Here is a 72089-nt window from a genome sequence, read left to right on the forward strand (position 1 = left end):
CAGGCCTCCACAGAAAACATGCCTTATGTGAAAGGAATAATTTAATATGCTTGCCAATAGGTCTGTTTCTTTAAAGAAAGAACAAAAAAATTCACTTTCTTCCCCCACATATTTTCGCTTTCAACACACCAAAGAGAAGTCAGATATGGGCTTAGAGGAATACTCCTTTATCTGTGGGGAGATCAATAGCAATGCTTAGAGGCTCGATGGTACTGAAAGTTCTTAGTAGCATGACTCCAATAAATGTTTCACGACAACAGAAACATTACAGATGACCTGGATCCAAACACAAATTCTGTAGGACTTGGAAACTATCTGGTAGAAACCTATATTACGCTATTTTTATCACTTGACTGAGATGAAGAAAGGGGATAAGCGCCATGTCTCTGTGCAGTAACACTGCATGAGTTAGGGCTTCAACTGGGTGGAAGTAAGCAACAGCTTTTGTGCCGATCCGGAGATGTGGGCTAGAGCTTTTACTGAGGATGTTTTAGCTGACATATTGTGTCTATTATAGTCAAGGTAGGTACTCATGAATGGTCAAAACAGAGACCCTGACTCCCATGCCCCCAGGTTTTCTGGCTTACCGTCTGCTGGGGTGGGGGAGGCAGGGCCCCTTCTGCAGAAGAGACGGGGCAGGCAGGAAGGCAGATCCCCTCTGTACTTTACCAAGCTCCTACAGTAGCTCCTACAGCTTTAAGCATGAGAAACATCTCCTAAAAAAAAAATGTTCTTCTGCTCCTTTATAATCACCTACCATTTCTTCTTTCCACTGATTATTTGGCCATGCCTAGCAGACGATCACAGACTTTTCACTGATGACTTTATCACTAAGTAACTCTGATAAACCAGATTTCCAAAATACGAACTTGTGAGAACAATGCCTGTGGTAGAGTATTTAATCCAGTGAACTGCTATCATTAGCCTTTTTCCACTACCTGTTAGAGTGCCAGTACAGCACGACAATAAATTTTAGAAGAAAATTCAGAGACTCACACTCTGAAGGAATTGGTATTCTGACAGAGGTGGCAAATTTTGAGAGAAAAGCAGAATGCCTGGAAGAGTAAAGTAGGATTCCAGTAAGGTACATGAGCCTTTCCAAGTTTCTGTAAATGTAAGTAATTTAGAACAATACTTTAACCTAACTCTGTTAGAAATTCATGCAATTAAGGTCAGTGTGTGTTCATGTATGTAGGAACTTTTCTCTTAACCACAGTTTTCTAATTTCAATCAAGTGTGAAGTGTCTCAAATAGAGGTCTGACAAAATACTGAGTTCCTACAAGATGAGGAAAATAGGACAGGGAGTAGGAAAGAGTCTACTAATGCCACCTCTAAGGCAAGTGCTATTTAATTTCTCTTTTATTAGACAAAAATGTGGGAGAAAATCCTACATGGGAACAGTACTCTCTACTTACTGCTCACTAAGCTTTTTGTTCAAAAGTAAAAAAAAATGCCATAGACCTTGACTCCAGTACTCTCTGCCTTTTGTATTCCTTTTATTTGCAATACATAAACTTACTACACAAATGTTCTAACAGCATTACTTTACTCCTTATTAGCTACTTGACTCTCTCCTAAATCTATTTGCAAATTTGTAGTCATTTGTTTTGTTTGTACACTATAAACAGAGCACAGGGTATCCTGCTTAAGAGACAGTTTTCAGCAGTTAACAGTTATGAACCATATTTGTCATTACACTCTGAAAATACAATACACACAAACACAGTTCAGGTGCCTATATATATATATATATTGTTCTTAACAACAAAATAAGAATTTTTTTCTCTGTTTTACATTGTTTTAATGTAAGATTATGCTTTATATAGAAACTAAGAAATTTCTCAGGTGATCACATAAATCTGAAGTGAGAATCAACAAAACAGAAGACTTAACACAAGGTTGTGCTTAATTTAAGATTGCTTTCTCTTGCCAAATTTCCCCAGTTATTGTACTTTCTCTTCCAAATGTTCCCTGTTTTTTTCCCAGTAGAGTAATTTCTGTATTTATCTTTGCAGGAACACTAGCAGGTTTGCCTACAAGCCAATTTTTTTTTCTTCTGGGCCTCTCCTTCTTTGCTTTGAGACTTCTCTCATTGATTTGTCTATATTAGCATTAATTTCAGAGCTGCAGTGCAATTCTGTAAGAAACCCTCTGATTGCCTCCATTTACCACATGCTGGTTTGGCTCATAGAGCAGTTTTGGTACATGCCATTCCTTCCAGAGAAGACTAAGGGGCACATCTACATTAGCATTTCAAGTGGACCAGGAGCACTGTTTTGAAGTCAGTCTCCTAAATATTACCAGCTGGCATTCAGAGGGTCCGTGGAGCACCGGAGATGTATTCCTTTCAGATGAAAAGACATGGGAAGATGTGCTCCGGGAACTCATCCCATACACTTCCCTACCAACCAGCATTTAGTCCATGGGACCAGACCAGGGCTAAGACCAAGTAACTGCCACACGCTAACAGATCTAGTATGGGCTTAATCCAGATGTTTGCTCTGTGGATGCACTCCCACAGAACCACAGTAATTGCTAATGTAGGCATGGTGTGATCTAGAAGATCTGTCCTACATTTGCATTAAACATACTGTAAATGAAAACATAAAGATTCAAAACAGTAATTGATCCTTTAGGCAGCCCCAAACCTTACACGCAGTGGGGATATCCAGTCGAAGGGTATGGGCTCATTTAAACCCAAATTATAACCTGAGCCTCACACAGAGCAGATATAGGGGGCAGACCTCAGCCCCACTTGCTCTGACCTACTGATCTGCTCCTGCTGCTCTGAACTACTTGCTAACACAGAAATAGCCCGTGCCCTTCTAACAGTTCACAGTTCCCTGTGTTACTGCCTGTTAACCAGTGCTTCAGGATACCTTTTCTTTTCAGGATCCTCTTTAGTAAGCTACACTCTTGTGCCTAATAGCTACCAATCCCAAGTAGTGGTAAATGGGAATGAGCAATAATATATACCAATAAGAGTAAATGGAAGCAAGCAATGACACGCTTTCCAATTGCAGTGCAGTCACAGTTGAAGTTAAAAGTTTGTGTAATATCCTGCTTTTAGTATCCTCCCTGTGTAGTCTTTCAGTACAATTCTCTCCCTTTGCAAGTTTTTTTACCTTTTTTGCTTGCTGCAGCTAAAGACTAGTAACTGTTAGGACAAGACAGGAAGTAAAAGTATTTGATATCTGTCAATCAGGTTTTATGTGTATTGTTTGTTTTGTTTTTTTTTTTTAATTTACTTTGTTGCCTCATGTTGGTGTTCCAGACAGTTCCATCTCGACCATCACTTATGTGACACGGCCTGTCATGAATTACTTGCGCGTGAATGGTTTTGATTTCTCTTTAAAGCAGGTCTACTTGAATTCTGGCTACTGAATAAACCAGAGTGGATGACTAATTCTTAATCTTTATGGTGCAACAGAATGGCAAATGGTGTAAGGAGGGGAACAAAACTGAATCCATCCACACACTCTGCTCTGATCTGCCTGCTGTGATACATGGGCACGCTTTCCCGAAAGTTAACACCCATCACTTTCAAAGTAGAAGCAAACTGCACCACTTGGGCCACACAGATTAAATTTCATAGTGCAGTTTTCCCAGCTCTTCTCCAGTTTTTTCCCCTGCTTCTCTTACTTCTTTTCACCCTTCCACTTCTCTGACTCCATCTTCCACAAACTTCGCCCAAGCTAGGTAATCTTTTACCTTTGAGTTGGATATGGAGAGCAGGTGGAGCATGGATGCACCATTATCTTAAGATGGTACCCCACAAAATGAAGAATATACATAACCTAAATGGGTTAGTCCTGTGCTATCCTACAGTTCTTCCACACGCCAAGGGCAGATAAGCTGTATTTAAAACACCCATACAGCTGCTCACTTTCTGGTGCAAATTGCTCTCAAAGATTTATTGACACCCATTGGCACCAGTAAAACCTGTCACCACAGAGTACCTCAGTGGCGCTTATGGTGTGACTACTACTTCAGGTTGACTTCTAATTACCTCCAGCGGGGACACCAGTGGCATCCTGCCCTGGTCTGCAGAGTCGCTATTTTTGCTATAAAATATATTTATCATGCTAACAAAGTCAGTAGTTTTGCTGAAAGAAAGCTGACAGTATGTAGATATTTTGGTTTAGTATGAATAATAATTTAATTAATTTAATAGCAATTGTGAAAACAACAAGGCTAATACCTCCTAGACACCTGCTAATCACCCTGCTAGACACAAGAACAAGCCCCTAGTCAGCCATATGACAGATAGCTTCCATACAAAAATCGTCAAAACCCCTTATAAATTGCTCAGCCTCACCCAGAGCCAAATACTGAGCACCTGCATCTTGAGTCAGGGGGGCTGACAGAACAGAGAAGTCTCATCATTTAGGGGACAGGCAGGATCTCGCCCCTGGAAAAAAAACTTCTTTCTGGCTGTTGCAGAGACTCCCAAAGACTGTAGTGGTGCACAGCCCCACTGCACTGCTAGCAAATCCTGACCCAAATAGTTGCCGGATCTCCTCAATGTGATATGGATAATGAGGCTCTCTGGCACTTCTCATATTAGATTTGTAGATATTTTCTAAACCTATTTTATACGTGACTTCCTCATCATCATTTCCACCCCTCTCCCTGTCCCTTCCCAGAAAATAAAAGTCACTGCTTTTCTGCCTCACTCTCCCTCATCTGCACCCCACCAGCCCCCACTATCTCTTTCTCACATTTTGTGCCTAAGCAGGGAGCAGGGTCAGAGGCAATTGTCTGCATTCTCTAGCACCAAAACTGAATTCAGATTTTAAAAGCTGGATGAAAGGTTAGATTTCAAGTCACCTGAACTTCTTCTGTTAGGTAAGTTAATATCTTAGCTGATATGAAAGGGGAAAACATTGCCAAAAAGTTTCAGGATGTTAAAAAAAAAAAAAAAATCACATTCTTTTCAGTGAATTTACTGTTTATTGCTGTAATTTAGTCTAATTTACCCTACATCTCCATTTCCAGGCTCAGCAAGTCACAACAGCTCTAAACTGCACAGCTATGCACAGGCATCAGCATGAATGAACACGACCATATGCATAAATGTATAAGCATATAAGCATGAAAAAGCCAGCTCTTTCCCATCACTCAAAGACTCTGTTGCCTACTTCTGCACTGATTTGGTCCACCATCCTCCCTATTTTTTCCCCAAATACAGCACTGATTTATTGCAAAGGGACAAACTGACCCCAGCATGCTGCAACCTAAAGGTTTCCAGTAAGAAGACAGAAAAAGTCAGGGCTTGTGCGGATTCTTTGTGAAAGAGTCATACCAAGGTCACTCCATCCAAACCATCATGTCAAAGTTTGGTTCCATGTGCTCAGTTGTGAAAATACTGTGCACACACACAGCCTGAAACACCTCACGGATACACTAAGGCCCTGCAGAGTGAACTTAATTTCAGGTGCTATAAATTACCTGTTAGACTTTATGGATAACTTACAATAAGTAAAGTGAAAGTAATGCCTGGGTGTACAGTCAAGACCTTGCTCATAGCAAACTATAAAAGAAATAATCTCAAATTCACATAGGTATTGACTGTAATCGAAGTGCAGAAAGTACTCTCTACTTCTTATCATCTGTTATAAACATTTCAATTGTTTCCAAACAATTTTCATTGCATAACAAGTGATGTTAATGTAAAATTTTCCAAAGGAAAAAGGTTCATAAGCAGTTTTGAGGAACATTAGGTAAAGCTGCCCACTTCCATGATCCCAGGAATATCTGAAGAGCCAATTAAAGGATGCATTTCAGGAAAGGTACACATGTTCTCCAGGGTACTGAAATGTTTACAGTGTGTTGGAAATGCCCATGACAGATAATAGATTTCAACTCATTTGTTCAGAGACTTTGGAAAAAACACAGAATGGAGTTATTAAAGGAAGATAAGTGCTTTTTTGCACCTCTTTCAGCACAGTGCCTTGGAAAATGTAGATATTTAGAAAAAAAGTCTTGTATTTTCTTGTCCAGTGTTTGTTTCATTCGATCGCTAGTGGGTCAGGTGCAATGAACATCTCATTTTACACATGTTATTGCATAAAAGCTTTGGCCTTGGAGCACCTGTTAGAGCTGGTTAAAGTTCTTTCCCCTGGACACAAACTCTCTCAGCTGCTAGTAATTATAAAAAACAAAGCAGAACTACCACATGGACACAGGCCCTGAAAGAGGGGAATGCCAAAGAAAGCAACACAAATTTTACAAGGATGCATGTCATATTTTTTTCCCTTGGCAGTACAACCTTAGAACACCAGGGTGAATGCCAGCTACTCCAAGTGTCAAGCAAACAACAAAATTTGCTGCAGGTCTTCTACGCTTTGATTGGAAAGGCGAGTACCTAGAGGCAAGCCATAATTCTGGGTTTATAAATATGGATGGAGAGAAATGCTATAGGAAAAGATGTGTTTAAAAACTTTGAGTGGAAAGGGCTAGTTTTCTAAAGTCTTGGCAATCGCAGACTTGCACTAGCATTTGTTTTATTTACCATTTTTCTTGTAGGCTGTGTCATCAAGCTGGTCTTTATTTGTTGCTGTAAAATACTTTAAAAGCATTTTTAGCTTATGAAATGAATGCATCTGTAGAGGATTATCTATTTCAATAATGTCATCTCTGTGCAACCAGAAGATTTACTGACTAAAGCACATTTTCCCTGGCAACACATGAACAATTTTAAATTTGGCTTTTATCACTAAGATTCAATCCAATTAGAATTTATTTCAATGGAAAAAATGTGGTGATTATAACAGGAAAAAAGTCAATTGACTAGGTATTCTTTGCTGCACGAAGTAAATATAATGAGATTGCTATAATATAGCACATTATATATAAAATTTTTAAAAGTCAAAGAGATAATATCTTAAGTAAGTTACTTGTGGCACTTCTAAACCTCTCCCAGAGAATTTCACAGGAGGACATAGTAAGTAGCAGCAGAGTCCTTAAGCGGTACTAAATATCATACACTATTCTGTCTAAGGAACACTTGGCCCCACTAGTCCTAGGTCAGTTTTCCTCTCAGTCTATTTGCAAGATGAATTTCCTCACACTTGCAGACTGTCAATGTGCTGCTCTGTCAGGTAAAAGACATATCGCTGTGGAAAACAAGTGGAAGAAACGAACAATGTTAGTTTGGTGACAGTAAAGCTAATATTTTAACTAGATCAGTTATAAACGCACTACAGATAAAGATTGAAACTTCAGGAAAGTTTCCTAAGCAGAAATCCTGGTTAAGGAATAGGGATGATAAGATTATACAGAATACATATATTATTATACTGTTGAAATGTATTTAAATCCAGTCCTGGCTGGCGAGGGAATGATGAGATATCAGTGGAATCACTGCCTTTACAAGATGCTCAACACCTGCCAAAATATGATTTCCCCTGGAAAGTCCAACACTGTCAGGAACGAACTAACTGAAGATGTTAGCCTCATGGGACATGGTGCTGTGCTTTTCTGGTACCAGTATTTTTTTTTGTTCCTGTTTGTCTCACTTCTCTGACCATGGGGTAGATCATATCTAAGCTATGGCAGCAGGAGAATGAGGCAGCAGGGGAAGGCACAGGAGGGAAGCATTGAAGTGACGCTGTCAAAGCCATCCATTCTGCCGCGTGCTAAAGGTGGGCTGTCACAAGCCTGAGGGGTACTTTTATACTAGAGATCATTTGTAAAAATTTCAAGAAATCTTTGTTTTGACTACTGTTGCAGAGGAGGAAGAGAGAACAGAAAAAACACCAAAAGCAACTTGACTTAACAAGGTGAAAGTAACCAACAGCATGGAGAAGGACTTGTGCAGCAAGTCCTACCCTACTCACCATCAGAGCTAGTTCCTTTCTAAAACAAGCGCTGGAAAAAGATGAAAGAGCTGATATATCTCTAAAGGTTTAGCAGGTCCAGAGACAGAAAACAGCCTTCTACATGAGAATAATATAAACAAAGGAGATTAAATGTTTACAACAGTTCTTTGAGGGAAGGCAACAATCCCCCAGTTGGCACTACATTAAAATGATTTTAATCAACCTAAAGGGGGAGATGGATGCTTTGTGAAAGAAAAATTCCATAATGATACTTTTAAGAGGGAAATTATTTTCCCTTTCTTGAGTAAAATACCTCTGTTAATTTTTTTTTTTTTTAACACACAAAAAAGGAAAAAATACTCCAGTATAGAATAGAGACTATGAATAATACCAGGTTGTTGAAAGAAGGGATGATGGAGGGAAGACAGATAAAAATTTCTGCTTCAGTACAGTTTGAGGCTTTGTTGTGTGTGGGTTTGGTTTGGTGTTGGTTTTTTGTTTGGGTATTTTTGTTTTTAATTAAATGTCAAGGAGCGCTGTGTTTGATCTCCACTTTTCAACAAGCAGGAGAGTAGTTTATGAAAATCCCATCCCAAATATTTTCACATAACCAATGTTAGGGGCAAATAGTCTTGCCTTTACCCATTGCTATGCTTCTGCTATGTGACAAAAATTAAAGATCCAGATTATTCATGACGGTTTCACGCAGGAAGAATGCATGAAGTGTTACCATGCCTTTTTACTACTAGGAGCCACACAACCATGATGATGTAAGTAGAGACAGAGTAGAAAAGGACAGAAAAGAGATCCCTGTGGAGGACCTGACCTTCTGTGGCCTGTGGATGGAGAGGAACAGGAGGCTCAGCCCCTACCATGAGCATCAAGTATTAGGTGTGATTGCCAAGCACAGCTTTCTTCAATTAGCAATATTGTGCACTTCCAAACCACAACAAAAACAGAAACACAAAGACCAACAGAATGACCTGGCTGACTTAGCAATGTGCTGCTTCTTTCCACAGGCCCCTCTCCTTTCCCATTCTAGAAATTGTTTTTGCTCTCTGCCTTCTCCTGGCTGGTGGCCAACTTGAAGGCCTCAAGACTCAATAAGTGGGGCCCTTCCACTCCAGGGAAATCACTAACATTGCCTAGCTTGCTCTCCTCAGCAAAACAGAAACACTTAGACCAACAAGGTTGTGGACCACCCTGCCTGAGATCTAGTCATACATATGTTTATTTTTTCAGTTTCATTTTTGCCTTGGTGTAATCCTAAATTCAGAAGCTTCTGCCTTCACAAGAGAGAGATGCTGAGAGTCAAAGTCCAGAAACCTCCAATGGTTCATTGAACCACAGCCATTCATCAATCACGTTGAGTTTTGAAAACAGTTAATCACATTTGTAATAAAACTTTGTTATTACTGCAGACTAACTTGGAATCTTGTAGCACAACATAATAAATAATAAATAAAAACATCTGAGTAACAGATGATTCCTTTCAACCCTGATATAGAAGGCAATTGCATAGACCTGAACTTGGCCCCTCTCCGCTTTGGCTGCATAGATATCTGAAGACCATAAAGGAATCAAAAACCTGCCTAAGAGAGTTCAGAACCTTGTGTTTCTGCAAGACATACAGCAGACAGTATTGTCGCAGCATGATACGGCTCTCAAAAAAAAAAAAAATTCTGCCTAGATTCCCATACTGCTATACATTCCAACTCAGGGTGCAATATGGCCTATAGACACATAGATAACAGATATTCCCTGTTCCGGAGCAATGAACATGGACCCAGACAGGCTACTGATAATATTACCCTCAGCCAGCTGCACAAAGAGCCCTCCCTTTGGACTATGCAAGTTTTTGAGTGAGCCCAAGATTTGGGAGTTAGTTAGTTATTTTTTGTTTCTTTTTAAAACTGCAAGAGCTTTAACACTTACCTGAGATTTTGAAAAGATGGTTTTATCAATCATAACTCCTCATTTCTGTACAACCAGATTCTCTGAAATAAAATATTCAGCAAAATCCAAGCAAGCTCTTGTTTTTCTTCCTATTTCTTCCTGCATCTTTCTCACCGTATCCTTTTGTTCTGCATTCAATATTTAGTGCTCTTCACACTAGATTGAGTATGCTATCAGAAATCAGAGATAAATAATGTTGCTTGCTATCCTCGTTTAATAAAACTAGCAAGATTTCCTGTCAGGTGAAAATGGATGGAAAACACACAAAAACATATACGTTGTAAACTCATCTTTTCTGTCTGGCTCTAAAGATAAGTGTCTAAATGGTGCAGCAGATGTACCGAGGTATGGATCTTGGGTGGGAGGCCTGGCCATGTTTTGACTATCTATCAGGACCAGCTGTGGAGCCACACCATCGCCCCACTCAGCCTGGTTTGCCCTGGAGGAAAGCCCCAGTGTGCTGCTGGGAGGAAGCCATGGTGGACCTCAGCCTTCAGGGCATCCACTCAGTGCACCCGTCCTGCCCTCAGCCGATTTGCAGGCGCCTTGCAACTCCATCAGTGCAGCAGAAGATGTACAATCCCAGAGCCATTGTCATGGCTTTTCTCAGGAGTGCCTTAGCACACACACGAGTGAGCTGTCGAGTCATTCCTCTGTTGCTGATTTTGCTTGAAAACAAAGCAAAATCACACAGAGATTCACACAGAGATTCACACAGAGACCAGGGCAGCGCTATTACAGCAGCTCTTAGGGAGAGTTGGTGCTACCACTTTATGGCCAAGACTACATCTCCTTCTTTTAAAGAGTTTCTGTGCTGCTGTTGCGATAATGGTTTCAATATTTGCTTAAATTTGTGTAAATAACTTTACCAAGAAAAAGTCAAACCTTTTGTAAATGCATAACAGATGCACCGGTGCATGCCGGGATGAATCCAGAACAGACTCGGACCTGTCATCACGCTCCTCAGAGCCGCATTCTTCCCCCAGCTCATCTGGCCTACACCTGGGATACGCTGGCGGGGCGGCTTGCGTGGCTCCCAGGTTCAAAGCAAATGCTCATACCTTTGTTCCTGCCTGCAAGTCTTTTTACTTTTAACCTTTTTCCACCCTGTCATCAGTGTTGCCTTTCACTAGTAGCAGCTATTAAAATATACCATGACATGTTGGGGTTTTTTTTTGTTTGGTTGGGGTTTTTTTTGGTTTCTTTTTTAGTATACAGGATATCCATTGAAACAAAGTATAGATACTAGACCTAAAAGTTATATTGAAGTTACAGTTAGAGAAACTTAATTAGGTGGAAGCATGAGGACTCTTGAAAATCTCTGGACATTTGTTGTGTTGCATGAGTATAGATTTTTCTCTAAGATGCTGTGAAAAATCAGAAGTTTATTCTCATTTCTGTAGTTTTCCTCCAGCAATAACAAAGGTTTCTTCAATCAGATTCAGTAACACTGAGGAGTCAGGGTCAATAATCCACCTCTCGGGTTTTTTTTAAAAAACTGGGAGAGTAGTGCAAACTGGCTGTACAATAAGCAAAGGTCAGGCTTTCATTTATCAAATGCTGCAAAATGGCACTGATGCACAGTGATCCATCATTGCCAGAACGTGCTAAAATATCTCACTTGCATTAATAGCCTTTACTCTTACAGGAAGGACTTTCCGTGAAGCCTGAGGTTCAAAAAACATAGGTCCCAAAAACCTAGTGGGGGGGAAATGCAAAAAACCAACCAAAACCAACCAAAAAATACCAAACAAAAACCGAAATAGTAAGGTTACAACACTCTCTCCTGTTTGTAACTAGGCCAAATAGATTTCTTTGACTTAGGATTTCCCATCCTGTTTCCAGCTACCTATAGTGCAACATGTTGATATGTAGCTGGAAGTTAAAGCATAAGGAAGAAATATCTATTCTCTCTCTGATGCTTTCCCTGTTGGCTTTTACATTTGAATAACATTGCTAGGAATAAAGTCTATGTGTAGCTACAGTAGTATTCTGTGCATTGAGGTGCATTTTAGAATATGCATTCCTGCTCTTACACCTTTCTAGCAGCTCTCTTTCTGGCACACACTACTGCACATGACGACAGAAGCTGCCCAGACAATGTGATGTGACCAACAAATTGCACACTATATGCTTGTCATGTTTTTAAAGATCTTACAGGATTTTAGTAGCATACTGGAATGAAGACATTTGAGACACTTGTCTAATCTTGATTTTTGGAAAGTGGCTTTAAATACATTCTCCTTTTAAAAAAATCTAATTATATAATCTTCTTGTGACAGTACATTATCTGATTTCGTCTATCCTGTATCTGTTTTGTAACTGTTTTTAATGACCTTCCTTCATCCCAGGCCTCTCTGCATTAGCTGGTATGTATCTGACTGGTCAGAGCCAGAATTCCTGGTTCGTATAAAGCAAGATAGGACCTTGCTAAGAAAACAAAGTCACTAGTTTTGTTACAAAGCATACAGTTGTAGTCAGTACCAAACAGAAAGGTAGTTTTCGATAGCAATTATATAAATCTCTTGGTGGCTTTGCTGAATCTATAGTTAGACTGCATTCAGCTCTGGGGCCCCTAACATAAGAAGGACAGGGACCTATTGGAGCGAGTCCAGAGGAGGGCCATGAAGATGACCAGAAGGCTGGAGCACCTCTCCTATGAAGACAGGCTGAGAGAGTTGGGGTTGTTCAGCCTGGGGAAGAGCTGAACAAGCTGAATCTCCCTGGGGAGACCTTACAGCAGCCTTCCAGTACCTGAAGGGGCCTACAGAAAAGCTGGAGAGGGACTGGTTACAAGGGCATGGAGTGATAGGACAAGGGGTAATGGCTTTAAACTGAAAAACGGTAGATTTAGATGAGATATTGGGAAGAAATTCTTTACTGTGATGATGGTGAGGCACTGGAACAGGTTGCCCAGAGAAGCTGTGGATGCCCCCTCCGGAAGTGTTCAAGGCCAGGATGGATGGGACTTTGGGCAAACTGGTCTGGTGGAGGGTGTCCCTGCCCATGGCAGGGGGGTTGGAACTAGATGGTCTTTAAGGTCCCTTCCAACCCAAACCATTCTATGCTTCTATGATTCTGTTACTTAGCTCACCTCAAAACCCTGTCATTCATCTTAATTCTTTCCAATGATGGGACTAAAATGATCTTCACAGTTTGCTTATTTCACTCAACTCATATCTTAATATTCAGCTCCACACAGAGAATGTTAACACAGAAGAACCTAAAAAGGAAAGAAGCTGGAAATATTGACTCATCTAAGAGGAAGCTGCTATGGTTTCTGCCTTCCCACTAGAAGTTATCTGCACTTTTTCTATCACAAGCTAAGATGAAAATTACCATCCTTCTTTTAATTCCACTGTTTAACATAGTTTACAATGCCACAAAGCCAGATAACAACTCCAGAAAGCACTGAGTCAGAAGTGAAAACTGAAGTTTAACCCACCTCACCTTCTACCAGTTGCAACCAGTGCAACCCAGCCACCGGGAGCCTATGAGCAGGACACCTGCACAGTCTGCACTGAAACCCAGCCTGTCCTTAGCTCTGATGGGACAAAAATCGAGACCGTGACTCTGTTGCCAATGGTATCCTGTATGCCTAACAGGAAGACATAGAGAGATGTATGCCACCCTCAAAATCTCCCAGTCTCAGAAAAAAAATTAAAACCATCAGTAACTGTGTTGGGGGAGGTAGGGAGAGAAAAATTCTCCAAATAGATGAGATGGAGGAATTGTCACTTCTACTAGCCCTGCTAGTGATAAGAAATGTCCTTATTAGTCACCTCTTCCCCAAGTGCCATGAAGGAAGAAAAAAGGGGTTTGAAGCATCCCTGATAAGAAGGCGAGATTACAGCAGACCCAGCAGAGAGTCCCATGAGTCCCTGCCACTGCTTATAGTCACAGCCCATCTCCTGTTCTTACTCCCGGCCCTTCCACAATACCCTGATGGCATCAAGGATTTTGAAGTTTCCCCATGTTTTGCAATTCAACGTGTATATTCTCGTTATACATCATGAAAATCCCATCAATGTTTGTAATTATTCCGTTTTCCAAAAATCAGTCTAAAACTGAAAAAAGAATGCTGCAATGACAGTTTAATGGCTTAGTAAAGCTGGCAAAGATTTTGGAAATGCAAAATTTGCTTAGTTTAGTCCACTTTTATAAAGGATGAGGAGACACTATCCAGCTGTGATGATGACATGATGTGTGAACTATCATCATGATTCTGTGTTAAGCAAGATTGAGTAAGCATTTAATTTAGGAGTGATCAGGAATTTTAAAATGAATCTTCTCACAAGTCTGTTAAAATAAAGTCTAATCTTGGAATAGATCAACTGTGTGAAATGTTACAATTCTAGAAAATTTATGGTGAAGTTCTTCAGTAGCCAATATTTCCCATGTCTTCATTTTTTTAATTAAAAAAATCTGTTTTTCAATTAATATTTTCTTTCAAATTGTAACTTACATGAGAAAAATGGAAATAAAGATTTGAAAGCTTAACAACCCCACAATATCTCTCAAAAATATCCCATCCAAAAATAATTGATTAGCAGTTTATAGTTCTGAAAATTCTGGTCAGATGGAAAAGCCAATGAACTTTAAGCATACTACAGATGATCATAAAGGTCCTTTTAAAATATAAGCAACTAAATCAAGATAATTTTTCTTTGCTTTCAGGACAATTATGGTTCATATTTTTTTGTCATTTTCCAGATAATTTGAGATTCTCTGCAGAATATTAATTTGACCTACATTATACTTGAGAAAGTGATGAAATTTTTGTTGATGGCAACACATATTGGGTCAGTTTGAAATCTTTACAAGGTACAGTGAGATGTCTTTTAATAAAATTATATTAATTCCATTAATTCCACAGAAGCAAATGTGGAAAGTAACAATGAAGTATATGAGAAAGCACAAGGGTATTTATATAATAAATAGATTCAAAAAATATTAAATCAAAGTATGACTAATTTTTCTCCTTTAACAGATAGTATTTTATCTGACTGAGAATGCATATATTAACAGAAGGATTACTTTCTGTGGCTTACATTGACATTCTCAATCACTTATGCATCACTATGAATTGAAAATTAAGAATTCATGGAAAGCTGTTCTCTAGACCAATGACAGAAAGCAGCCAGATATGCTCTTTGCAAATATTTGTCATCGTTTTTTTCTTTCCAGAACATTCAGCAAGGCTGTTTTGTCAGCAAATGGGAAGAAAAAAAAGTCAATAATTGTAAAGTGATGTAGGAACTTGTCTACATCAATAATTTTGAATAAAAGATATTATGTGTGAAGTCAGTAGTAGCCAGTAGCCTCCAGTTTAGGCTGGACGTGGGGATTGTTTCCTCCTTCTTTGACATAATGCTTCCATATGAATGGTTATAGGAGTAAGTGGTACTAAATCCTTTGGTCAGGCTTCCAACAATGAATAATGACTCATATCAGTATTCATGTACTGCATTATATTCAGATAGCATCTGCTCGAGAGGGATAATTTCATTCTCTCTGTCTGCATCAACGTAATGTTCTTGCCATGACAATTTCATCGCTTTTGTAATACTCGAGTCTTGAGGAGCAAGTTTTCTTTGAAGAATCAAGTATAATAGCCAGAGTAATCACAATGATTAAAAAAATTATAAGATTTCTTGAAAAACATCTGTGTGTAAGGAAAGTAAATACAATAGCAGATATTCTAATGAATACTGTCCTTCAGGCACAGAAGAGCCACAAAGAGTTAGTGGGCTAAATGTTTTTGCACACATCTGCATGTTCCACATGTATGCATACTTGTTAATACAAGATGGTGCCTTTAAAAATGTAAAAATAAATTTAAAATTTAAAAATAAAGCTGAGTAACTTTGTGAAGTAAATTATGTTTCTAGTAATGGGACAGAGAAATAGAGGCTTAATCCCACAGGAAATACTTAATTCAAATTTCTGTTTGTAAGACCTGAATGAAAACTCATAAAAAATGGAAGATTCAGTGTAAATTTAATTTGAGGGGACAAGGAATATGAGGTAAACGTCTGCTTACGTAATTTTCCTAATTTAAATCCTAGACAGTGATTTGTGGGACTGGCCAAACATTCCCTTAGGTACTGCATCCAGTTAGGAAAGAGAAATACAACTTTTTGCTACTCTTATTTTCTCCTAATTCTTATGGCTGTGTAAAGTTAGAACAACTTTAAAGCTGTTTTATATCTGTCTAGCAGATGGGGTTTCCAGGGCATCTTCTCCGTGCTGCGTAAAATAGGAGCAATCTCCTGCAGTACACATGTAAGAGGTTGGTTGGGGCATCTCCCTGCTGTCAGTGATGACAGTGACCTCACAGTGGCGTATGGCAGCCTGTATGGCACCTGAACTGGGAGCACTGGCTGTCATCTCATCCACCATGTGTTCTAGTTACTCATTTACACTTGCAGCATTTCCATTTATTATTCTGTAATCTTTGATTCCTCTCTTATTTATTAATGTCTCCCACCATTTATTCTATCCACAAAGGATACGAAGGTAAGGCTCAGGTGACAGAAGACTAATGTCCTATGAACTATACATACCTCAGGATTTAGGATAAAGAAACTTGAGTTATACAATGTTTCTGGTGCAGGGTAACACCATATGGTATAACGTTCACCTAGAAAACCCTATTCCCAGTTATTTTGACAACTATGTCTAGAACTGACTCTCTCACCTGGATAAGCTGTAGCATTTCAGCTTAAGGTCTACAGCTTAAAGTTGCTGACAAATTTTCTTTTAATTACATGGCCTTTTCTTTGCACCAGTTTTAAACTTCTTTAAAAAACCCTTTATTCTCATTATCTGGCAGCATTGAACACCAAAACAGACTAGAAATTTTAAACTGTATTGCTGATGGCCTACATGAAAAGTGAGCCAGTAAGAAGCAGATGAAATCTAAAACATTTATTTCAGGTAGAAGAGACTCAAATACATCCTCAACTGACCCTCAGATGTCTGATTACAATTTTAGTGTCAGTGTCATTAGAGAGTTGTGTTACTTGTCATTTTAGTTTTACTTTGTACTATTGAAAATTCCCTTTTCTCATTGCAAACAATGAATTAAGTCATACAAAAAGCTTATAATATCCTGTAATCTTCAATAACAACAAGCCAAAGCAATAGGAACATTTTTCTAAGCTGGGCTTCCAAGAGCCATGCATTCTTCTATGAGGTAAGATGGTAAAACAGAGGAAAATTTGGCTCTAAAATGAAGGTTTTTCATTTCCTCTATAAGACACTCGTTTCTTTGGAAATTCCTGTACAAAATGAGTACTCCCTTGAAATGTTAAAATGCCTTGGAATAAAGTCAATTGGATCTTCAGTTTCCTTCTTTTATTCCGATAAAAAGTAGAGTTGCTATTTCCTAGTAGAGTGTAGCCATTTGCATTTTTAATACTGTACACCAATTTGTAGTGCTCTATAAGTGGTCATGGAGTGTTATGTTCTGATTTTTGCGTATTTGGTACTTTTACCTCTGCATTATCATACTGTCACACTTCATATATATATGACCTAAAGATCAAGCTCATCCTCCAGTCCCCATTTTCTGCATTTACACATTGACTTGATCTTTAGCTCAATGCTGGAATGAGTTACTTGTCTAGCAAGGAAAATCAGGTTTATAGTGACTTTCTCCATCGATTATGTGCACAAACTGGTGTTTAGTCAAACTCAGTCGCCTACCAACACAGGACAAATTGTTCTCTGAACTCAAAATTTCCCTGATGCGTGACTAGGGAAGGCAGTATAGGTGCAGTGTCAGACAGTGCACCAATGTGAGAACAAGACATAGTGGTAATTCTGTCACCCTGGAAGCCTATATTTTAATCAATAGGAATTAGGAATGATCTTAATAATTTGGGTATATGCTAAATGATAACAAGACTCAACTCCCAACTGTTTCAGTTGGCTAATATACTCTGGGCATTTGTTCTTACAGTTGATAGCCTAAAACTGTGGGTAGATGATAGAGAAAAAACCCAAATGGTGCATTTCTTCCAGGGTTTTATGCTACGTCATTGCATTGGAGGGAGGACTTGTTCATTTAAACCTCAAGGACAGTAAATACTTCTAACACAGTCAAGCTCCAGATATGCTTGACTTACAAAACAAGTGTTCTTCATCCAATTCTGGAGAGTAAAATGATAAAAAGGCCAGGTAACATTAAACCTGCAAATCATATAATAAACTCCAAATTCAAGATACATGAAACTTTATACAGAAGAAACATGTTCTATGTGTCTTCACGACCCTTAATCCTCTTGTCATATGAAAATTACACATTTCTGGTGAGATTTTTCTTTCCTTCTATGCACATGTAGAATATCACTTGCCATTACAGGTGGTGAACAATTTTTCAGACTTTTGAAGAAAATTCTCACCGGTATGGTTGCTACACGTACCTTTGCAGCCACCCTCTGACCAGCCCTATCACATGCAGGGGAAGATCTCCCATTAGGAGGAAACTCATGCAGAGATATCTGAACACCAGCACTCACCACATATCCTGTATTTTACTTCTGCACCAAAGGAGGAAAGTTGAGTTGTGTGGCCTCTTTCTCTGTAAAATAGCCATTAGTCCAAAAGCATACCTTAAAGCAGGTACTTTTTCTTCCCGTTCCTCTCTCTCTTTCTTCTGATTGCGTCCCTTTGTTTCTCCTCTTCCCCTTCATAGCACCCTCTCTATTCTTTTCCCATCTATTAGGGCAAAATATGTTGAGGGACTGCAGCCACATCATATTTCCAGTCTGACAGAAAACACTTGGATATCTTCTAGCAAAAGCTTCCATGTTTCATTTTGTCACCTGTGATAAACATCATTACAAGCGCCACACTTTACACCTTGAGGAAGAAAAATTGGCATTGGACTTTCCAAACAGGAGGGTAAGCCAATTTACAGTATTAAACACACATGGCATGTTAATAGTAACAACAGATAATCTAATTGTACCAAAAAGAAAGTGTGGCATAAAGTGCAATTAGTTTTCATGTCTTTACTATTAAATTCCCAATCCAAGTTTGACTAAAGAAAAAACTGAGTCACACATAATGTAGTTATTATTAAACTTTATTATATTATTAAATATTTATAGACATCATTAAAACTTTCACTAAGCTTAACATTGATGTGATAATAAAATTCATAAAAAACTTTGCCTTTTTTTCCCCTGATTGCTGTCCATACAATTTTCTCACCAATCTCTTTTTATTTATCCTGCAGTAGTGTCATGGACATAAATGAAAAAAAAAAAAAAATCCCAAACACCTGTTGTTTTTATGATATATTTAAAATTAATTTTCGTTTGCCTTCTGAAAAACATCCTGGACAGATGTAGGTGCTGAAACCCAGGTTTTTGGCACATAGCTGAATCAGACGCAGGTGGAAATTAGCAGTGTGTGTTTCGTAAAATCAGTATTTACTTTCTTATAATTGCAAACAGCTTAGTCTTCATAAAGAAACATTCACTGTTCTGAGTGGATATTTGCTTTGCACTTAAAATTGAAACTGGCAACTTTTGGACTTTACTAAGGTTAAAAACACTGGAAGATTTCTGGAAAGCCTGGCTTCTGGCTCCTAGATAACAGGAGCATTAGCCTGAACTTCTGCAATGGAGATTCTCTCTTAGCTTTGATAGTGGTGTCTGGGACACCCTGAGCAGCCCTGCCAAGAGCCACCTATGGCAGAGACCACAAAGCCATCTCATGTCAGGAGCTTTGTGGGTGATCACAGTGAGCAGGTGGCAGCAGGGATGTCCCAGGGATCCCACCATGCTGCTGGACAGGCAGCCCACTCCTAACCAGGGCAGGGTCACCAGCACCATTGAGCTTCCTCCCCTCACTCCATATCCGACCCCCCAACAGCCTCAGCACCATCAGAGCTGCAGAGCTGATCATGAGCTGGTGAGTCACCAGCAGCTGAAATGTCTCCCACAGGCTGCTCTTGAGCAGTATAAAGCTATTTTTCCCTTGTGGATAAGGCATATTAGATAAATTGTGCAAGAATCTGAGATATGCCCTTGTATTATGAGGTCTTCGAAGTGGCAGCACAAATATTAAACATCAACTAAAATATCAGGAGATGGAGTCAAAAAAAGATGAAGAAAAGCTCTGGTACTAACAGTGCTGGTCTGCAGTGGTATCATACCTATCCAAAATCTATGTCAGCTGGTGTGGACAAAGTGTATTACAAAATTTGTGTTTGTTTATATTTGAGGCAAACATGTCTTGGACTAAATGCGAAGCCGCAAAGCTGACGTACAAAGATTATCCCTGCTGATAAAAGAAGCATTCAGAAACATCACTAGTTATCTGAGACGTGGGAAGGAGCAGAAAAGCCTATCAGTAAAACTAAAGGGGGAAAGTACAGCTGGAAGACTTGGCAGTGCTCTTCAAGTTTTACTATACTAAAACCTAGTGCTGTTACAAAAGAAAATGTCAGTTTTTCCTTCTTATCCAGCAACAGAAACAAAGAAGTTGTTTGAAAAAGCCCCCAATTTCTAAGGAAGAATCTAGGCTTTAAATGAAATGTGCAATTAGTTTTAAAATAAATAGTTTGAAAGAAAAGCTCTAGTACATACAAACAAAAAGATGCAACCCAATACTTGAAATGAATGTTGTCCAGTATTTAGAAATAGAAAAAAAAAAAAAAAGTAAAAAAGAAAAAAGAGTAGGTAAGAAAATGGAAATAAATAGACATATCCACAATTAAGGTGCTTGGTCTTGAAATAAGAAGTCCTGAATTATAAGTAAACCTTCATGGACTCCAGGTAGTTGTGAGATCAACTGATACTTGGCTCCTTGCTCTAGAGCGCAGAGCACCAGGCAGAGGTGCTCAATCTTCCAATTGACCTTGACGGGTACTACAGCCTTGGGGTGGTCACAGAGGATGGCAGATGTGTAGGACAGTAAGCATATTGGGGTTTCCTTTAGTTGCCTTTGCATCCAGTGAACTGAAATGTCCATTGCAAACCAGACTGCTTATCATCTTATGAGCAATTTTAACCTATGACTGACATGAAATACTCTGACTTTCAACAATATTAAGGCCTACCAATCTCGACTTGAAGTCAAAAGTTACTGATTAAAAAAACCCCTTATTTTTCTGCCATTTTCCATAAAACCAGAAGCTATGTGAATTTTAATATCTGGCTTGTCTATAAAGTTGAAAACTATACTGTCAAATGAACTACAGTTCTTACAAAAATTTATTACTAAATTAACAACGCTGAGGTTAACTTGTGAGTTTCAGAAACAGTACACTATGGGCTTTTCTGCACCACGTTTTTTTCAAGTGCCTGGAAGTACTCAAGAATCATGCAAAACTTTACAAACTATTTCAGAACTTGAACTGTGAATTGATTCAGAATTTATTGCCATTAGAATAAAAACTTTTTAAATTTTTAATTAGCTCATCTATGTACCTGGAAATTTAGCACCATTTAAACACTCATACCTGAACAGTGAAAAATATCCCCATTTAATAGCAATATAGTTGAAGTTCGTAATAGTACATACCATCAAGAAAACAGGTAAGAAAATACAATTTAATATAGCTGAATTTGTTCATTTAACTGCTATAGCTATTAAAGAAGTGACTCAGCTTTCACATTACATAAGACTAGCGCCTCCTCATATTTGGCCTTTTCAGTTTGAACATTTTAGCTTAAAATCCTGGTTAAAACCTATATTTATCCTTCTGAATTTTGAATAGAATCCACATGGCATAGGTCATTGCTCTTCGTTTGAACTTCATGCCTGTGCTTTGGGGAAGGGCTCTGCTGACACCCCTTAGCACCTGAGGCAAGGCACAGGCAACGGTTAGTTGGAACCGGGCTTCATAATTCCAGTTGTGAAACCACCTCCAGCGGCATTTCATAGGTGAGTGGCCTTGTCAGCCTGTATTTTAGGAAACCATATTGTAGGTCTTTGCAAATAGGAAGAGCTGTTTGAAGCAATAAGGATTTCCTTTATCCGCCACTTAGAAGTTGCAGAGACTGATCTTAAGGCCACAGAAAGGAAAAGGATGCAATTTCATTGGAAAGAAACCACGGAAAGATAAAAGCCCAGATTGAACTTCAGATTAAGATTTTCGTTCACCTGGTAGACTAATATTAAACCGGGGTAGCTAACTTCCCATGCAACTCTGTTCTTTGTTCATGATTTTCAACATTCAATTTCTGAACTGAAACAAAAGGAAGAACCCGTGTTAATAAAATATCAATCATTAAAATCATTAATGTTATTGAAATTCAATATCTTTCAAGTGCCATTGGAAGAGGAAAAAAATTGAATGACAAGACAAAAAAGCCAAACAAAAGACACAATAGAAAGAGAGGGAAAGCAAAAATTAGTAAGTGACAAGTAGTAGTAAAGAAAACACCTCTATAGTACTTTAAACTATCACCCTGGACCTGAGAGAAGGGAATGTGGAAAAATGAAAATTAATGCCTAACTGACAACACTGATGGTGTCTAGGTAAAACAAAAGGTCAGACTATGATACACAAAGTCAGTTTAATTCTTTGTCAGATGACATCATTGCTTTTAATGTAGTGTAAACTAAGATTTTACAGCAGACAACACATGCAAGATGGTCTGCTTTATTTACTTACTGTTGGTTGTTAACAGTGACCACTGAAGACAAAAGAATGAAAACTGGTATTTATCATTTGAGGACAGGGCTATACAAATAAAAGGAAAATGCTCCTTTGTGGTAGCTAAAGTATGAATCAACAGACAGGGTTGTTCTCCAGCAACTTAGTATGGAGATAGTTTTGCTCTCTGTAGTCATGCTGTGCACAACTTTACTCCTTGAGGAGTTACGCAAAGTAGTAAAAACCCTTCTAAGTAGTAAAATTATTACTACGATATCATCAAATGCCTCTTCCCTTCTGCAGATGCCCTGTTAAAGATTCAAATGCAAGACTGGTTCCAGCATGCTTAAAGCACCACATGTGCACGCAGACCAAAAATGTGCCTGCAGAGCTTTCCCCTGACTGTCACTCGTAGCCCTGCAGAGCCAGGCACCCGGCTCCAGCCGCCCCCGTGCCTCCACCTGCCTCGGGCAACTGCAGATCATGAGTTTCTTCTGCAGCTCCCTTCTGGCGTCAGACCTGCACTTCGCTGGCATGGCATGCTGCTGAAGAGGAGACCTGTACGTAAAAACTCTGAAGCTGGTAAAGTACAGCTGTCTGAGGGACATTTTCTTTTGTGGCATACATTTTTTAATAAAAATGTATAAAATGGTCTTACTGTGTACCATATAAAGAATACTTGAGAAAAACAGAATTCCTTTTCCATTAAGTAGTGTACACCAGCTTTACACTTTAAGCCTTAATGAACCCTCACTCTGTTATACAGAGACTACAGCAAAAAAAAAAAAAAAGGATTGACATTTGAAAAATAATTTAAAGTAAAGGTCAAGAATAGCATGGTCTCCCTTCTCTAACTAACCCTGATGAATAGACACATTATGCTCCCAAAGCAATATAACTACTGGAGTGGATCTTCCTCAGTAGCTTTAATCCACTACCCACCCGCAGGAGAATTAATTTGCTATTTATTAATCCTTTACTCTTTTGTGTAGGCCGATAACCGGCATGTATAACAAAGCAGCCTCTTTGCACTCTTCCTTACACTGTCAAGACAGTCACCACATTGGTTGTGCTTCTCAGTAAAAGTGAAAGCCCATGCACAGCCCTTCCTAAGTGAAATGCATTTAGTTCAAGTTTGGTATTTTTTCTAGTACCTGGCTGGTTCAGGACTACAAGAATAAATCTATTTCTAGATAACCATATGTGTAAGATACCACAATATTTACTTTGAACACAGTCCTGATGTCACTAAAGTAGAAAGGTGTCATCCTTGATATCAGTGCAGGTCTAGGTACAGACTCAGTTGTTTCTTGAGACTTTTTCCAGCGCTGGAATCAATAAGCTGTAATTCCAACTCTACTGCACTATGACAATATTTGCAGCATTTTACTGCATATCTTTCTACTGAGAAATATACAAAAAATTAGTAACAGAGAGAGTAGGAGAGTGAAACATGACATTCCTTTTCTATTAATTACTATCCTTTAATCAGTATTATTCAGAACATGTATGTTTGTTCTAAATATCAGTTCTATGCACTGTATTCTATATAGTTATTTACATCATCAATATCTCTGTTCTATACAAAAATGCCTTAATTACTATTTTCTAAAACAGAGAGAAAAAGTTGTTGGGTTTTTAAAATTGATTTCCAAAATGATACTTTTGATAGAAAGAATCCATTTTCAAAGGATATTTCTGTAAGCAGTCTCAAAACTAGAAGTTATGGTCTCTGGATTTTCATTTAAAAGCTAGAACAAGTTCTCATTCAATTGAACTTTTCAAAGATGTTAATTTTTGTTCAAAAAGCTACTTTTTTGTGTGTGTCCATGTCCAAAAAGCATTACTATTACAGACTTCAGCTTCTCTTAACGTTAAACATTTCTAGTCATGAAATGTGCTCCCTACATGAGAAATCCTTCATCATCTAAAACAGTTGCAATCATTCTGCCTACAACCAAGACGACGAGCCAAGACAGAAATGGCAAAAGAGGGCTGGCTGCCCAAGTTAAACAGGATGTGGTGACAAGCATCTACAGTATGCTTACTTTTTCACTTGGTGCCTGAAGGAAGGTGGTACAAGCTACTGGTGTAGCCTAAAGAAACCGTGAGTGTTGCTAATGCCAGCAGGATGCTAGCCCACTGAATTCCTACCATTAACACCATGCAGTAATGTCCCACAACATCACGGGCTTCTGCTCATGTGCCTGAACTGGATCTGCACTGCTATTCATGCTCTACCTCAGTCCAGGAAACTACAGAAATGGGCAAATGATCAGGGACTCACATTATTGAAAGCTTGAACTAGACTAAATTAGGCAGAATTGCAAGCCATGCAGTGTATGAAAGAATATGAAATAATCAATGTTCTATCTCTGCCTGACTGTGCCCAACCACCCTCAACACACTGTTTTAGTCCAAGACTTAGGTCACCCTTTGCTTTGCCTCTCTTCATTATGATGGGTCACCCTTTTACACTTCACCACTCAAAAGCGGTGCTGTAGTCTATATAGGTGGAACTCAATTCAAATATAAACACCTACATCTGGCATCTAAATATCCATTTCTAGCACCTGGCTGCCAAAATCATTCTGTTTGAGTACCCAGTTTGGAACTTTGACCTAACAGTGTTTCCCTCATAGTGTTTCTCTCCGCTTACACAATGAAGTTGCCAATAAATCTGTTACAGATTTTTAACTGTGTCCAGACCATAATTCCTCTTTGAAATATGGTCTCTCTACTTAACTAGGTGCTGTTAAATAGAAATTTTGTAAGGTGATCATGACCATTCATTTTTTCTCATTGTAAAATTAACACCTGGATGGTAGGTTTGCAAGGCAAGAGGGTTGGCAAGAGGGTTATGCTACATAGCTGGTGTAAAGTTAGCATAATTGTCACAAACATCCTAGGTTTTAACGTCTGAACGTGGCCAGTGTGAAGCTGATCTTTTCAGAAGCTTGAGCTGTTAAATGAATCAATGATTATAGAGTTTATAAATATAATGAACCTTTTTTTTTTTAACAAATCTGATTCTTCAGTGCTTTAATACTAGAGTGCTCGTTTGATGGCTTTTTATTGCTTCTGCTTTTCCTGCCTCCCCATTCTGTGAGCACAGCATCTAGCACCTACCTTGCCATTCACTCTCCCTAAATTCATAGTGCTCTGTCCTGCTCTTAAACCATTATTAACAGCAGCAGGAACAGTGTCATAGCATGTCGCAATGAATCCTCAGCAGATTCTGAAAACAACAGAGAGACAACAACACATTCCCGCAACTGCCCAGACTTCTCTGGCAAGAATACCATCTAAAAATAGTGAAGATGCTACATATTTATGTTCACAGGAACTGGACAGAGATATATAGCTTATTTTTAATTCAGTAAGCACTTCCGGTAGTACAGGCTTTGATTGCAACCAGTCAGTGGCCTATATGATTCACATCCCTTGAGTAGTTTCCTGAACCTCCATATCCCATTACTTATTCCCTATGATAGGTAAACACCTCACTTTGTTACACTGTGTTCATTTCTATATCTCACTTGCCAAATTTAATAATAATGAGCCTGTGTAACGTGCACTTTATAAGTTTAGTGATTATGTTCATAGTAGCTGTTTAATTTTCCCCATAAAGGTGCTCCCTGAAAGTCTTTATTCTGAAAAACAGAATGACAGTACATTGGATTAAATGAGCCAGATCTTCAGCTATGGAAGGATATGTTTGTTTCACTCCAGTGGGACAATGTTGCTCGAAAGCCAATTCCCCTGACCTAGAGGATCTTCCCTGACTTCATCTCTCCTGTTGGACTTTTCCACTCTGTAATTAAATATTCACCGAGTAAGAGGGAAACAAAAAATAAAGAAGGAGGGAAAAAATAAGCCCTTTGTAGAGGTTCCAGTCCTCTGGTCCAAGGAATATTTAATTATTTAGGCAAAGTGGAACTACTCTGTAGAGACTGAGAGAGTTCCACCACAGTGGTTACGGTCCAACAGAGAAAACGGACAGAGGAAACCCAGTGTATAAATCTCAACAAGGAAAGAGGTGCCTGCTTAGCTGTTTCGAAGAACATAAATAATTATAGTTACTAAGTGAGTTGAGAAGGAAAGGCATAGTTGATTAGATAATTCATTGTCCTTAATTAGACGTTTCATATTTCTTTAAAATTATTGTTGTATCCTGAATTATTCAGGTAGCTATCAAGGATGGAAAGCAATGCGAAATTCATTAGATTTAATGCGCCTGCTCCTGTAATGAATATGGGGTATTTGTTGCAATGGTTTGTCCTGAATTACACAAACTTTTCTAATCTTTAACAAAGTTTGCAAAGGCTGAGGAGGAGGTGCCCTAAAAAGAAGAAGAAGGTATTTCTGACAGAGGGGAGATTTTTTTAAAGCAAGGTTGATTAATTAGTGGTGTTGCATACACTGTGTACCTTTACCAGTGACGTGGGCTGAATCCAGCTGATAGGTCAAATGCACAAGTGAAGTTTTAATGAAAACAGATGCCCAAAGGATCCTAGAGCAGCTGTGTCTGCCCATCGTTCCATGTGTGGAACATCTTCCCGTTGCTTCACAGTGCTGCACTCCCCCACTTCCAAGAAACCAGGGGCCTCTTAAAACAAGGTTGAAAGGAGAAAGGCTTGCTAGTCAGCTGGCAACATATCTGCATTTTTAAGCTAGCCTGGATAGAGTGGAGGAGAGCTTAGTTTTTGCTATGTGACTGACCTCTCTTAGCCAAGTTCATAGCAGTGTGAGCTATCAAATATGACAGGCTCTTGGCAAGCATTCGCATGCTTTTGGCTGGAATCTCTTCCAAGCCCAGCTGGGATCAATTAAACTAAATAATAGTTCTTGCAATAACTAGTTCCTACCACACTCTTCAGAAATTGCTTAGTGTTCAAATGTAAATACTGTTAAGTTCATACCTTACTTACCCTTCCCCCACTTTTGAAGAAACTGTGACAGAACTACAAATCCAAGATTCTTAAAGCAAGTTCTTAAAGGTTGAGTAAGGAAGAAACATGGCATGTGCAGGAATGCATTCTTGTCTACTGGTTGCCATCATGAAATCCATTATGCTTATTTAATATCCTAAATATGAATAAAAACCTTACCACACATTCATTTCTCTAGACTTCTCATTAAATGGAGGTATCATTGTCCGTAATTGATTAGTAAACTGGTCTAACTAAACTGTTATCAGATCCTGCCTTCCAAATTTGGAGTAATTGACCAAAAAAAAAGCATCTCTTGTGCTATAACTCAAGTGTTTGCAGGACCAGGTAATGCTTACATTGGAACAAGGAGCATTTAATTTAAAGATCAGTTTTGCCGAGTGATTTTATTACTATATGGAGATTTGCTGTGAGCAACATGAATAATCAGCCTCAACTTTTAAAAGATGCAAAACAATGTAATCGGAGCAAACACATGAATGTTTTTCATTGTGACTGAAAAGCAGAATTATTTTCCATTCATTTTAAAAAAAAAAAAAAAAAAAAAAGCTAGTTTTTATAATCCAATAATCTCCAGATCTTTCCTGAGAGAAGACCATGCTAAAACTATGCACCCAAACAGTTACTTTCTCTGAAGCCAGGCAGTATTTGCATAGTTGTAAAGTCCTTGATCATTCTATCAGTTGCAGAGGAATACGGTTCTCTACCCGAACAAAAAGAAATTTTTTTTTTCTTTTTTTCTGTTTTAATGAATGTCATGTAGTTTTACATGCTAGATTTACAAAACCTGATGTAACACTAAGCAAGCACTTGTCTGCTAGGCACTCAAATGCAGTTGGATCACTCAGCTGCTTAAAGGCCCTCGATGAATGGAAGCCAAGATTTTTATGATCCTGTGAAATGTCCAGTACTACTCTGGAATAATGTGCTGTTTTGTCATTGCATTCTTTGGGTAATGACTTTCCCCACCAAGTATTCTCCCCTTATTTGAGGAGCTGGAATAGCCTATCTGGCCTCAGCTTTATCCACCATGTTCTGCTAACCTGATAGTCCTTCCAGGGAGCTTGCAGAGCTTCTGCAAGCAGTTAGACTTTAAACACTGTTAAATTTTACAAGTAAAATTTCTGAAAATAATGGCTCGCTTTAAATAAGCAGTATGAATAACAGAAAGCCTGTAATGCCATCTAACTTCAGAAATAATTCCTTAGCTGAAGAGTCAGAGAACAGCTGAGGGCACCAAGCTCGTCAGTTAAGTTCTCCTCTGTAAAAAGATCAGTAAACATGATGTTTCAAGGTCCTACATTTATTGTTTTTACATAACCTTGGAGAATATGCTCATTTCTTTAGGAAGAGAGAGAGTTTATTATAGTTGTCAGTACTGAATGGTTCATCAAGAAGGCTTATGGGGTGAAATCTAGAAAAACTCTTCTGCCTCACAGGAGGAGGTAGCCTTTGAGACCAATAACAATATCGTTGAATGGATGAGGAATACACATTGAAAATGTTTGCCAGTGCTTGCTTTATTTTTTGTAGGAGAGACTATCAGCATATTTTAGTGATATGATTCCACCTACCATAGGCTATCTACTGATCCAAATATGTTTGAAAAAAAGTTTACAAAAAAATCACATTGCTATGTAAAGTAAATCCCTGTTCCAGTAAACTTTCAAATATAGGACATGCCATGCAAAGTTACAGTTACCCTTTTCAAGGGAAACCTCCACAATGAGCTTGTAGCATAACCTCCTGGCTAGAAACCAAGTGACCTGACAGCAACTAGGGAATTCAGCTCCTTATTTTATATATGTAAATATCATCTTCCATTCCTAGAATCTCATCTCTACACCAAAGAGACATCATGCATTTAAGCATCAGTTTGATGTTTCTGAATGAGTCCCAAAGGGACTGCTTCAAAGACAGAGTAGTTCCCCAGGAAAAAAACAATAAAATCACAGCCCAACAGTATTTTCCCATTGTTTCCAAGCCTATGCCTGGCACTGTTTTCAGACTGCATTCCAGGGAAGCATTTCCATTAAACTCACAGATGAGGAAGAGAGGCATATGTATAACAAAGCGAACATATCTACTGGATATCCCGAACCAGCTCCCAGCCTCATCCTGTATCTGCTGGCCAGCTATGCTCTACAGAGACCCATGGGCACAGGACCATGGCACCGCAGAGAGACTAACTCTTGAAAGAGACACCAGATCTTCTTGTGTCTGTGTAGACCACACCAGGTCTGCAGGCTCATACGGACCCTCCCAGTCGGACTGAGCTTCTGTGTCCCCTGAAGAGGACAGGTAGATCAAGAAGGAAGAACTACAACAGCTGAGAGTGGATACAATAAGGTGGGACGGAGGACACTGAAAAGCTTTCAGTGCTGGGGAAAGACTGACTACGGCAATCTTCAAGAACCAGAGCTCAACAAACAAATTGACACACGTGACATGGGGAAAACAAAAGCATATGGGTTTAGAACAGTGAAGCACAGATATGAGATAGCCAAACAGATTACTCAGCTGTCTAAAGCATTTAATAAGATATTATTATGATACAGTCAGGAACCACGAAGAGGGAAGGGATTAGATTCTGCTATAAATTACCATAGGTCATATTAGTGTTACAGGCTTACTCCATATTTTCACCTGTGTAGCTGATTCAAAACACAGGAGAGTGTGGGGACAGGGGAATGGAACATGAATTAATCAAGGCATGCACAGAACGTAGGCAGTCATCTGTACTTCACAGGCACAATAGCCACTGCTCAGAAATTGAGATCAATGGACAAATCAAAAGGGCCAAAACAGTGTGGCAGCACACAGTAGAGACAAGACGAGAGAAGAAGAGGAAGCTGCAGGGAAGGGCTCTGTGGCTGAAGCAGAGAGTGCAGCTCAGCCCCTTGCCGCTGTGCCCATGCTGTGTCCGGCCTCGTGCCCCCACCCGGGTGCCAGATGGCCCGAGCTGCCCCTGCCGGGGGAGGCTTCTGGAAGATGAGATGAAGAGGAAGAGGCAGAAACAGCAGGAAAAGGAGCAGGGGATATTCGCTCTCTCAGCATCGAAGGGGGGTGTGGTGGGAGGTTGGAGGTGGGAGAAGACACACTGAGGATCCCCTTCCCCATGGTGGGCTGCTCCAACACCTCCTCACACCACCCTTTCTCCTGGTCTTGCTCTCAGCCCAGCTGCTTGCCATGGATATCTGCAATGATGCTACACAGTCTGCAGGAAAAAGCTCTTTTTTTTTCATTCTCTCTGACGCCGGCAGCGTGCCTGCTCCCTGTCTCCCTTGCAATCCCTCAGGTTCTGCTCAGGCAGCACGTGAGCTCGTGCTCGCTGGCACGCACCCGTGCACGCAGCCATACGTTGGGATCTCCCTCTTCCCACTCCCCCCAGCTCTGCACTGAGCACTCAGCCCACCCTCAGACCCCCCGCTTCACCCCGACCCAGAGGGCGGCCGCTGGGAACGGGCAAGCCGGCCCTTCAGAGGTACTGCCAGCTGACTTTGGAGGAAAGTAACATGCAGTACATGGTACCCTGCAAGGAAATAAAACAGCTCCTGTCTTTTACAGTCAATGGCAGCCTAAAAGTCAGTTGGGAAGTTATGGAATATTACATTTCAGCAATATGTGGAAAGAAGCTCCAAAAATATTCTCTAATTAATACCGTATGTATTAATCTATACTCTACATTAACTCTCTTAAAATAAAAGAGCTGCATTACATCCTCAAGAAAAAAGTTGTGTTTATAATCTTAGTAGGTATTTTTATATATTTGCTTATAAAATATTGCTTAGCAAAGTACAAATTTATTGATTTTAGTATTTAGACTATTAAGGTGGAACATACAAGTCCTGCAGGAGTGAACCCAGTCTTAGGTCGAATCTTACTACATGGCCTAAAGTGCATGGGACAGAAAAAAGAGACACAGAAGACACGTCAGGAAAAGAAAGATCTATATTATGCTATTAAGCTTTCTATATGTAACAAACTGATGATGCATTAAAATCAACCATCCAAGTCCTATGATGTGTTTTACTTTAAACAGGAACCAGCAGACACAATGCCAAAATACCGTACTGAATAGCTAAGTGTAGTGTAATGCAACACATTAGAAACAGAGTCTGGTGAAAGGAGTCAGGTTCTGCAAGCATGAAAGGTACATTTTGAGATTTCCTTAAAGCCTGTGGAATGCATGCGATACTGAAAAGTGTCTTAAACTCAAAATCACTACATACGTTTGTTGAAAAGGAAGGAACAACAGAGGAGTCGGTGAAAGTGAACATATCAGTCCTGTTGCAGGATCTCCTGCTGGAGCCTGGAACGGCTGCTCGCCTGCCATCGCTTTCATCTGTGCAAGCAGCAAGTGGAAATTGTTACCGAACCAGAAGTGCCTTGGCAACGTGTGTGACAACTCCTTGGTAATTTACTTTTTCTCCAGTCTCAGGAATCTACAATACTCATACTATTCCTTTCTCACAAATCTATCAGTCCTTCCACTGTCCACCCACGGGCTTAATACTTCAAAAATACCCGCATTTGTCTTCTCAGTTTCCTTTCAGCTACCTGTTCATCCAATAAGGGTAAAATGTCCTAGCTGGAGATTTTTAAAGTAGTTTTCTAGTTGCCATTGGTGGGGTTGAGCAGCAAGATTGAAGGTCCTCCAGTCTTTTAAAATCTGCTTGAGCACACACCAGTGGAGGGAGTGTAAAGGGGAGGTGGGGGCAAGAGAAACAGCGCTGTGGACAAAAGGGCTTTGGCTGTTTTGCAAGAGCAGCTCAGTCTGCTTCTTCCTCAGGTGCCAGTGGCTCCATGGTACGTCTCCCATGTTCTGTCAGACATACTGACAGGTGAGACAAAGATCTTCTCGCAGCAGCTGCTCCAGTTACAAGAAGAATGAGTATACTCAGAAGGCTGGAAACTGTTAGCACGTGCAACCAGGGATTTTTGGGTAAGCTCTGAAAATTTTGAAAAAGAAAAAAAAAAAAAGGTGAAAGCACTTTTTCCCCCCTGTTTTTCCTGAATTTCAGATAGCTCCTGTCTTTCATTCACACAACTGCGTTAGAAGGACTAGAACCAGGACAAAACTTCGGGGACACAGTCTTTGAAATATAAAGTGTGCATGCCTGCAGAGAGAGGAGCGGAGAGGTTACCCAGCTTTTTATGAGCCTGCTGTGGAAGGGGACACATTCCTTTCAGTCTTCGTAACCCGGTTCAAGTATGTTATGTTTGCCAGGGTGCTACAAGAAAAGTGCCGAAACTTGCACCAATGTTAAAAATGTAAGTTGGGACTTTCATCTCAAGACCTGGAGAGCCGTCCTCCTCTATGCAGTCAGCTCTGTCCCTACCTTTTCGACCAGGCTGTATGCTGGCTGTGAGCTGCACGTGATAACAGTGCAACAGCATGCTGAGATGCTCTCCAAGGCCGATGCCATTGCCCTCTTCAGGCACTAGCAGCCCAGTCCCAGCTCAGTCAGGTCCTCAGTGCTCTCCATTGCATGGCGCAGCCATATGGTGAATTGTGTTAACAAAGAGCTTTGTCGAAATTCTCTAGAGCGCGCTGCTTTAGAACTAGATTATCATCCCTGATCTTTATAGGATTTATACACATGTAAATTATGTGGGCCAAATCTCCCCTCCATGGTGGGTCTGGTCCATGCGATACTTGCATCTGCTTTCTGCCTTTCACCAGCAATATTTAGAAGCAATCCTTCTCACCCGTAGCCACGGCCTGAGAAGAGCTGCCACTGCCAATACTGGATCCACCCAGACTGCACTGTGCAAGGTAGAGACACTGGGGAAACTGGGACCTGGTCCAGGGTGGTCCCACCCCAGCCTGGGTTTAGGTGTTTATAAATAATTTCATTTGAAAGACAACTTTGTCATTCTCTCATTCCATAGTATAACAACTGACACATATATACAGAACTTTGAAAACAAATATATGGTCAGGGAAATATAAAAATAATTCCAGTTTAAACAGGAAATGATAAGCAAGAAAAAAAATTTATAGATGCACTAACAGCTTGTGAAGACCCACGAAGTTTCACATTTCATTGAGGAATTACATTAAAATGCTTTCCTATAAACAAAGGTTGACAACTAAATGTTTCAATGATCACAGTTATGTACTAAAAACTTGAAAAGAGATTAAGAAAAGAAAAAAGATTTCCATATTTTACCATCCCTTCTTTTAAAAATAGATTTGCTTAAGCAAAATATCTTTAGTATTTAGAAAAAAGATTAGGAGAGAATAGTAATAAAACCAGAAGCTTGGCTGAGTAAAGAACATATATTACAGATTTTTTCTTCAGTTCTCATTAGTCACAGAATAGCAAGAAAATGGACATTTGCCTACGAGGTGAACATCCAGATCCCAGTTCTTATTGCACAGATTGATTGGGTCTATAGTGCTTGAGAAATTGAACGTGAATTTGCAAATAGATTTGGAGCAGACACGTGTATAATTTTTGGCAAAAGCTCTGCATTCACTGAAAATTTTCATCTACCTTTGTGTGATCCCTAGTTTGAGATTCACAGTCTGAATTTCACAAAGACTGCTATAGTAATGATCATATATCACCCTGAGTGCTTTAGCCTCCTTTTACCTGAGAAAAAATCATACAGATTGCTTGTTTCTCAATGACGAGCAATAGTCATTAGATAACAAGCTGTAACGCATAATGTAACACCCTTGGTAATGCCTGATTTTGCTTAGTCATAGATCATTAGCTTGAATAAATCATTGTAAAAATATCATAATGTAGATAGATACATTTTAAGAGTCACCAGTGATACATCTCCAATAGCGTGGTGCTGAGCCTGACCAATATTCCCTCTCTCTCTCAGGACTCAGCAGGCCAGCACAGTGGCTGGATTAAAGTCAATTTGCCATCAGCTGGTTCAAAATGTGGTCAGAGTGGGAAACAACTGGACAGAACTGCCCACAGCGTTATGCCTCATTAATTTGCAAGATCCACCTCACAGCTATTAATGAAATTTTGGTGGGAATGAGGAGCCATTAGAAACCTCTTCCATCTCATAGAATCATAGAATGGTTTGGGTTGGAAGGGACCTCAAAGATCATCTAGTTCCAACCCCCCTGCCATGGGCAGGGACACCCTCCAGTAGACCACGTTGCCCAAAACCCCATCCAGCCTGGTCTTAAACACTTCCAGGGAGGGGGCCTCCACAACAACTCTGGGCAACCTGTTCTAGTACCTCACCACTCTAACAGTAAAGAATTTCTTTCTAACATCTAATCTAAATTGACCCTCCTTCAGCTTGAAGCCATTACCCCTTGTACTGTCACTACACTCCCTGATAAAAACAGTCCCTCACCATCTTTCCTGTAGGCCCCTTCAGGTACTGGAAGGCTGCTATAAGGTCTCCCCGGAGCCTTCTCTTCTCCAGGCTGAACCACCCCAACTCTCTCAGCCTGTCCTCATAGCAGAGGTGCTCCAGCCCTCTGATCAGCTTCGTGGCCCTCCTCTGGACTCACTCCAACAGCTCCATGTCTCTCTTGTACTGGGGCCCCCAGAGCTGGATGCGGTACTCCAGGTGGGGTCTCACCAGAGCGGAGTAGAGGGGCAGGATCACCTCCCTTGACCTGCTGGTCACACCTCTCTTGATGCAGCCCAGGACACGGTTGGCTTTCTGGGCTGCAAGCACACACTGCCGGCTCACGTTGAGCTGCTCATCAATCAATACCCCCAAGTCCTTCTCCTCGGGGCTGCTTTCAATCCATTCCTCACCCAGCCTATAGTCGTGTTTGAGATTGCCCCAACCCACGTGCAGGACCTTGCACTTGGCCTTGTTGAACTTCATGCGGTTCGCACAGGCCCACCTCTCCAGCCTGTCAAGGTCCCTCTGGTTGGCATCTCTTCCCTCCAGCGTGTCGACGACACCACACAGCTTGGAGTCATCGGCAAACTTGGTGAGGGTGCACTCGATCCCACTGTCCATGTCGCTGACAAAGATGTTGAACAGTGCCGGTCCCAGTACTGACCCCTGAGGGATGCCACTCATCACCATTCTCCACTTGGACATTGATCCATTGACCACAACTCTCTGAGTGTGACCATCCAGCCACTTCCTTATCCACCACGTGGTCCATCCATCGAATCCACGCCTCTCCAATTTAGAGACAAGGATGTTGTGCAGGACAGTGTCAAATGTCTTGCACAAGTCCAGGTAGATGACGTCAGCTGCTCTTCCCTTATCCACCAACGCTGTAACCCCATCATAGAAGGCCACCAAATTTGTCAGGCATGATTTGCCCCTAGTGAAGCCGTGTTGGCTGTCACCAATCACCTCCTTATTTTCCATGTGCCTGAGCATAGTCTGCAAGAGGGTCTGCTCCATAATCTTGCCAGGCATGGAGGTGAGACTGATCGGCCTGTAGTTCCATGGGCCTTTCTTTTTACTTCTGAAGAGTCATTGTCCCCTTTCCAAGCATGACACCATACATCACAGTTATTTCCCTTTTTTTTTTTTTTGTCATACATATGAGAAAAATGTACCTTTTCGCATGATAAATGGCACCCATCATCTATTATTAAAACAAAATAATGACTGTGCTGCACACATATCCTCCCTTTAAGAGGATAGGTACTCATGATGGCTATTAAATATATCACTTGGGAATCACTCAAGTATCATAGTGATGAGAGCAGTGTACAAATTAGGGTAGAACAGAAGATGCATAAATTGGGTGTGAATGAAGGATTTGTTACTCCAGTCTTCAGCAATTTAAAGAGCATTAAATATTAAAAAGTGTAACAAGAGAAGTGTAAGACACGCTGGGTACTTCCAAGTAGGGAACACACAGCAAAGTAATATGAGTCTAAAGCTGGAACTCTGTGACAGCCTGAATATAGCTAAAAAAAACCTTAGAGGGTATGAGTTCCTCTCCCTTCCCTGGAGATCGTTTCCTACATTTTCAGTAACATTTCATTCTACAACATAGAATGAAATATTAATTTTTAATTTCTTGATACTCCAGATAAATAATTTCATAAGAAACCTCATAAATATTTTATGATAATATTCTGAATAAAGTCACTTATTCTGGTATGTAAGATGCCTGAATGTTAAATAAGCCAGACTTTTAAAACAGGTTCCAGTATTTGTCAAATGCAGTGAAAGTGTGACTCTTTTTTTCCAGAAGTCCTGAGCTGAGAATTCAGCTTGAAATCTATTTTGACAAAATGAACAGAATTTGTTAAAGTCTCTCTCTCTCATTACAGAATATGACTGTGTTCAATTCTGTTTCTCATCCAGAATAGGTGAACTCCCTGCAGCATTTCAAGAAAGAAAAATACGTGACACTGATAACATAAACTGGTGGGTGTTCTAGAATTAAAAAATGTGATGCTTATTGCTATATTTCATCACGTGAGTTGTATACCTTCAGCTGTTATCTTCAGCTGGTGAAAGTAAATTAAACCTGACACTCGCTGTTTTACACCATAAATTTTATTCCAGAGATGTTCTTTTATTATTGATAATTATTACCTATGGACATTTCATTTGTTCCACTAGCCTCTAGTATTTTTCTTTTTTTCACTAAAAAGATACAGTAATATTATTGCACTGATGGCGTCCTGGAATCCCTGAACTTTTCCAGAACCACAAACCTGGCTATCAAAACATAGCCACAAGTGCTCCTTGGTGAGCAATAAAATATTCCCAGCATCAGCACTGGATCCAAGCTTTTATAGACAATTAGAGGATCAAATAGTTACAAGGAGCAAGACATTTTCAAAGACTGCCTGTGAATAGCTACTAGAGATATACCTCGCTATGAGGAAACACAGGCATTTCTACAAATAAACAAACAGGAATAAGTTGCAGACTTCTTTGTGAAACCCAGAGCAAACTAATCCTGCCAAAGCCATCTACAGCACTAAACAAATGTCTTCTTTCCTTTATTTAATACCTTATTTTGGACTGCATCTCCTTAATGTTTAACATTGGAATGAAGTACTTCTTATTCATGGGAAGGGCCTGAATTGTATTATTTTCTTTAAAACACTCAGCTTTTTTCCTTGATGAAATAAAGAAATGTAAACCTTTATTCCACTTTCTCCTCCTCTTTAGAAAGTAAACAAATAAAGCTAAGCAATGGAAGATATTTTCCAAGTGGCACCACCTAGCTCTTTAGCAAGTTTGTCAGGCAACGTACTAGCTCTCATATTGACTCTGCGTTTCATATGTGTTCGTGTTGCTGTTGGACACACCAAGTTACTCCCTGATCCCACTGGGATGCCATTTTTACTTCTTTTTTGATCGGAAAAATCTATGCATTTTCCATGGCGATGATGAGTAAAATGCTTCATAGATTAGATTAGGAGGATGTTTCATAGCCGTAAAGAGGTGCCTCTCCATGTTCTCTAGCTTACTTTTACATAACTCAGAAATACCAGTTCAACAATCTGTTCTAGTCTAAGTCTTACAATGTGCCTGTCACAGTGGTATTTATAGCTTGGCATCACTCAGACCTTTTGGATCTGTGGGAAGGATTATTTCTTTCTGTAAAGAAAGTGAGTTGGGCAAATATATCTCTGCCACAAGAAGGTCAACAGCAGAAAAATTCTGGGCAACCTGGGTGACAAAGTTATTTTGTAAGTTCGGGTCATGCTGCCCACATAATTTAGCTAAAAAAACATGGGGAGACATTTTCAAAAGTAATGAATCATTTTCCTTGGCTAAAATGTTTCATCTTGGCATTTCCCAAAAAAATTTCTTTTTCACATTAGTCTCCAACAAACAACTCCAAATTGTATTCAAAGATGTGATGCTTAATCTTTGTCCTCCTCAACAGGCAGAGTTTACAAACACTCTGAATGGTTCTGTAGCGCAACGCAAAAAGCCCTGCTGCAGCGAGTCCAAGATTTCTTGCCATATCTCACGGAAGCCCAAGGGCACGGCATATCAGAACCACTCTCTGATCCTCCAGCATGGAGGCTTCCACATCAGACACCCTTATCTTTCCTGCCGCTGCGTAAAACAGCGCTGGGTGCACCTGGGGGCTGACCCAAGGCAGTGAAAGGTGCTCCAGCGAAAGAAGGCTCTGCTCACCTCACTTCTTGCACCACTGTATGACCCTGCAGGGAGTACCCTCTGCCACCTCTCTGCTCTCCACCAGACCACCACGCCGGTCGAGGCACTTGAGACTGACTGTGTGAGATCAGAGGGAGCAAGCGGGCTGAGCCTCGTCACCCTGGCTAATGCACTGCAGAATGGGAGCCCTAAGCCAGACCAGCAGGGACGGTACAGGAGTTTTTACTGAATTAAAACAGGAGTGGAATGACCTATGCAATAAAAATGCAACTGTATAAGCAGCACTAAGATATCTGGCTAGTGGTACACACTAATGAGACGATGTTTTAAACATCTAAGCAATCAGTATGTGCATTGTGTAAAGTGTCACCACTGCAGGGGCAAGGGGGGAACACCACCTTTTTTAGAAGTTGTATCTTCATTATCTAAAATCCATTAAAGGATACAGCATCTGAAACTCATGAATAAAGGTTAATCCCTGACAACTGTAAATGGAAGTTTTCAGGTTCTCCTTTTTAACTTTGCAGGCCCTGAAGGCTCTGATTTAAACATAAGAACCACAGCTAATGATGACCAAACCTGAGGTGCTGCCTGCAATGACACATGTACAGTTTTAGTTACTTTCACACTAAGAAATGTGAGATTTTGGTGGGGTTATTTTAAAATGAAATGATATCATAGCTTTTGAGGTCTGAAAGTTTCCTACCATTTGTCAGTTTAATAAACTGAAGATTTTAATAGAGATCTTTTAACAACACATGCTGTACTCTAAAGGTGTGAATATTTCCTAACTAGCCAAGTTTACATACGACTCACACAGGAAACTCATAGGTTTCTTTGTAGCCTGACAGTGAAATTTAGCTATAACTGAGTAATATTAATAAAAAATAATCTTTAGGACATCTGCTCTGCACACTGAAAGCCTTGGGTCATGCTTTAGAAGAAAAAAAGGTAAGTACCTTAAATCAGAGTTCTAATTCCTCATTTAGGATGAACAATTCTTCAAAGATCCTAAGTGTCCACAAATCCCAAGACAGTTTGGTGGCTATCTTACACTCCTGAAAGACAAATCTCCTTTCAGAGGAGCCTCAATATAAAATTAAATCAATATTTCAGAAGCCTCAATATAAAATTAAATTCTAATTTTATGTTGCATTAAGGGCATTGTAAGAGTGATCTTCTTGGTACTGAAAAGGAAGTATTATGAAAGAAAGCTACAAAAAAAAAAAAAAAAAAAAAAGAGCAGCTAAGCCTTCCAAATGCATAATTTAAGAAAAGAACTCCATCTACCTTCATAGATCTGTTGTTAGTGCACATTTCATCTAATACAGTAATAACCAATAAGATATATGCTATACAAATACATGTTTCTTCCATATTACAACCCAAACTCTGTGGTGTGGATGGTCGATACCCACCAAGGGGGAAAACATTGGAATTTTACCAGAATTTTAAATTTCTATAGAAAACAGTGTATAAGAAACACAGCACTTCACCAGTACAAAAACACCCTGAACTTAATTTCTTAGAGCCATTTTCCTCTTTGACCCATCACAAACAGCGCACTGCTGCAGCATGAGTAGGTTCAGAGGGGCCTCAGCACAGCGCACTAACGTATATGAAAAGGCAGTAACTGCTCATTAACAACTTGCAGAGTTGATGAAGAAATCAAGGACAGAAATAATGCTGCTAGCTCCGTTTCACTGGCAGAAAATCCAGGTGCAAAAAGAGAGTGGATGGCACAGACATTACACCATTCGCCCACCGCGGAGCCTTCGCGTCCGGGAAGGCTGAGCACGCTGGCGGCAGCTCGGCTCTGCACTAACAACAGATCTATGAAGGTAGATGGAGTCTTTTCTTAAATTATGGGTCCTGCCCCAATGGACACCGTCAGCACCCTCGCTCCATTTCTGCTGTATCTCAAATGAAAAAAGAACAAGTCATAATCCCGGTACCAGGCCTGAAAAACCTCAGCCTAGGAAATGACTAAAGTAGATGCTTCAAATGGAAGCTGTTAGACCGAGTCACTCAATAGTTATTGCTAGCAACAGCAACAATAACTTTTTTGGTAGGGTGGCTGAGGAGGGACAACAGTATGATTTATTGGCACTTATGTTTTATACATAAAAGTGTGTAATTTTAATGATTTTCTTATTTTTATTGCCTGAGGCGCTTAAGATATATAACCTAATTTTTCATACCACATCAGAACTAAGAAAACATATTTCAAAATTTTACAGAGTAATCAAGCTGGGATCTACGAGTTATCAACAAAATGCCAGCTGAAAGAAATCCATCAACTTTAAAATATGCTTTCTATTTAGCTAGGCGAACCAAGCGCCTCTGGAAAAAAAAAAAAAATCATTCAGTTTGCAATCAGAGTTCATGATGAAATTGAACTTTCTTTTCAATTCCCTTGGAAATTTGGAATTGCATTATTTTTTCCCTGGACAAGCACTGCAGCTAACACACCCCTGGTCTTGCTCACATTGTGATCAGTAAGTGGGTAAGCAGAAACAGCAAGCACAAGTCTTTCTTTGTTTTCATTTTGGTAAGGCATTGAAAGTTCAAGTGAATTTCTATCTACATTTAGAGACATTTAGGCAACTAACGTCTTGGAAGACTTGTCTATCTGCCACTGCCAGGGAGATACTGGCCGTAGAAAACACCACCGATGAACATGCCAGGCGGTGGAAACAGCATTTCTCTCAGAACAAGAGGTGAATGGCAAAATAGATATGGTCAAGAGTGAAAGTATCCAGGATTTGTCGCAAGGAAGATGTCACGTAGCTGAAATTCAGACTAAACAAATAGAACTGTCTACTTTAGCCCTGAGATTTTAGATCTGTGGGGCTCCTCTGATATCTGGGATAGGGTTACACTAACCACCATATGCTTTGAAAATATGCGTTTGTCTAGAGCCTCTTTGGGAAATAAAAAAGAAAAACTCAAACAGAACTTAGTGGCACCTGTTGCTGCCCTTACCCAACATTATCTGTTTGTTTTATCCCGCAACTTTCTCTTACACTGCCAAGCAACCACCCGAGTTAAATTTCCCAGTGAGGTTTCAAAGCAGGTTTTAACCATCTCTTCTGCCTTTTAACACTGTGGGTGTCTGGCTTAATATTCATATTTCTGGTGCCGGCTGCAGTCGGAGATGACTAGTCCCTCAGCACAGGTCTCCTAAGGGAGGGAGACTGCTGCTGGATAGAGGATGGACGCAGCTCTCATCACAGCCCTGCTTCCCCTCACATCCTCTCCCTTTTTTTGCTCCACGGCTCAAACCCCTGGGGAGGGAAGAGCCACCTCGCAGCCCAGCCAGCAGGGCAGAGGCCGAGACAGTGGTCTCAGGGTGGGAGAAGTGGCAGTGAATGCCCTCCGACTGAAGACTGGATCAGACCAACCTCTTCCCACGCTTTGCTCTGTGCTCTCGGCACAGGGCAGGAGCAGGTGGTGGGAACTTGCTCTTCCAGGCACTCTGTTTTAAAAAATTGTCAGCGGTGACTGCATTTTGTGTTGGACACCGTCACTGTGAGCAAGGTATGTCCAGAGGATGCCCACCCAGCCAGGGTCCTCCTCACCACCCTCTGCCATCCTGTTCGGATGTCCAGCGTGGGAACTGTCAGCTTAATGAAGGAGGCATCCTGATTTGAGATGGGCAGCTGGAAGGGAGGGGTGGATAATTCTGATGTACTTTGGAGTCTTATATCCCACTAAGCCCCATTTAGGGCACGCAAGTAATTTTTTTAAAGCTGGTCCTACATGCTAGTGTTTCATATTTAACAGTTCTCTTACTACATTTCCAAAAGAAATATGACCCTCGCTTGAAAAGGGAGGGATTTCAGATATACCAGGGAAGGACTTGCTTTTCAAATGTCTTAAAGGCAGCTGTGCAGTCCAAGTGGAGGCTTTGGCAGAAGTCTGAGTGCGGTGGTAATACTGCCCAATCCAGACTTTTTTTTCTTTAATGGAAAATGATGGAAAGTCCTGCTTTAACAGGATTCAGACACTGGGTCTTGGAAACAGGCTTTGGTAACCAAAATAAAAAGGATCTCAGAAACTTTAATGGCCTCCTTCACTAAAGCCTGGCCAAGTACTCGCATTTAATAATTGAAGCTATCAGTTTACTTTAACACAATGGATTTAAATCTGCTCTCCAGTACAGACACAAAATCCCCTTGGCTTCACTGTCTGTAGCCAGAATTGGGTGCAATATATTTGTAAAAAATGAGAGACAGTGGTGTTAACTAAAGTAATTTTGACATTACGGTTAGAAGATGAGGTGGCAGCTGATAATCCTCACATCCTAGCACCAACGTGGTGTTTATAGGTGTCAACCAAATCACTGTGACCTCAGGTAGCTGACAGGGTCCCCCGTGTAGCTGAATGAGCTGCATGGAAGGAGCCCACATCTATCCCCAGCTGTTCCCATGAAACCCCATGAGCTTCCTGAGAGTCGAGCTAGACTTCACCATAGGCCAAATATGTCCTACTAGATAAACTCGGAATTTGGCCCAGGAAAGTTTGGATCTTGATCCCAAACATTTTAGAGAACATCTCTACTGCTGTATTATAAAATTAAAAATATTTTAAATTTCTAGTTGAAGGAAAATATGTAAATTTTCAATAGAACAGCGGTTTCAAATTATTTTTAGAGAGAAACATTACAACTCAAGCATGTATTACATGTATTACGCTTACAGCAAACTGGATCATTGAATGCAATGGGCTGTATAAAAAGGGCTGCAGCATCATGGCCTGGTGACAGATGATGTCCCTCATCTGCATCCTCACCTCCAGAAAGTCCTCAGATCACCAAGATCTATTCTGTTAAAGAGCTCCATACACTATGCTTAAAACACACCTTCAAAAATATTTCTTTCTAAATTAAAATACACGTGCATATAGCTTTCAATCTTCACTTACTCTGCCAGGCCTCGCAAATGTAGAAAGACCACCACCGTGCCCAGGAAAAGAAGCTGACAAGGAAATTTACTGGAATTTAAAAAGTCCCTCTGTCCACTAAAACAGAGGGATTGGAACAAACAGGCAAAAAACAGATGTGGATTCATCTGTTCTTTCCAGCCATGAACAGCTGGCTGTTGAATTAATGCTCTTTTTACTTATGAATTAACTAGCTTTATACAACCTTCCTTTGAAACTTGTGGAGCAACAGTGTGTTATGTCCTGTAAATTTGGCAGATGGGAGGTTTGTCTATGTCTGCAGTAGCTAACAGGTTAAAGTAAAGCAGAGATACCCATTTTAAAGCTGCAGTAGAAGAAAAGAACAGTTCTGGAGGAATATCTTATCAGATCGGCTTGTTCCCACAAAAAGCACCAGACATTCTCTGCCTCCGATACACAGCCCTGGTTTTCTGCACAGCCTGGCAGTGTGATTCACTTACTGGATTACCACAAAATAAAATATGCTATTTTGTGTTAAGTGTGTGGTAACTACATGGAAGATGTATTGGAAGCCATGATTGCTATTACACAGTAACTTGTGGTATCGGTACAATATTGCTCTATGAGATAATAGCAGGGGGCAAAGAGCTGCCTTGTGGGGAGGCTTGGACAAATACAGCGGTCTGACCGGCTGCTTAAGATTTCAGGCCATGTCATTATCACTCTGTCAGCACTAGATCAATACTCTTGGCAGCCGGGTAATTGCACCACTTTATTTTTAAATACTACAAAGGCAAAAGAAGGGTATAAAATATTCTAAAGGGCAAAATTAACCCTGGCTCAAAAATCTAGCATGAGCCATGTGAAATGCTTATGTCCCAATTTAAGCCAGGGTCTCTTGTGACCTGACTGAGAATTGTCCTCTCTCTTGCGAAGTTTAAAAGTGCATCAAGGAGGACATGTATTTTGTTTTGTTCACACTGAGTACCGTTCATATTCTGGCATCAGAGAACTTCAGTTTAACCAGCAAATGATGAATTATAAGAAGGCAAAGGAAAATAAGCATGGAAAAAGAAGAGAAGCAGCAAAAGCAGAAGGGACCAGATCTTTGTCCAGTGTAAATCAACAGTGACCCAAGGATTCACGCAGAATTTCGCTGCATCACCCTCACCGGTCCACTGCATTTAATCACTTTCATTCAGGACTAGTTACATTTGTAGAAATCTGACAGATTAACCTGTTGTTCCTATAATTATTCTTGAAAGTATCTCTTGTTCATGGTAATAACTCAGCTTTTAATAACAGAAATAAAAGGGTTATCTTTCCTAAACCACAAAAATGGAAGTTATGCAATATTATGATTCCACTTTAGGCAAATAAGGACTCTGAAATACAGCAGTGTGTACCCATCACTAAAGTTAACACCAGATTTTCAGAGGAGCTGGCTTGTAAAAAAGAAGGGAATTTCCACCCTGCAGAGAATTACATCATTTTGACAATTGTTACTGCACTGGAACAACACAAGTTTTTTCTCCATCTCTCTCTCCCTCCCACTTGTCTCCGTGTTTAATGTAAATAGAAATGTCCTGAAACACTTCAACCATTTAAAAAAAAAAGCAAAAAACCCAAACCCACATAATTTTATTTCCACGAGTTCAATGTGGAACTACATCTTTTTGAACTGCTCCAGTGCCGTGTGGGACTTGCCGCTTCAGTGCTTCACATCCCTGGTTTTATTCATGAAAGAAGCACGTTATGGACAAGGGACACGATACTGATCAAAGGAGACCCACGATCGCTGGCCAAACTGAGCCACTGACAGAAATGCGGTTGTATTTCTCAGCAAAACGTCTGGTTCTAACACCCTTTTCACACAAAGCTGCAGCTTGTCCCATGAAGAGCCCTACTGTGACCAACGAATCTAATTATGCAGAAGGACTGGGACTCACCTAATTTTAGCTTTCCTAAAAGCTAGTTTCCTAGCCTCACTCTGTAATCAGTGAAAAGACTGGGATACCTTCAGAAAGTGGTTTAGTTACAGGCGAGACAGATTAATGTGTCAAATATGGGGTGCCAGGATCTGGTCCAGAGACACATTTATCCACAGCGCTATCCTTAGCAGGAGGGCAGGAACTTGCACCAGCAGCCCCGGTACCTGTAGTCAGACTACCCCACAGTACAGGCTGATACAAATTGGTGTCAGAGAGAAATCATAACAGGAATCTCTATGACCCTGTGCTCAAATAAATACACTTGTCCCTCAATTTTTCTAAGGTCTCATAAAAGCAGAAACTGATTCAACACGGCCCGGGACATGCTGTTTCCCACAGTTCTGCAGGAAATGTGCATGGAGCATTTCAGGGAGACCACAGGCTCCCAGGGCTGCCAAGCACAATGCCTAGTCCCCCTCTGCAATCGATGGAGAGAATCTGGCTACTTCAGAGGGTAGTTCAGAAAAACTAGCCAGCTAGCTAAATTAGGTGCTTAGAGCTGATTTGGAAGCTTTATGCAATATGTAAACACCAATGCTGTAGGTGGCTTGGAAGTGCAAGTAGACCCATTTGAAAACTACTCAGAAAAATGATATTCCTAATAGAAACTGCTTTGGCTTAAAGTGTGGACATGCCGATTTACATCAAAGAGAAAGGTCTTCTTTCATGTAGGAAGAAGGATGGCTGTAGTGAATGCAACTTTTCTTACACCATACCTGTTGAGGCCTATTAAAGTGCTTCATAAGAATGAGTGTCATAAAATAAAAGAGGATTGCAATAACTAACATGGCTAACTCAATGAGATTTTTCCAAAAGGAAGTAAAATCAGGATGTGTACATTAAATCCTAATAATAAAAGATACTGTTTTCTTAGGTTGTTATGATTAGAATGCAATGAAAACAGCCTAGATTAGGTTACTTATTATTATACAAAAAAAGTTCTAATAAAAAGCTGGGAAAATATAGATATATATAAAAAAATCCTTCCAAAAGGTTTCATTTGTGTTTTTATGATCCACCAAATCACTCCCATTATGAAATAAAATCTAAAAAATAAAAGCTGTGAGAGGTTGAAGGAACTACCGAAGTTTCTCAAATGATTAATTAACAACTCCCTCTCTCTTCCCTGCTGTGCAAGTCATTCACATTTCTTTTACATAAACTTCAGTTCAGTCGCTTAGTTTGTTTAACCTTACACATAGGAGAGTAGCCCTGGATAAGCCTTTTTTTTCCCCTCTCCTGTCCCCTCACAACATAACGAATTCCATTCTCCCTCTCACACTCTTTCCCTGAAGTTCTTGTTGCTGATTAGCAAAGAAGTGGAAATCACTATTATAAAAATAATGATTAATAAAACTCCAGATTTTTCTTCTCTTCTTTTATTCCTTCTTTTTTTTGGTGACAGCAACACAGGGTTGCCATAACCTGGTTTCCTTCTTGTTAGAAGAGAACATGAATGCACATGCACATCTACACTTGGTCACTGCCAGGTGTCAAATATCTATCTGCTCCCACAGCAAAAAGAAAATGATCCACAAAACTGTACAACTACTTCTTGTTGCCAAGTAGGTAAGGTAAATCATCACTAAAGATAAACATCACTTATCTCCACACTCCAAGTAAGGGAGTAAATTTGATTCCACGTCAAGACATAACCAGGCACTGAGATACAGAATCGCTTGAATAAATTGCCAGAATTAAGTTTAAAACTAAGTTTGATTCCCCCCTTTGCCCACATTGACCCAAAAATTCAAATCACTGTTTAAAAAAAGTCTTCTACATGTCCATCCTAAATTTTCTTTATGGTCACTTTTGGTCTTCTGCCAGTGGTTAAAAGGGTCCTTTTCCCTCCTTAACCCTTACTTCTCCAGTACTAGCCTCCTCCCAGCCGTTGTTCCCCCAGCTGGGTTGCCCCAGGACATATCTGCACGACAGACCCAGGCTGGGCCCTCTCGCAGCACATGTGGAGTCCAGAGCAAAAGCACAGTGGGGATCCCCCTCCCTGACCATCCAGTTTGTTCTCATTCTGCGGGCGGTACCGCCGCAGCAGCCCCGCATGGTGCTTACACTAAGAGATCCCATCAAGGTCTCTGCATTGTATTCCTCTGTGAAGCGTAGCTATTTCCTAGACCCTCCCTTCTCTTCATTCTCCCCTTCGCCCTTCTCTGCACCCAGTGCAGTACAAAGTCATTTTCCTTCAACATCAGTGATCAGATCTGTCACCAATGCTTTGTCCATCAGCACTAATGCTTCCCCGTGGGTGCTGGAATATTTCCTTGTACCTGAAAAAGCAGTTACATCCTTGGAGGTTTTTTTTAAGGGGTATATCACATTAGCACCTTGCAGCCATTCTACAACTGGGTATGATTTAGGCAATTCCTGGGAATTGCTAGGGACTGCCTGATTTTCACAGAGAAATGGGACTGTACGGCGTCTGTTGCAGCATGCATCATGACAGAAAGGGCAGCTCACCTTCATTTACGGAGCAGAAACAATGAGAGGACAGTGAGAAAACACTGCTGGTGAAGTTGTTTCTGCTGTCAGAGGGACATCATGCTGGCACACCCCAGGGGTGTTAAGTGAGGAGCCAAAGCCTGAACAAACCCCGCCAGTGACGTTTAAAGACACGAGCGCTGATCAGTCTTTCCCCAGGCTCAAACACTCAAAACTGCACTTGAGTGTACAGCTCCTACATCAAAGACGCCAGGTGCTTACACGGGTGAACTTGCAATCAGTTGCTGCACTCCAGCATCCGAGTCCGCCTGCATTTCAAAGAGAGGTGTGGAGACTACTCCTGTGCAGAAGGAGATACTACCAAAGACATCAACAGTGTGGTGAGCCACATGGCCCTACGGATGCCAGGATTAATCTTGCCCTTTACCACAGATATCTTTTGAAAGTTTTAAAATATACTTCTTGAGATTGCATTCAATCTTCAAGTTTGTGCAAACATTTGATGGGTTTATCTTTCTTCCTTTGCTGTTGAACTTACAGAATATATAAGTGTTAGTCATTACTTAATGAATTTCAGCCTGACTTGGACATGAAAATATTAACTGCTTTGGTTAAATATAATTCATTAAGCTAGTAGGAACATTTCAGTATATTTTAAATATTCTGTTACAGAGAAATGATCTGTACAAAGAAATGCAAATTTCTATTACTTACAACAAAATGTGAACATTTCTAAGAAGGCTCCTTCTTACTGAATGAACAGTTATCATCTCATTCATTGCAAAAAAAGTAGAGAGCTTTGTCTTACTATAAGAGATTACACAGCTTTATTCAAGGAATATTTTTGTAAAATAAGAGAACCAAATAAACAGCTTACCAGGTGAAGCTGTGTAAGAAGTAACAGATCAAGCCTAAATAGCACCTTCCCTATTTTCAATGGAGAAGAAAATGTTTTACTCAAATATTTATAGTATCTACCAAAAATTCTTTGTTTCAGAAAAAGATACTGTACAGTTGTCATTCATGTCATCAGCCTAGACTAAATATTTTAGAAATCCATGCTGCTATTTACATTTAAGCAAATTCCCCCTTGATTTAACCTACTTAATGAATTTCCTTTTTGAAATGCCCATAATATACAAAGAAGGAACAGCCTAAATGAAAGTTAAAAACCAAAACAAAATGAACATACTTACTTGGAACAAATCAGTCACTATGGTTATACTATCCTCTTCATCCGTGACATCCATATCACTCTTCTCCAGACTTTGCAAAATATAGCTATTAAAATCATCTGTCGAGTCTCTGACATATCTGTCACCATGTTATCAGACAGAATAGCTCACACACCCATGAAAAGTGCTCACAACTCCCCAGTGACTTTTGCCTAGGACAAAAATGTGCATGGTAAAGGTTTGCATGGGTAAATAAATAAAAGCACTGATTTTGAGTAGGAATGAAAACAGAAATTACTCATAGAAACTGTAGACATTCCACTTGAATAAACAGTGCTTTGGACCATTGCTATTCAATATCCCAAGATTAGTATAGCCAGTTATCTCTGTGTAATAGAAAACAACATCAGGATTGCGTAAGTGAAGCGAAGAGAAAAGATTGTAATGCTCACTTTAAAAAGGGTTTCCATGGAAAATGCGGGAAACAATTTCCTCATAAACTGACATGCTGGAAAGAAGCTGGAAACACTATACATAAATAGAATATATAATAAAGTACCAGCACCCCTGTTGCTTTAAGGACAAAAAGACTCAAAAATTGAGAACTCATGTTTTGATAGAATCTGTAGAACTTAGGAGAGGATGGATGTTACCACAGCAACAGAGAAGTTGACATATATCTAAATCATAAGCATGATTTTGCAGTCAGAGACAACTGTGTGAGAGCTGTAGATGGAGAAGGTAAAACAAATGCCATCAGTGGTATGATTTCAGATTTACAAGAAAGTTTATGTGAAATACTCATGTGCTGTGCCAATTTATGACATTCTTTTTTCACAACAAGTAGCATATTTTATTCCACTAGTGTCTTTGCTAATACTTCATGATATGAATTATGATTCACTGTGAGTGTACCAGCATGGAAATCCTTGAAAGAGAATAAGAACATTTTACTTGTAGAGTAAGAAGACACTATAGGCCTTGCTACCCCCTCCTTTTTCTTGGCACTCAGGAACTGGTAAAATATTTGCTTTCTGCTGCTACATTTTCTTTCTCCTTCCTCCCTCAAGGACAAGCTCTCTGTTTGGACAGAAATGGGACTCAATTAAAAATTGGAATCTCAGATAAGTGAACTGGTCAAAAATGCTAAAAGCTCAGACCATATGATCAGATGTGCACAAATGTCTGTGCCTTTGTTTTAATAGAACAGAAAAAAAATTTATTGACCTTCAATAGCCTTTGGACCTAGATCATGTATTATTATTGTTTTAATGCTCACACTTGTGCATGTACTTTAGGTGTTGAATGGTATGTCAATACTCTGACTGAACACTTTGTCTCTTGTATCCCAACAGCAACCTGATGTAGTTGCCCCTGCTTTGAGTAGGAAGTTGGACTAGGCAGACTCCAGAGATCCCTGCCACCCTAAATTATTTCATGGGTCTATGATTGCTTAAAAAAATAAAAAAGGCAGAGGTATATATTTATTTTTGTGCGTTCTAGCTGGTCAGGTATTGCAATTTAACCTGGCAGGCAGCAGTAGCAGCAGAAGAAAATAACAATAATCATAATCATCATATACAAAACAAGTGATACACAGCACAATTGCTCACCACCTGGAGCCAATGCTCAGCTAGCTCCTGAGCCACGCTGCCTCCCGGCCAACTCCCAGTTATATACTGAGCATGACATCATATGGTATGGAATACCCCTTTGGGCAGTTTGGGTCAGCTGTATTGGCTCTATCCCCTCCCAGCTTCTGGGATGCCCCTCATCTTCCAATTGGCAGGCCACCGTGAGAAGTTGAAAAGTAAAGTCCTTGACTACTTGGCAACAACTGAAAACATCAGTGTGTTATCAGCATTATTCTCATACTAAGTCCAAAACACAGCACCAGACCAGCTGCTAGGAAGAAAATTAATTGTATCCCAGCTGAAACCAGGAAACCAAGGATGAGGTATCAATTCATTATTTCAGTGTTGTATTATATGTAAGGCTATCTCTAGATTTGCTTGTTTCTATTACCTCCACTGTCACATTTTCTTAGAACAATGTAGCACTGTGCATTAGTTACTTCAGTTGGGACATAAGGGACAACGTGACTACTTTTATAAGGACATCCAAATCCACACTGTGGACCACTTCCACAAAGAGTTTATATCCATGCTGTTTTGGTGAGTGAGAGCATTAGTTATACGGATTTGGCATGTCATTTGGCACCATTTTCCAGTGTTGATGTGGGGTGAGAGTCCTTGCAATGGCCGTAAAATGAGCAAAAAAATGAGAGAGAAAGCAAAGCAGATCAGACACACAGCAGTAAGAGGATTAGAAGTCTTTTCTCATGGTTAGGTTGAGCAGTACAAAGATTAAAGAAGCTTTTATTACTTTTTTGATGGAATTATTTTAGGAAGACTGTTAAAAGGAATGATTAGTAGGAACAAATCTGAATGAATAAGTCTCCATTTGTTAAGCAAGTGCCAAGGAATATTTTGAATGAATATTCCAATGCTAGGGGAAAAAAAATAAGATGATGGTACAAAGGATTCACTTTGTTTTGGAGGAACATAGGTAATTGGGAGAAAGAGTAGGAAAACAAGTGATTCAGGGGACATAGTATGAAAAATGTTCATACATGGGAAGGAAATGGAAGCAGAGGGCAAACCAGGCATTTCATCATAGAAGGTTATCAGGTTTATCAAGCATGATTTCCTCTTTTTGAATCCATGCTGACTACTCCTGATGACTTTCTTGTCCTTCATGTGCCTGGAAATGGTTTCCAGGATAAATTGCTCCATCGCCTTCCCAGGGATTGAGGTGAAGCTGACCAGCCTGCTGTTCCCTGGGTCTTCCTTGCACTTTGTGAAGATAGGAGTGACATTTGCTTTCCTCCAGTCCTCAGATGCCTCACCCCATCACCAGTTGTCATTCAAAGATTATCAAGAGTGGTCTCTCGATGACATCAACCAGCTCTCTCAATACTTGTGGGTGCACCCCATCAGGACCCATGGATTTATGTATGATCCTGACCTGATCCTCTTCCACCAAGGGAAACTCCTCCTTGCTCTAGATTATCCCCCTGGTCTCTGGGGCCTGGGTTTCACGAAGGCCGGTCTTGCTAGTAAAGACTGATGTGAAGAAGGTATTTGGTACCTCAGCTTTTTCCATGTCCTGTGTCAACAGGTCCCCCACCTCAGTCAACAGCAGGCTCACAATTTCACTAGCCTTCCTTTTGTCACCTGTGCACTTGCAGTGTCCCTTCTTACTGCCTTTGACATTCCTGACCACATTCAACCCTGGTTGCTTTTCCTAACCCCATTTCTACATGCTTAGACAGTATCTCTGTATTCCTCCCCAGTTACCTCTACCTTCTTACACCTTCTCTACATTTCCTTCTTATCTTTGAATTTTGCCAGGAGCTCCTTGTTCATCTATACAGGTCTCTTGGTGTTTTTGCCCAACATCCAGCTTGTTGGGATGGACCGCTATTCAATTAATTCATGCTTAGTTATACAGGACCTTTTTAAGAATGTAAACCGATAATCATAATATGAAAATATGTTTCAGTTGTGAGACAGAGTAATAAATGTACACATTTATCATTCTGTATGTATGGTCTGTAAAATCTTAAAAGGTAACAAATAAGAAATATTTCATACTGTTTTAAACAGAGCTACGTGAAAAATATAAACTTCCATTCTGCAAGCAGTAGTGCAACTTTTTTCATTCAAAACCAGAACAGATGATTAAATGTGGGGGTTTTTTCTGCCTGAAACTTTTGTGACTATTTTAACTCAAAAACTCTCTGCAGTATCACATATCTCATGGGAACTGTCCTTCGGTGAATTATACCCAAACTCTTAGCAATCTGTAATCCTGTTTGGTACAGCACAGCTGTGTGATCTTGGCACAGTTTTACTGAGAAAATTGTTGTTAAGGTGTGAGAACATACATGAACCAAAGCTGCGCAAGATAAGCAAAGTAAAAATCTAGAGAGAGGGTAGCTGTTGAAATCGTAATAGTTAGCAGCTTGCAGATTCAAGAGGAGAAACGCTGGCACGGAGAGGTGTAAAACCTCAAGGAAAAAAAAGAGCAGAGAATGGAATAGAGCAATTCACTGCCTCTGTGGATCAGCTGTCCAGCCTCCCCGCCACTGCCAACACATGAGTGTCTCATGGGGGGAGCTGAGGATGTCAGTGCTCAGCGTAGCAGCTGAACAGCACGGCTATCTGCTCTGCACATTATCTGATAAATAACTGCTTGGTGTTCTCATGCAGTGTGTATCCTGCTTGCAGAGCCACTCTGCACAGAGGAAAAGATGCTCGAAAGCCACAAACTCCTCAGATTTGTCATTATCTAGAGTCATCTCCCTCGACATGAGCCTTTTCTCTGATGTCTGCAGGTGGATTTTAGGAGGTGAAATCTCTCAAAAGAAGAAAATTCATTCCACAGGGGAAAATAGGAGAATCTTTTATCCTTTGCGCTTATCATACAGTATAGCACAGTGAGGAGATGCAGACTAATGTCAGACTGAATGCCTTTCTGTTTAAGGAGTCAATCCAAATAATCAAAATGTCTTATTTCAATTTTCCCACTGGGGAATAGAAAACAATAATAAAATTGAAATTTTTGCACATAAAAATATAATTTCACAATTACTACAAATTCAATGAAGAAAAATTTGTGGAAAATATCAGATCAGCTCTAATTTCAGTTTCAGCTCAAAAATTCTTGCAAAAGTGAATCTCTTTTTCTTCCAATGACAATACTGCAAACATTTTCAGGAAGTGGTGAGAAAGCTACTGGGCTGTAACAATGTTACAGCCGAGAAAGATTTAATATGACCCAATTAAATGTATTTCTTTTAGCAAAGAACTGGGCTTGTTAACTCATTTTGAAACCAGTGTACAAACCAGTCATGAGAGTTTTGTGTACCGCACTGTTCTCTACAGCTGCTGTACGAGACTGAAGCTATGTCTGTAAGATCATCTCCCTGACTCGAAGCCAGTCTTTCATCCACCCAGGCATGAGGCAGCAGTAGATCAGCATTGGTCCCCATCACCTTCTGACGAGCTCTGCTCCAGCCCCAGCCTTTCCTGCTGGAGGAAGCTGTATCCTGCAGTTTCCCTCACGTGAAAGACCAGCCCTGCAAAATCCTGGTGCAAATGGAGCCCCAACCAGCCTCCATTAGCGGCATGGGATGCTGTCGGGAGAGATTTCTCCTGCACGGGGCTCCGTGACATAACTGTATGAGGCCACCCTGTGCAAAGTACAAAAAAGATGTTTTGTAAAGCTGGAGTGGGCACAGCAAGTGAAAAAAAAAAAAAAAAAAAAGCTTATTGCTGAGTGGCGTAAGGCATTTTATGAGTCATTACCTCAGAAGGATTTTATTGTGGTTCTGGGAAATGAGGAACTGGGGGCTCATTTGTAAGGCTCCCAGAGCTGCAGGTGAGATGTTGCCTTCAATAAGTGGATTCATGAAAGTCCAAACTGGAGGATGGCACACTAAAACAACTTGCTAAACTAGTAGACTAGCTTTTATATTGGTAAAGCAGTGCCCAAGGAAATCTGAATGTTCTTTCGCTTTCTGTGAATGAATTACATCATTCATGTCAGAAGCTAATACTTAGTTAAACATCTGAATATAGCTTTCTGATCCTGTGCTCACGAACAAAAGTCACTTGTTATAAGAAATATTAAAGATGCATCAGTAGCTTTTTTCTTTTTATTTTTAAACTCAGGAGTAATCTTAAATATCAAACACTTCCTCATTAAATCACTTTCATAATCTTGAGGGATGGGGTGAGAGGGCAGAAGATTAAAATCACCTTGTTGCACAAAGCGTACTACAATCTTACATTATTGGTACCCACAGTACAGGCTTGGGTGACTCATGTAATCAGTGCACACACATGCGGCACTAACTTTTGCTACCAGCAGAAACCAGAGAAGGGAGAGAGAAAGCTCCTTCTTTGAGATAGTGCTATACTGAGGCAGCAATGACCCTCTGGAAAGTCCCTAGTCCATGAGCCACGATAGCTCAATTTGAATTGAATTTCCAATTTCAGAATTTCAAAGAGAAATTTCTTTCTGTACCACTCAGCAAAGGGGAGCGGTGGCAGTCCTCACTGCCCTGTACATCCACTCCGAGCTACTCCCAGGACAACAGGGCAATGCATCATCCTCTGCATTCAGCCTCAGAGCTGGGGGAGTTGAGTGGAGCTGGCGCGTGGGGCAGGTCTGTGGAGGCAGAGTATGATCGGTGCCGACGCAACAGAAAAAAAGTCATCAGCAAATCTTCTACAAGTTCTGCAGCCTCACTGTCAGATAGGTACCGTCAAAGGTGAAAGTCAAAAGAATTTCCATGAGAACTTCAAAAGACATCTTCAGTGAACCAGGTCTTCTCCCTGTCAAATTTGAAGATCGTCCTCCAAATACTAGAGGTACCAAAGTGCTACTTTCACACCGGTGGAAGACCCCCTGTTTCTCTGGCCTACAAAATGGTTAAACCTTTGCCGTCAAAACATTCAGCCTAAGGCAGAGAACAATCATGGAAAATTTCAGCCCAACCTGTTAATGTTTGGCAAAGCCGTGACCAGCTTATAACATAGGCTTGTAATTAGAGCGGGTCGGAACATTCTCAACTAAATGAAATTTCATCGAAATATGCTGTTTAATCCAAGCCAAAACACTTTTCAGAGACATATCTGTTTCCACAAAGTTTTTGCTGGGAAAGCTGAGAGAGAAAGCGTGCTCACATGCTATATACTGAAGATTAGGTCACTAGTTTGGGATGTGAAAGAATCGAGTTTAGGGCCTGACTCACAGTGGTCTGCAATAAAAAAACGTGTTCTTCATCAAGAAAAGTAGGTACAGAGCATCCCAAATGCCGAGGTAGTGCCCTGGCTAGGCTATCTACAAGAAATGACACATCACGAGAAACATGTTTTGATTACGATGTTCAAGAGATTTTATGTCTTCCAGTGCCACACAAAAAGTTATATTTTTAAACATGGTAAATTGACCTAAAAGAGAGCTGACCTGTTCCAGAAGTCTGCACTTCTAACGGAAAATGTTAGGGAACATTTAAACTTTTAAAGGTCCATTTAAATTGGCTCCAATTAAAGTTATCAATCAGATACAATCCCTTTTACATGTTCCCCGTAATTTAAACAGAATGCTTTGCAACAACCATCATAACAGATTCAGAACTAATTCAGCCGCGCGCTCACAGAAGCATTGTACTCAACTTGTTATGCAGGGTGTCAACATCAGGCAGAGGTCCAACTAAAGCCCTCCAAGACTTCATGTTCTGGAAGAGGAAGGTGGAGGAGCTCCTGTACGTCTTTAAAGTGCTTTAAAGCGTCAGTCACTGGCAAAACAAAAGAGCAAATTAGCTTCTTGCTGTACACAATTCCAGAGACTCTGCACAGAACAGAACATATCAGCAGGGTACCTATAGAAAACCAGGAAGAGCCACAGTTCAGAGGGCTGCAAATGTAGAAGGGGAGCAAACCCTGCAAATTCTTATCAGTAAGTGCAGCTCTCTTAAAATCAAACTGGGCACACTTGAATGGATCAAATTTTTTTTTTAAAAAAATGACAGTCCATAAAAAATATGCAAGAAAAGATTAATACTACCAGGTGAAAAATCCTTACTTTTTTATTCTTATGTTTTTCACATTATAGACATGTACATGAATTAGGGAATAATAAGAAAAAATATGTTTGCAATTAAAATGTATTTCATACTGCGGTAGGTCCTTCCAGCAATTACAGTGAGGTTTCAGGCCTACAAGTCTGGTTGAAATAAAGGAGAGATCAGAAATTTTTATTTCTAAAGGTGCAAGCAGCAAGTCACTGCATTGCTGAGTTGAGCTGACGTAAACTTTGCTGTGACACACTATCACAGTGTCTTTAGCTTGTGCACTTATTTTATTTCCTAAAACATCACATTTTGTGCACATCTGCTTTTCTGAAAATTATCCAAAGTTTTTCTGACATAAATGTTGGGTTTATAGCATTCACCGCCCCACTACATTACTGCACATGTCAGCAGAAAGGAGTCATCTGATACAGAAGACTGGGATCATACTTAGTTAATTTAATGTAAAGCATAATACTAGCATATTTTTTCTAAGAACAAAATTTCTCACCTAGAAAGACTGGGTTCTCTATCTTTTTTTAAATTCTTAGCATATCTTTCTCAAAAACATTTAATTTCTACTATTCAGAAAACAAAGCCAAAAACCCCTCACCATTTCAAAGCAACAAATAAATACAGTATTCAAAATCTGGAACTCTGTTCTCAAACCATTGTGATTTGTGGCAATGTCCTCCTCCCTGAATAACAGAGACTTCAAAGCAGCCAAGATCCAAAGTTTCTTGTTAAAGTTTTGTGAGGTGAAGTTGGACTACATAACATATTTTTCCAGAGATTGAGGATTGTTAGTAGACATAAAGAGTGCTGGAACAATGTTAATGAAAAATAAATTTTCTTAACAATTGCAAGAAAAAAATATGCATATTTTTCCATTAACTCTTATGTTGCTACAATCAGGACAAAAAGAAAGGCAGACCATGATCACCTGATGATAACTAATAAATAGCCAGTTGTTACTGAATATAAACCAAATATATAGGATTAGCTACATTTTGTTTGGGGCTTAAAATTGTTTTCACTGTGTTATCAATTGTTATCAAGGACTTGCCCTGGCAAAGCTTTCATTGTTTTAACTGCTGTGGTATCAGGATACACATAAGTGAATGAGGAGACAAAAGCAGAAAAACAGAAATGATAAACCATCACTTTCACTTATAATAATTTAAAAAAATTCACAGTATTATTACACAATAAAAATGTCCAAATCATGTCAATATATGGCTCCACTGTTATCAGATTATTCTATTATCAGTGTTTGAATTGCACATTATTTCTAAATATTTCCAGTCACATGAAACAATGTAAGACTTAAATGTAGTTTGCCGCATAGACAAAATGAAGCCATATTCCATCTCTCAAAGAAGTGTGCAAAGTGATTTGAAAACACTTAGTGTTATGCATGGTTAAGGAGAATATTGCTGAGAATATTACATAAATGAAAATATTTCATTAATGGAGATAATTTTGGTAAACTTTATAACATCTTAAAACTCCCCAGTGTTTTCAAAGGTTTGAAAGCAGCCTGCAGCACGTGAAGAGTCAAAATAACTTCCTGACATCCCAGCACTACTTCAAACTCACTCTATTCTTAGTCCTAAACATATAAGCCCTACAAGAGCATACTGGACCTCGATTATACAAATGTGGTCAAGCCCAGTGATTGAATCCTCAGCTGCAGTAACTCTGATCACTTGAATTCAGAATTTTGCCCCATGAATGGAAGATGTTAAAAGGGAATTAATATTTTTAATTTGGCCTGACGAGATGATTTAGTTTAAGGCAACATTTGACCAACTGTAATGGGAGAACAAATCCAACAAGTTCTTCTGTCAAAAGTAATAGCCTTTCTTTCTGCAGTTTCAGGTATTTTCAGCTCACAGGGTTGGACAGGGGACTGAATATATTTGATTTCTCAATAAAACTTATCTGATGTGAAAGATGCAGGGTGTATGATTAAAGTCAGGGGCAAGGAGGATGAGGTTTAACAGAAGATGAAAGAGCTATGGGACTCGCAAGTACAGGTGTTTGTCCATCATCATGACGTGCCAGCCCCGAAGTATAGCTTCCCTGCCAGCAGACTATTGATTTGTTCACAGTTCAACAGAGCACCTGCGAAGTGACTTCAAAATTACTTTCAAAAGAACACTGTTAATGCTGAGCACAGTGCTTTAAATCTACAAATAAACCCATTGAAGTCAAGGCAAACAGTGAGCAAGGTACTGAATCAAACTAAAAGGCTTTGGAAGTTCTCTCACACAGATTAACATTTCATTTAAAAACAAACAAATGGCCAGACTTCTATCCTGCTGTAATATTTAAATAAGATAAACAATCTTTCTGACATTAAAAAAAGCCATTTATATGATTTTTTTCCTGCAGTTAGAAGTTGAAGGACTTGTGTTGGAGACTGAGAATGGAAAAAGGCTTGCTCACTAAGCCTGGTCTGTATTTCTGACATCACTGTAGATAACTAAAGAACAAAGAGATAGCTAGGTTAGAAAATGATAATAAAACAACAGCTACAAGAGAAAACGCATTGGCCTCTGTGTGATAGCTGCATAAAGCACACAAGCGGCTGATGACTGGAGGGATTTCAAAATCCAATGAGTTACTGTCCTTAACTGAGGCAGATAGCAAAGAAAAATAGAAGAACAAATGTACAAGGGCAACATGAAATTATAATGTATAATTTCCATTTCTGGAATTCACTAAAAGATATGCAAAGTATAAAAGTTCAAAGAAGAAACTATAGTAACTAGACAGCAAGAATGTCTGACTTCTAACCAAGAGAGAATTTTTTTCTTTCTCTTTTCTGTCCTCCATCCTGCTACTTTAATACTTTTAAAGAAAATGCCAGAAAGAAAAACAAATCATTCCTCAAAGGCTGAGAACTCACCAACATCGTGCTAGAAATAATTCCTTATGCTTTTGTATAAACCCCTGTAGGTCAGAAGGCTAACACAATGCAGGAACAGGTGGAATGCTGACTAATCTCCTTCTGAAAACAAAAAAAAAAAGCAAAAGAGGGAAAAGTTAACAGGCACTATTAAATTTCTGAGATGTACAGGAAGATGGCCTAAAGAGAAATTAACAATTTGTCCATGAGGAGTAATCATCCCAGAAATTAACACAGATATTTCAGCTTGATTTATGTGTAGCAGTTACTACCAGCATTACGTATTTATGCATAGGGGACCGGTTATACTGTTTCAATATATTGTAAGAACTCTAGGGGGGCTGAAGAAGTTAAAACCTGGTTTCTTTCTCTGTTTTTTTTAATTGCAGCAAAATGTAATTTATTTTAAATAAGAGGTTAGATTTTGAATATAGCTACTCAACAAAGAGAGCTTTTTCTCTGTAGACTTGTATAATACACCAAACTCTAGATTTTTTACTAAAACTTTACACTAAGGTAAGAAGTAATAAATGTGCTTGTGTCTTGCTAATTAGACCACTGAGGTTAAAATGAAATATTAATGGAAGCAAAAGTGAAATACCGATATGGATCTCATGGCTCTATTCAGTGGTAGCAATGTTTTAAATGAATAGAATATCCTAAAAACCAATCTTGCCCTCAAAAAATAATAAAAAAAATCCCACCCTTAAACCTCAGGTCAAAATTAAAGAAATTAAAAGAAGAAGATAAAGCTTATATATCTTTATTTTTTCATATAATGACACACAACAGCAGCAGGTCTATCATGAAAAGATATTCAGGCTCTAAGCTCTCTGACTTTACCTTTGCTTAGAAGTATGCAAGAGCTACTGAAAGACAATTAATTAGGCATCATTTGGCAATCGTGTAAGTATTAGTGTAGAAAGCCTGAGGACACCATATATCTTTTGAACTGAAGACAGGTGCTTTTCTCAGAAAACAGGTATGTCCTGCAGAGCTGGTAGAGCCAAGCGCGTGATTTACGTGCATTTCACGAGGAAAGGGAAGTGCTTCTACAAATGGCCTGTGACACTTCCAACAACAAGGACAATGTGGTAGCACAGTTTGAAGTTTGGGAATTATTAACCTCAACTGATACAAATCAAAATGCAGACTAGGCCAAAGTCATTCTGCTAAGCGTAACTAATAAGCAAACCATAGGCAAGGAAATACACTTGTTTTTCCCCCATGCAGAGGAATATGAAAACAAGTGACATGGTTGTGCTGGTACACTGCAATAGCTAAAGGGTACATGCAGGATGATTTGAACAAGGTGGTAGAGATACAACAAAAGTTGATTTTAAGCTAATTTTGTATTGAATTCTGTGTTCTGAATTTTCTCCTCTGAACTATGTATGTAGTACAGAAAGTAGCAAATAAAAATAGTGACTAGAAAAGAGGTTTGGTGTCACATGGAATGAATTAGCTCTGTACCATTTTTAATGAGTTACTTGTCCTGCTCCTTTTTACTCCCAGGGGACATTTCCTAGTCTTCTGCATTTACATGCAATATCCTAATGCCATATGTCTCAAGGTTCATTCATAGCCCTCTTTCCCTGGCCGACCTGATGCACTTCTTGGGTACAGCCTCTCCATCTATTATACCTATATATACCTCAATTACATAGTTCCCAAATATAAGCACTAAACCCCCTGAAATTCCCCAGAAATGTAAATACATCCTTTCCTGTCACCACTGAACTATCCCAAACTTTCAAGAACCCTGAACTGGGAATTTGCCTGTTAAGGCCAAGTGACTGTAGAAGCAGACAGACACATCTATCTTTTCTTGTGTCTATTACCCCATTACGTTACTGTGCTGACAAAAAGAGAATCCCTGACGTAAAACAGAATTTCTAACCTGCATGTACTCTTAACCTGTTTCCCCAAATCACTCAATGTGCATTATATTCACCAAAGAAAATTACCCTTCAGGAACAGCTTTTCACCCATGTGTGTCCTCTGAAGTCTAACAAGACAAGATCTCTCACAGGGTTTTTCCCAGACGTTAGCATTCAGCATCACTTTTCTGCATGGACTGTCCAGGGATGAGAAACTCGAATATTTAGCTAAAGTGTTACTGACTCACAAGGCACAAATTAAGAAATCAAGCTTCATTTGCTTTTAGTGCATAGAGAATTAGTTAGCCTAGGAGAACCCTTCCAATGTACAATCCTTAGGGCATGGTACACTTTCAGTATCACTTCTTATTTAACATACTTGAAGCTCTTAAACATGAAAGTGCTTTGGCCTGTTTTAACTGCAGATACTGTGCTAGTGACCAGCCAGTTTTATCTGCATAAAATACATGAGTGTGTAGTTACAAATGTATGTACGTGATCCATCACACATAATCACACAGCAAGCACTGCGCATTTTTTCAAATAAAACATCAATTAATGTAAATAACAATGAGGTTTGGGATTTTTTTTCCCCAGTATGAAAACATGCTGGTTTAGTGATAAGATTGAAATATAGCATCATATCTCACTCTTGACTTACTATTAGTTCCAAATTTTGTACAGCAACATACTACTTCTTTAAGTCCCAGTACTGTTGGGTATGGGAGGTAAATACAGAGAGCTTCAGTGTTCAGTGACCACCTATGTAGTATTTAATTTCTGTACCTTTACTACTACATGCACAAAGAAATTTCCATGTATGAGAATCATGGAAGATGCACAACCACGAAACTACGCTTCTAACCTTTTTATAAAACTCATGAAATTACTACAATGGGAATTATAAACTACTATATAACTCCTATTCTTAATAGGAGAAAGTTATCAATGTCAAGAACAGAAATAGTCTCCCAAATGCTACCTTGTCATGTTTGCAGGGATCCTGTGAACAGCAGAACAAACTATGCACCATCTCAGAAGTGTAGAAGCTTGCCTGTGGTTTATATGCCACCAGTAAAGGAAAAAGGGGGACTGTGGTTATTTTCCTGAACAGTTTTATTATTACTGATAAATTGTTTCTTACCACAACAAGCATGTGAAGATAACCATGTCAAAGGATTGACTTTGAGTCTTCTCATAGAAAGCAGTTATGGAGTTTTTTATAAATGTAATATTTTACAGCACTACTATAATAACATTCTTGCCATGTGTAAAGGCTGTATTTCCCATTTTGTCTGAGAAAGGTGGCATGCCTGATGGAAATATCTTATGGGCCAGATCTAGCCAGTTGCACCATATTGATCTAGTCCTAAAAACAAAATGTTCCACAACAGTTTCTGCTTGGATGTGCTTCTTTCTTTTCAGATATTCAGAAAACTGGGCAGAAAAGAGTGCAATTTTTCTTCAATAACCTTTATGGAAATAAAATTCAGTGCTTATCAATTGCAAACTTCATATTTCTCTTTCAGTCAAAGGAAAAAAAACTCTGGAAAGTTACTGAGGTCATGTCTTAAAATGCAGCAGTTGTGTGTTAAGAATCAGATTTTGCTACCTTAGAGGAAAAGTATGCCTTATAGTACAGTAAATATTTGTACAATATTTAAGTTAGCCCCATCAAGAATAATTGCATAGGTTTAAATGATGGGCCATTCCAATTGTCCTCATGGGATGCAAATTAAAATGCTTGAGGTGAAAAATAGCAACACTCAGATTCTAGAAAACAAATCACTCATTTAATATCCAGGTTAATAGCCTTTCACACTTCCTTCTGACCTGAAAGAACATTTTATTTTCTCATTTTTTAAGGCACATGCACCTTCACAAAACTAAAACATAGTAAAGAGGAATTCAATCTCCCAAAAGCTTTGGGAAACCACAAACTTTCCAGGAAGAAAAAAAGAAGTTTGCAAATTTTAACATGCTGAACCAGATCAGTGTGGTTTGCTTTCCATTACTGGCTGGCACGTCTCAAAACCAGGGGACTATGGATGTAAGCGAAAGCCTGGTGTCAAGCTAATGACTTCCTTGGATTTTGTGGTAATTCCACTATCATCTCAGACTGTACCTTAATGCAGCCATCCAAACAGGCAGCCCTGCTGCTGGAACTCTTCTGGCTTTCAAGTACTTCCCTCTGCAATGTTAATGATGAATTTTAACACAGATTATTGTAATTTAACAAATGTAATAATTTTAATATCTTAATAATTAATAAATAATAATTAATAATCAACAATATATTAATATAAATGTGAATGCTTATATAGTGACTAAAAGAAATAGAAAAGTGCTAAGTATCACCCTTATGATTTCCATGATTCAAAGAGTTCTCAGATGTTTCTGAAAAAAACCCCCTTAATTTACAGCCTTAAATTTTCTACCAGACACTTGTAACTTTCTATCAAAAAAGAGGTGAAAACTCATTTCACATACTGAGCACATGCATAAAAGAACATGTGCTATTTATTAACAGGAGAAAGCATTTATTAAAGTCTATCCTGGCTTTTGAAAATAAGATGACTTCATACACAGGAAAGAAGTGTATATGATAAGTTGTTATTTCAGGACTGGTTTGAAAACATTAAAAAAGGGGGCTAAACCTATTTTACATGCCAGTTTTAATTAATCTAATTTCCAGAAGGAATTTGACCAGTGACAAAGCAAAGCATAACCTTTGGGAAAACCCTAAGCACCACTCATTTAAAACTCTTTATGGCATAGTAATGTTTCTAGTTTCGATACTTTATGAACTGCAGAAGTGTCAAAAGCTTCTTAAAGTTTGCATTGAACATTTTGAAGGTCTATCCCAATTCTAATTGTAAAATGTCAATAATGCCTTGAGCAAAATTAGCAAAATAAGTCTTGAGTCCTGATCTTAATCATCCAGTCTGTTCTGCCAAATGCTAAGAGGATAGTGTAAGAGTAATTCACAGTAGTCACAAACACTCAAATAACTTCATATTCCACTGAAAACTTACCTATAGCAAGATATTATATCACATTTTCCTGACATTAATATCCTGGTCAGATCACCATCAGACTATTTCTGACTTGGCTATTTAGCATTTTTCCATTTTATTAGCCTCCTCCTTCACCTAAGTAGATGGCAATCTACGTGATCTGTAGAGTAGTGATTTTCCTCAGTGTTATAAGTAGAAGTTGGACTCAGCAGTGCCTTTCATGCTCCAGAATACTGTGGAAAGCATAAATGGAAGTGCTTGAGTGCAGTCACTGGGAGCTAGAGGAACCATAGGGAAATGGAGAAACCAGCAGAGAAAATTGAGAGTGAGTAAGCGTGGGATTAGAAACACAGAATGGACCAGAACAACTTTCTCATCACGGAGGTCTCTCTCTCTCCCTCTCTCTCTCTCATGAGTTGCGTATTACATGAAGTCAGCACGCCACCAATGGTATGCTGCTGTTCTCCCTTTTAATTCTATCAGTAAAGTCTCACAACCTTCCTCCACGCTTTCCCTCTGGCATTTTTCTCTGAAGACTTTTTCCAGTTGTTCTTACTGTATACAGCAAAAGTGCATGTGTATGCATACATGTATGTGTATATAAGTATATACACACACATATATACACATACATGTGCTCGTCTATACACACATTGCCTTTGCTTTATTTGGTCAAATTTTCTCAATCCACCCCTTAGTACATAAAAGTCACTAGCTTGTAAAGTCAGCCTTGCACTGTAGAGAAGGCAGGATCTGCCTTTCATGAACCCATGCTGACAGGAAGCATTTCTCCAGCAAACTACCCCACCGATAGAATTTCTAGGCCTAAACCGCAAACTATTGTTTTATTTCAGTACAGTACCTTTTAGGCAGTGCATGGAAATATTCTCAGATAGGAAAAGACAATAGGAAAAAAAAAATATATCTTGGGGAAAGAGTACAAGAAATATAGAATAATGGTTTCTGTATAGTAGCCTTATTTGTAGCAGATCTAACACTGCTAAAACATGATTGCCTGGGCCATGATGAAGGTCCATGTAGTCAGTGGAACTGTCTGCATCAGCAAAGATTCTGCACCCAGTCTCCGAGGGGCTCAAAAAGGGACACAAAGACATCAGACCACTTTTTTGTTCTTACTGTTTCTTTGTAAAATGGATAGATACATTTACTTTATTCTCATGCAGATTTTTGATAGATTATCTCATTTTGCCTTCCTTGTTAAACTTAACTGTTGCACAATGTTGTTGGCTGGATTCTCTAAAACAATTCTTTTTTTTCAGTTATGCAAAGACACAAAAACTTGTCAGTGTATTTATTAATTTACTTTACATTCTTGTAATAAAGAACTATTTTAATTTTTTCACAATAACTGAACAATAAATTTATCACTGAACAACAAAGTTACCACTGAATTAATACAGTGTTAATAAGAGTTAATAAGAATTCGACATGTGGTTGAAAATAAAGAGCTGTCCTCCAAACTTTCATGACCCCAGTGAGCAAGATTACCAACACATCAAAAGTAAGGATATGTTTAAAGACAGATGGGTATATTGTATGAAATACAAGCCATTACATTTCATTATTCTAGTTCACTGGTTTATAAGGAAGTCTGCAATAAGAATAGTTAATAACTGAGGATGAAGATTACAATAGAAGACAAACAGAAAAAGACTTTTAAGCTTAAGTTAGTAACTTTTTTTTCTTTTGCTAACTCACTGTTTTCAGTGAAAATTAACAGACATGGAGTAAATGAGACAAATAATTAAAAACTAAAATAGAGGAAGGTATCTTTCAAAATCATATTGGATGCAACTCTTTACTGGTCTCATAGGTTGAAATGAACTGAAATCATCTGGCATCATATTGATGGGAGAGCATAGCGAAGAGATGTTATACTTTTTAATCTCTTTCTGAAGTACTTTATATTTTCCTCTGAGTAAATTCACATGAAATATAAATCATTCTTTTTTCATGAGTTTAAAATCTTGATTGCTTAGTATTATGATTCATTTCCAGTCAGAATATAGTTGAATTAGTAATATGTTATTACATCACAATAATATTATTTCACAGTTCAAGAGTTCTTCTCGTCCAAAGATCCTAAAGTTCTTGCAAATAATAAAAAAAATAGTACATTTACAAAGAATTAGATATCAAAGTATTAACAACCACTGAATGTGTCAGAGTAATACTCAGAGTGCAAGTTGTGCAAAGAAAGGGAAGATAAGAAACAGAGTGCAGATTCAAACCAAGAGTCTACTGGAAATATTCCTTTAAGATATTACTCAGTGTCATGAGAAAATTCCTCTTCTGGCTAGTAACACTGAGACTGAACACTACATTAAAAATATGGTCTTCTATCTCTAGTCTGTAGTATATGGAGGTATGGAGATCATGGGCTGCATTTCCTGCTAGTGGAAACAGCACAGCTGGATTTTTTCTGAGCAGTATTTGCTTGCATATATTCTTTTGGGAGATTCTGCAGAAGATTTCTAAAAAGAGCTGACAAACAGCCAGTGTTTTCATCACACAAGAAATTCCATTATAGAAACACTTTGTCCTGATATCAAATCAGGACAAAAATTCAAAGTATCTTTTTGGGCTTTACACACAGAAAAAAATGGCCAGCTCTGTTTTTAAAAATGCCAACTGTTTGGAAGCAGCTTAGTGAAGAATGGTAATCATCTGTGAAAAAATCTCATGGAAAATTTGTAGTTTCATGTCCCACATCTCCATTTTCCCTTTTGACTTCCGTGTACAAGTTTGGTTCTCTGAGAAGACCACACCAGATCTTACGCAAGGGAACATTCACCTGCACCCACCCATTCTGCTAGACACAAACATATGTGCCTAGACAAACATCCAAATTGCCTCCAAAACCACTAACCAAGTATGCACTTTAACTCTCATACCAGATAAAAAGTGCTGCAGAACTATTTTTCCTTGGTAACTGGATACTGCGAATACTAATGCAAAGAGGTATATTTAGGAAAGATGTTTGCTATACGGGAATGATTATCCTTGACTTTATTAATAAATAAATATAAATGATTACAGAATTCATGGCAACAGCCACAAGATAGTTAAATATATTTCTTTATAAAAACGCAAATGGCTGTTTACATCTCAACCTAAAATATGCATTAGCTGTATAAGTACCAGTATTGCTCCCATGAAAGTTGGTGAGATTTATTTTGATTTAAGCAAGGGTTGACCAATGAGCAGTGAATGAGCCTAGCAAGTCTACAAAATACTGAGTTATGCTTAACAGATGTACTGTGCTTCTGAGACGGACTTTTCCTATGCATCTCTCAACTGTAAAATTCTTTATAATTCTCCTGACTCTCGGTTTATCTTTTAACTCTTTCCACATTTTGCATATGAAACTAAAAAGACAAATTACTCCTTTTTGAATACAGTGTTTTGAATAGTTTGCACTACCAGAAATTCACTAATTTATATTATAAGATGTGGCAAAATTAATTTTGCAGTAACTACAGCTGTAATGTGCTAGGCATAGATTTACAGCACTATACATTTTTCCAATCAGTTTGAAAAAGTCTAATCTCAGAAAAGCATAACTATTCCATCTATTATTTGCATTTCTTGCCTTTATAGCTTTGGTGTGTTTAGCAATTTTCTAGATCATTCTATAAATGGTTATTTTTAACAGAATGTGTATTTTGGGAATAAAAATCATAGTACAAAAAGACCACAAAAATAATCTAATTTCTGGTATTAGAAAGCCTTCCTACTTAAACTTAATCCCAATTAAGAACTATGAGAATATTTATAAAAAACCTATTACCATGGACAGGAAGATCCTGTTTGATTTTGATAGGATCAGATGTATGCTTATTGCATTTGTTTGCTTTTCAAATTTAATTAAGGTCTTAAACACTCTTCATGAAAATACTGAAGGTGAAAGGCAAAGGAAAAGTGAGAAGTTATTCCTATACATTGTTCATGCTTGCTATGATGTACAGAGGGCTTTGGAGAGAGATGATTTAGTTTGTATTTTACTAGCTTACTGGTCATTTTTCTGTTTTTTTACATATATATATATATATATATACACATGTTCATTTGGTCTTAAAACCTTATCCTGACTTATTCCGTAGTCAGTGGTATTGATCACGTTCTCTGTCTTAAAAAGTAGTTTTGGGTGAAAAATCTGGGCACTAATGAAAGCAGCAGCCACAACACTCGCTTGACCTGAGTGGGACCAGGACGATTGACCTTGGCGATTTTTATCGCAATGATGCCAATGCCTCTTTTCACTTCGCACTGCGGCTTTACAGCCCTCTGTTCCTACCTGACAGCCACACGCATTGTTCCTTTGCCCTTGACAACTGAGGGTCTGTCTATGAAATTAGCAGGTGTATCCCTTCAGCTGAAAGGTCTGAGAGGAATCATGGCGCAGCCTGCAGGGAGAGGGGCCTGCATGCAGGGCAGCCCTGGGCACCATTGCACCCCCAATATGCCGAGCAGAGTCATCGCACAGCTACAGTGTCCCACAAAAGAGGACAATGTTGGTGCAGCAGCACCTTGAGCGTGGAGGGACCATTCCCTCCTTGTACAGAGCAGCCGGACACGAGGAGATATTTTCTGAGATGTTGCCTTCTTATGATGCTGCTTCAGAGGGAGCAGAAAACCACACAGTGGGCAAGTCAGGATGCATCTCCCTGTAAACAACCCCGAGCGTGAATAACCATTTCACTATGCGCTTTTGAATCACAGATCTCTGCGGATAGGGACTGTCTCTTACCAGATATCCACAAACAGCCCAACACAGTAGGACTCTAATCTTGCTTGGGGTCTCTAAGTAAAAACCTACTGCCAACAACAGCTGATTATTAATCCTTCCTAGCATGATTTTAAATTACTATGAGAATATGCGGCTTGGACTAACACAGCAAAAATACGTTCTTTTTAATCTTTTGGTTGTCCTTTGCTCTCATATGCTTAAATAATTCAAAACATAAGTGCCTACTCTTATTTCTTACTGCAAATGACATCTGTTCCTCATGAATTCACTGGGTCGCATACATGATATTTGCTACGCCTGGATACTTTCCTTTGAAACATGTGCTAACTAAAGATGAGCTCTTATTCTGAAATTTGACAAAAATTTTGATCAGTAACAGAGTTACAACGAAAGGTCTCTATTGGGCAAGATTTGAACTCACAGTCTGGGCAAAATCTTCAGGCTGACGTTTTTGACTGGAAACATTTATCTAAACAGAGCAAGAGGAATATGAAGATACTGTACTGACGCGTCAGAACTAGTTCATCCAAGAATAAGGTAAAGCTGCTTTCATTCCACGTTTTCCACAGCATTCTTTATACATTAGTCCTGTTATCAGGTTTGCCAAGCCAAAGACGCAAAAAGAAAATGAAATACACACTCGCAAACACAGGTCTTTCCCCCTCCCCAAAAAACGTGGTTTGATCCAGTAACTTAGAATTCATTCATTGCTTATTCAGAACACAGTGAGACTGTAATCATAAGCAGAGCTGCAAAAGGGCCTGCCACCAAGGCAGAAACAAGTTTCTTGCTTTCATGTCATACAATCCAGGGTGGTGTGCTGTTGTCAGCTTAAGGGCTTGGATCTGGCAATTCAAAGCCAGGTACCCCTGAGGGCAGCGATGCCCAGGTCTTGCTCTGCCATGAAAAAAACCCCAGCGCCCTTCAGCAGTGCCCGCTGCCCTTTTGCCCCCGCTGCCAGGGGCCATGGGACCGACCCGGGGGACGGTGTCGGGAGGGTGGCCGCTGTCTGGCAGAGACGCGCTGACATGGCCAATGCTGCGAGGGGCCAAGGGGCTTGGGGAAAAAAACCAAACACCTCCCACCCACAGCTGGAAGGAGATTTTTCCATCATCGCACCACAAGGCTGCAACAAATGTGCGCGAAAGTGCACAGCTTTTTGGGCAGCACAGGTATTTATTTAAAATGAGGTTTCCTGTCAGATTCTTAGGATCTTTTCCCCCTAGGAACTGATCTATTCTCAAGACGACCTTGATCCTTTTACATTGAAACACAAACAAGGATCCATTTTAGTGAAAGAGGTTTAGATGATCCTTGTGCGAGAAGAGGTGTCAATTTGTGAATGCCAGTACTTCATCAGGAGACTAAGATAGTCTAAGAAAAGCCTCTTCTAAGCTCTGCAAAGGGAAATAGGTGCAGCTGAGAGTATGAAGCTCTTTTTTTTCTTTTTCTCTTCTCCATTTCTAACTCCAAGACAACAACTGGAGCTCAGTGCTCTGAAGACTTGCTCGACTGAACATTAACCTGGTCCTCCCTCCATCGCTCCTCCCAGCATTGCCAAATGCGAGAATTTTTGTGTTTGATACTCATGCTGGAAAGCTGCCATTTATTTTTCTCTCATCCCCACATAGTCGTTTTCAGTGAAAAAACACTCAATAGACTATTTGGAGAACTTTGTTAATGCATATTTCAACATAAGACTCTAGCATAAACATACTGATGATAAAAACATCTTTCTTTTCTTTCTCACACATCTCTGGTGGTTGTACCTAGCTGTCTTGTGGCCAGCTACCTAATTCCATGTACTGGCAAGTGCTTCTACACTGCTCCTCTGTCAACACTGCGTGCTCCTCACACTGACTCCTTTCTGTTGGGAACACGAGAAATTAGTTAATCAGAAAACTAAAAATACACTCAACATCATTGCTCTTCTTCGTGTTTTATCACAGAGGAGGCCAAGCCTCTTCTCTGATTCCTCCCCTTTCCTCTTTTCATTTCCTTTGTAGACTTCAGTGCAGGGCTGCTGTGATTAGGCTTAAGAAAAACAAAGCTACATTTTCCTCATTTAACCATTTTCTTTGTGCATATCAGTGAAGGAGACATATGATGTAAGAAGTATTTAGTCATACTTTCAGGAAGTTAATTACAGAGCCCTAAAGCACATAAGCAACAGCAGTAGCCCAGTCAGAGCTGGTAAGATGACTTGATGTTCATTAACTTAACACTGGAAATTAATTCTGCTTCCCTGTATTGATACCACATCACTGTACCAGGTATGCAAAGTAAATGAATTGTATATCTTTTTAGTTAACAATTTCAAGGAGATTCTGATAAGCAATGACACTTACATACTGAAAGTCAATCTCTCAAGAATAACATGATACACACATTATAACAATGTAATATTACCAGACAGTACTGATAACTGCTTTACAACAAACCACGCAAGATGCAGTATTACCCCTTACACAATCAAGTGTGAAAAACTGGGAAAAAAGATCAATGGACAGAGAGAGAGGGGGCGCTTAAAGGTTGGTGAGGTCTCCGCCTCCAAAGCAATTTTGTATCTCCTGATCCCAAGTGCAATAATCCTTCATTAAACCACACCACTGTAAGGAAAGTGATAACAGATACAAAGCCATGCAAGAGCAAATGTTAATTGCAAGAAAATTGGTGCCGATAAAAGCTCTTCTTCATCTAACGTCATGTCAGAATAGACAAGACAATTTTCATGAATAAGACATTTTAGGGTAATTTAAACTGAACAGAGCAGGGAATTGAGTTCTGCAAGACTTTCTGTTCTTTCAGCTTTACACCAGGGTCTGTAGTTATGCCAGAGATTGGACCAGGAGAGTAGACAGAAAAAAGTGCTGTCCAGCCAGAGTGATGGAGAGAAGAGTGGCAGATTCTTGATTGTCAGTAACTGCATAG

At 39.5% G+C, this 72089-nt stretch overlaps 1 long non-coding RNA gene across 1 annotated transcript; it reads right to left on the reverse strand.

The window, feature by feature from the left end:
- Window positions 1-18942: 18942 nt before the first annotated feature.
- On the reverse strand, window positions 18943-40229 carry LOC142604323 (uncharacterized). The gene is made up of 3 exons (XR_012838197.1): window positions 40175-40229; window positions 39369-39467; window positions 18943-21988 (listed from the first exon to the last, which is right to left on the reverse strand). It is a non-coding gene; the product is annotated as an uncharacterized LOC142604323 (long non-coding RNA).
- Between the last annotated feature and the right edge of the window lie 31860 nt (window positions 40230-72089).

The sequence above is a fragment of the Balearica regulorum genome, chromosome 1, assembly GCF_011004875.1.
Source record: "Balearica regulorum gibbericeps isolate bBalReg1 chromosome 1, bBalReg1.pri, whole genome shotgun sequence".
Classification (NCBI taxonomy): domain Eukaryota; kingdom Metazoa; phylum Chordata; class Aves; order Gruiformes; family Gruidae; genus Balearica; species Balearica regulorum.